Source organism: Elgaria multicarinata, chromosome 3 (genome assembly GCF_023053635.1).
Source record: "Elgaria multicarinata webbii isolate HBS135686 ecotype San Diego chromosome 3, rElgMul1.1.pri, whole genome shotgun sequence".
NCBI classification, from domain to species: Eukaryota; Metazoa; Chordata; class Lepidosauria; order Squamata; family Anguidae; genus Elgaria; species Elgaria multicarinata.
Genome location: NC_086173.1, coordinates 161,062,116 through 161,133,875, shown reverse-complemented (window position 1 = coordinate 161,133,875; position 71,760 = coordinate 161,062,116). Strand labels below are relative to the sequence as shown.

Here is a 71,760-nt window from a genome sequence, read left to right as displayed (position 1 = left end):
GAATTAGACATGTGACTAAGGCCACACCCCCTTGGGGGCCGGTCATCTCAAGATGGTTCCAGCTTGGGGGCTGGGCACGTCTCCTTGAGGGTGGCCATATTGTCCTCCTCTTTGGTTTCGAAAATATGGTCAGCCCAGCCATCACCTCATCTTGTAGCAGTCAATGCCATTGTTTAACTATGTGCTGTGTAAAGAAGTCCTTCCTTTCATCCGTGCTGAATCTCCCATGAATCAGCTTCATCAGATGACCGCTTTGGGTTCTGAGAATATGAGAGGGGAAGAAAAATGTCTCCCTATCCGCATTCTCCACTCCTTTGTTGTATAAACCACCACCTGACCATGGATACTCTTTTCCCCCCATCACAGCAAATGAGCCGTGACAGACCTCATCCATTAACTTGTCTCGTTCTCCATTGTAACCGAGCACATCCTGCACTTGTACACAGCCCACGTGCCATTCTCATGAGGCTGCAATTCAATTGCTTAAAAGAAATAGCAGCGCTCTTAAAATAATAAGCTCTTGTGTACTTTTTAATAGAATACGTTGTTTTTTTGTTGGCTCAAAACGCTTAACCACCGTGGCTTAATGTGTCATCTGAACAGAGTCAAAGTCTAGTTAGGTTAGCAAGATGCTTTTATCTCTGGTTGTTCCAGTAGCCCATTGCTCATTCAGGCTGTGTGTGGAAAGAGCCAAAAGTTGAGCGGGGACTTTATTTTGCCCGTTTCCCCTTCCATGCGGTGACCACTGACCAGGGTGTTGCCAGCCCATGGCATCACTCGTTCCAGGTTGGGAAGGCGCTTCTTGTAGAGGCTTAGCTTTAACACACAGACTATCCAGGCCAAGTATCTCACAATGTTTGATGTGACCAATTCACTCAGAGGAAAACGGTAGTCTAAATTTCCAACCAGTGACCATTTTTGTTTAAAAAGACCAATAAAGAAAATAACAGATAAAACACAGTTTTATTACTAATCAAAGAATTTACAAGTTACATAAGCTGTCTAAAAAACAGCAACAGGTACTCTTCCAGGTTTCAATAATGGAGAAAAAACAGAAGCCTTTCCAACATTTCGCTTCTTCCTCTCTCCTCTGGGTGAGTTCAAAATCCCCCAACGTTTCCATTTAAACCTCTATCGCTTGGCCCAATTCTCAGAATTCTCACCACCATCTCAGCGTTCCTTGGTGTGCCTGCTGCCACAGGAACGCTGCCATGTCAAAACAAGATGGCTGGCATTTCTCCAGCTTGTGGGGGGGTATTTTCTCAAGTTTCTCCCAAAGCCAAATTTCATAAAATGATACAGTACTATTAATATACTAAAAACATTCAGATAAAACATGCAATTAATACCATCAATGAACCACATACATAGAATATTAAGCTTTAAAAATCATCCCCCATAAAATGCCTAAAACAGCCAATGAGCCCTTTAGCCTGAGGGAGGGAATCCTACATGCCGCCACCACTAAAAAGGCCCTGCTTCATGAAGATACCTTCCAAGATTTAAAGCAACAACACCCAAATCAAAATCCCAGCTCATCAACTCTTTACATTTGAAGGTTCTAACAAGAATGTGTTTGCAGAGACTGAAACTTACCACATTCCACATATGGGATGTCTCTTCTGTGCACAATCTCAAGTTCATGGGGGCTTGATTCATCATCCAAACAACCCCAACAGAGTGAGCATTTATGTGACTTTTCCTCTGTACAGATACCAAGATGTTCCGTAAAGTTTTCTGTACAAGCGAATACATATTTTTACGTATTTATATGGAGACTTCCCTGTGTGCATTCTCTAAACTGCAGTAAGTTCCGAACTCTGAACGCATATTTACTCATTCATAAGGCATATCCTTCCATGAAATTTTCTTAAGAATATGGAAGTACAATTAAGGTATTAAAAGCATAATCTCACTAAAATGTACTATTAATAAAGCACATGAAACGGAGGTTGGGTGATCCATGTATCACATCCACTCAAAAGACCCTGTTTCAAGGAATTCCTTCCAAGATGCAAAAGACCACCATAAACATGGTTCTAACTGATAACGAACTAATATTGAGAAGGTCAGATTAGAAAGCATTTGGATTCCTTCATGTAAAGTGTGTGGAAGATCTGAACATTCTACCACGTTCCAAGGAGATAGAGTGTGTGCGTTCTCATGTTCATGAAGGCTGGGCTCAGCATCAAAATTAGAAATACAGTGAGTACATTTTATGGCCCCCCGTTTATGAAAACCTTTGTTATGTACGGTAAAGTTTGCTATACAAGTCAACCTTTTCTCACACGCTCAGCAATTCTAGAGAGTCTCCTGTTTATGAATGTTCTGATGGTTATAAGTCGGGACTTGTGAGGGAATGTTTTTGTGCACAAAGAGCATTGAAAAGGTTTTTCTCCAGTATGGATTATTTTGTGCACAATAAGGTTGTTGCTTTGACTGAAGGTCTTTCCACATTCTTTACACTAAAAATGTTTCTTCCCTGAGTGAGTTTTTTGATGTCTGTTAAGGGAGGAGCACTGCTTGAAGCCTTTTCCACACTCTTTACATTTATAGGGTTTCTCCCCTGTATGGCACATGCGATGTTGCTTAAGGGTTGAACTTTGACGGAAACACTTTCCACACTCTTCACATTTATAGGGTTTCTCCCCTGTATGGCACATGCGATGTCGATTAAAGTTTGATTTGTTGTTGAAACTTTTTCCACATAGTTCACATTTATAGGGATTCTCCCCTGTATGGCACATGCGATGTTGCTTAAGGCCTGATCTTTGATTGAAACTCTTTCCACATTCTACACATTTGTAGGGCTTCTCCCCTGTATGGCACATGCGATGGTGCTTAAGGGTTGATCTTTCACTGAAACTCTTTCCACATTGTTCACATTTATAGGGTTTCTCCCCTGTGTGAATTCGTTTATGTCTTCCAAGGCTTTCATTTTGACTGAAGCTTTTCCCACATTCCTTACACATGTAGGGCTTCTCTCCTGTGTGAATTCGTTGATGTTTGGTAAGGTGTACTTTATGACAGAAGCTTTTCCCACATTCTTTGCATTTAAAGGGTTTCTCGATTCTATGGTACACTTTATGTATGATAAGGTCTAATCTTTGAGTGAACCTCTTTCCACATTCTGTACAATTATGCAGTTTCCCCCCTAAGTGAATTCACTGATGTATTTTAAGGACTGAATCCATTCTGAAACACTTTCCACACACCAAACATTTATGTGTCTTTCCCCAGGCATCAAGCCTTGGATGTTTCATCAATTTTTTGCTGAGAGGGTCACTTTTCACAGGCTCTGAGCTTTGGCTGGGTTTCTCCCCTGTGTGAATTCCCAAATTAGCATCAAGGCACTTTCTGGGTCTCTTTGTTTTCTGTTTCCCTGGTTCTATGGAGACCTCACTCACAGAGGGAACAGATTTATCCTTCCTTCCCTGCGTACCGTTTCCTGCCTGCTTCCTTTTTTGAAGTTGATTGCAGACCTCCTCACTTCTAGTTCTTCTTGGTGGTGGTCCTCTATGTTGTTTTCCCTCATCCTCACTCACCTGGACATCGTCTGATGGAATCAATAAGAGAAAACAGAGTTGAGAAGCTGAGGGATGAATTATAGGGTAAATGCACCTTTTTTTAATGTGATCTGATGGCAGGAATGAGGTTTTTGCTTGTTTAGGTAAATTTACCCAAGCAAACACAAACAAAAAAAACAGACCAATGTCCTGAATTTCTGGGGAAAGCCCCCAACTCTGATGGCAAATGGAAGCCCAGCGGATGTGCGAGGGCCAGATTTCCCCACAACGGCCCACCCCATTCACCGTTAGCTTTTCTTTCAATGCTGCCTCCCAATCTGTTTCCATTGGAAGCTGGCCAAACAGGGTCCCTGGGGTCGGTGTCTGCTCATTTGCCAGACGGGTAAAGCAACATATTTGTTTCCTGATTCAATCAATCTCTTACAGCACAGAACGGGAATCTACAAATTAAAGTAAATTCCGAAGCCTCAGGGTTTAGATACAACATTGTTCTGGGGCCATTAGTGCGGATGGGGAATTGCGCACTTTTCGGAGGCCCTGGAAAGCAGGCACTGCCTTTCCCTGATACATTAACTGGGTCTTTGAGGCCCTGATTGGAGCATGAGAGCATAAACATATTTATTTATTTATTTATTACATTTATATACCGCCCCACAGCCGAAGGCAATTTCCCCAAGGTTAAGGACATAAGGAGAGCCATGCTGGATCAGACCGAGGGTCCATCTAGTCAAGCACTGTTTACACAGTGGCCTACCAGCCATTGGCCAGGGACCAACAAGACAGGACATGGTACAACTGCACCCTCCCACCCATGTTCCCCAGCAACTGGTTGGGGACATAGCGGATTTTTCCCTCCACTCTAGTGGTGGCCACCACCACTACACTACAGCCAGTGTGGTGTAGTGGCTAAGTGTTGGACTGGGAGTCCAGCAATCCTACTTGGTGATTTTGGGCAAATCACCAACGCTCCGCCCAACCCACCTCACAGGGTTGTTGTTGTGAGGATAAAATGGAGGAGGATTAAGTATGCCGCCTTGGGTTCCTTGGAGGGAAAAAGGCACAATATAAATGCAAAAATAATACAAGATTTCCCTAATCTTGGAGAAATTGCATTTCTCCCCCTCCCACACCAATGGGGAGCTGAAAGGACCATTTAATAAAGCCTTTAAGGGCTCCATTGGTGCAGGGGGTGGGAAAGGAAAAGGCATTTCCACCAAGGCTGGATTAATTGAATATTTCCTCCCTCCATTCTGGACCAGAGAGCTTGGACAATGGGGTAGTATATAAATGCAAATAATAATAATAATAATAATAATAATAATAATAATAATAATAATAATAATAATAGCATATTTTCCCCCTCTGTGTTAATGGTGGCTGCCATTAATGCAGCTGGGAGGGGGGAAGGGGAAAGGTCAAGGTCAGGGCAGACTGGCGTCCGACTGCTCTCGGAAGGCTCCAGAGCACTCAGGCAGGGGTCAGTCCCAGCACCGGATGCATCTGCCTGGGCCCATGAAGGCCCATGGTTTGTAGCCCTCTCCATGGGTTGTCTGGTAGACAACTGAACAAACCCTGGTTTGTGCTCTCAATCCTGGCTTGTTTCCCTCTTCCTTTGCCCACTTCGTCCCTGTGTCCCAAACGCTCCTGCAAGACTGTAGTCCTGGCATGTAGAGTGGCTGGGGATTTTGTTTGTTTTTATGACTCTTGCCCACCACTTTGTAGCCTCGAAAAATAGTCCATGAAGAACTCCTCAACGTTGTGTGTTCTCATCACTAATTTTTTCATCTAAACTAGTGGTACTGAACTGGTCCAGCTCCAAGATCCACATTGGACTCCCAAACATGAAACATGGAAGCCACTTTCACAATTTCCTCCATGCCCAACATGGCGGCAGCAGCTTTGCTATGACCCATCTGGACTGACCTCATAACCTACTTTTGGGTCACGACCCACCAGTTGAAGACCACTCCTCTAAACTACTTTTCTCCTCACATGGAGTTCGTGGCCACTGCTCGTTCCTGGAAACCAACTCCAGGAACAAGCAGCTTTTTTCTATCCTCTCAGAGTGCAGGACACGGAATAACAGGCTCAAGTTACAGGAAGTCAGATTCCATCTGGACATCTGGAAAAACGTCCTGATTGTTAGAGCAGTACGACAATGGAATCAGTTACCTAGGGAGGTTGTGGGCTCTCCCACACTAGAGGCTTTCAGGAGGCAGCTGGACAGCCATCTGTCAGGGATGCTTTAGGGTGGATTCCTGCATTGAGCAGGGGGCTGGACTCGATGGCCTTGTAGGCCCCTTCCAACTCTGCTATTCTATGATTCTATGATCCTAGGGAATGAGCAGCATACTCTGACTCCCTGTGATGGTTCATCCAGGAACGCTGAAGTATGACCTACTATAGGAGACCTCATTGCAGCTACTTGATACCGCCGCTCACACTCAACTGAGGCAGTTGTGGTTCCAATAAAATTCTAGATCTGCTACCCTGTATTTCTCCCCATCTTCTCTCATCATCGACTATTTGAGAAGTAAGAGAACCCTAGCAGCAGAGATAAAGCTGGTAGTATTATATTATTATGTTACGTTATATTATATTATATTATATTATATTATATTATATTATATTATATTATATTATATTATATTATATAGTTGAAGACAAGTTTGGGTGCTGTACTATGTAATTGAAAAAGTCAGTAGAAGTCAAATTAGGCAACTTTACCTAACAGCTCTTGGGGATTAATCCTCTGAGAATGATGTTGCAGCTCCACACGGGATGACATCTTCTTCCTCCTGCGAGTAGCTTTGACTCTGGGTTGACTATGGCGTTCTGCTTCCTCAGTTGGGTGGATTTCCTGCCGACCTTCTGCTCTTTCCAAACTTCCTGAGGCAGCTTCCATTCCCCCACATGGGGAAAGGTTCTCTCGTACTCCCGAGACTGATGACTCTCGTGGCCCCCCCCTTCCTTGTTCTTCTGCCTTATTTTCCTCCCCATCGTCTCTGTTCATCTACTCTTCGTCAGCTGGAGCAACAAGAGAATCCCAAGGAACTGATACCCTGGACTAGAGAAATGTGGGGGATGAAAAACAAGGGAGGGAGTCAATAAAGTAGGGTGGTCTTATGGAAAAGAGGACATTGCTCCTTTTTTAAAAAAAAAAAAAATTCCAAACAGCAATAAATGAAAGACACTACAGAGCAAAATATAACACATATAGGCAGACAGACGCAGACACACATGCAAACTCGCAGAAACCAAACAAAGCAAAGCAAAAAAAGTAAACAGAAAAAACACACAAAAATAAAATGTTCTTCCAATATTCTCCCCAGCAAAGGTATGTGACAATATGGGTTGTTGTTTTTTACTCTATCACTATCAAATCGAAATCGTTAATTACTCTTTTAACATTTTCTACATTACTGGTTGAACCCATGTGGATTTTATTTCCATTTGTAGGGTGATCAAATGAAAAGGAGGACAGGGCTCCTGCATCTTTAACAGTTGCACAGTAAAGGGAATTTCAGCAGGTGTCATTTGTATATATGGAGAACCTGATGAAATTCCCTCTTCATCACAACTGTTAAAGCTGCAGGAGCCCTGCCTGGTATGACCAGATCCTTTCTCTTCTCAGGAGACAGCAGAAAGCTCCACTTTAGGGCCAAGCCAGATGTTCCCTATGGTGACACCCTGACCTCCCTGTAAGCACTCCCAGCACCAACTTAATTAGAGATGTGTTCTTTATATATATAATAACCATCACCCCAATGTGGGGGGAATAAATTTTGGTAAAATAATAAGTGAAGGGAAAGCTTAAATCCCACCCCCTCCTGAACAGCCGTGTTTCTAACCCAACTGAGGCTTGCATGGGCTTACACAGGGGTAAATAAAATACTTCAGAGATAGTTTCAGTTTGCTTTTAAAGAACCTGGTGAAAGGAACACCCCCAACACATCTGCAAACGTGGGCCAGACCTATACCAAGCAGGACACGATACTTTGAAAATGGTTGGAAAACTGTATATGGAGTGTTTCCTGGGCCCCAACAGTTGCCACTACTATTATAAACTGTTTTAAAGCAGTAGTGTAGATCCTGCCATGGGAAAAATAAGTTCCTTTCACCTCTCATGCTGCCATGGAAGTGGTGACTCCTCCTGTAGTTCCTTGCCTTGCTGGTCATCTTCCTCCCTTCTAACCAGGGAGTTCCCTAACTCTGCTTTGTTTTACTTCAGAGAGGCACAATCTTCCTTGAACTCACCAATATCTCCCCAAAAGCCAAGGAAGGTCTACAGCCAAGGACGGAGCCACAACCAGGAACAAACCAGCAACCACCCCAGGTGAGGAAGAACATCTGCAACAGAGCAGCCAATGAGATAAATTCCAAATAAACAAATCTGGGTGGAAAGGCCCAACCCTGAAGTTCTCTTCTGGATATTCAGACTGTGTTGTTGGCTGAGTTCTTGCTGGAAACAAAGAGGGATTTGTAGTTTTCCTCCTTCCTTCCAATCCTCACTTCTCACCTCAATGTCTTTGCTCATTTAAATGGGGCCAGGTGTTGGTCATTTCTGCAGTGAAATGGAAGAGTCTACTGTACCTGGGACTAACTTTGGCAGCTCTCCATAAGAAGTGCCCTGCTGGATCAGACCATGGGTCCATCTCGTCCAGCACTCTGTTCTGGACCAACCAGCCATCGGCCAGCGATGAACAAGCAGGACATGGTGCAACAGCACCTTCCCACCCATGTTCCCCAGCAACTGGTGCACAAATGCTTATTGTCTCGAATACTGGAGATAGCACACAACCATCAGGGCTAGTAGCCATGGATAGCCTTTGCCTCCAGGCATTTATCCAACCTCCTTTTGAAGCCATTCAGATTGGTGGCTATCACTACATCTTGTGGTAGTGAGTTCCATAATTCAACAATGTGCTGGCACCATCTTTGTGAGCAACAGGAAGCCTGGGGGAGTGATCTAGAAAGGAAGCCTGCGGATGGGTCCATGAACACTCCTGGCAGCAGCAGAGAAGCAACAGAGGAGGAGAACCAGTGGAGGAGCAGCAGAGAAGGACACAGAAGCAGCTGCAGAGGCAGTGAACCAGCAGTGGAGAAGGAGGCGGAGACAAGCACCACAGTTCATGGGCGAAGGAGGTTGTGAGGAGGAGGAGGAGGAGGAGGAGGAGGAGGAGGAGGAGGAGGAGGAGGCTGGGCCAGTCAGTGTGCCCCCCCTTTTTTCTGAGCTGTGGCACACACATGGGGATTTGACTGCCCAGTCCATCTCTTCATTTAGATGCAGCACGTGGCACATGCCACTTGCCTGGGCTTGCTCCCTGCTCAGGCCTTCAGCCAGTGCAGCCCACACTACCCTCCTTGTCCAGCTGGCAGCCACACCGCGCACGTGCTTGATTGATTCAGCTGCCCTGGCAGCTCCCGTCTGGGCCAACCATGAGTGCAGCCCTGTTTCCAGCACTGCACATGCATGGCTGTATCTGCCCCCTCTTTTTCAAGTGGCTGCAATCCACCCATGCTCCCAGGTGGTCTCTGCTTGTTTCATCCAATGTGGGTGTGGCCTTAGTTGGCTGCTGTGTCTTGCACCCATGCAGAACTCCTACCCAGAATAAGAGGCCCCGGTGGAAGAGGGAAGAGAAGGGTTTTGTTTGAGTTAAATTCCAAAAAAAATATATTCCCCTGAACAGATCTGAACATTCTACCACGTTCCAAGGAGATAGAGTGTGTGCGTTCTCATGTGCATGAAGGCTGGACACAACATCAAAATTAGAAGTACAGTGGGTGCATTTTATGGCCTCCTGTTTATGAACATCTTTTTATGAACGGTAACGATGCAAGTCAACCTTTTCTCTCACCCTGAGCAATTCTAGAGAGTCTCCTGTTTATGAATGCTTTGATGTTTAATAAGTTTGGACTTGTAACGGAATGTTTTTGTGCACGAAGAGCATTGAAAAGGTTTCTCTCCAGTATTGATTCTTTTATGAGCATTAAGGTTGTTGCTTTGACTGAAGCCCTTTCCACATTCTTCACATGTATGGGATGTCTCCCCTGTGTGAATTCTTTCATGTCTTCTAAGGTTTGCATTTTGACTGAAGCTGTCCCCACATTCCTTACACATATAGGGTATGAGCCATTCACCCTGAGAGAGGGAATCCTACAAGTCACCACCACTAAAAAGGCCCTGCTTCATGAAGTTACATTCCAGGGTTTAAAGCAACAACAACTAAATCAAAATCCCAGCTGTTCAACTATTTATATTTGAAGGTTCTAACAGGAATGTGTCCTCTTTGATGAGAAAGAATGTGTTTGCAGAGACTGAAACTTACCACATTCTACATATGGGATGTCTCTCCTGTGCACAATCTCAAGTTCACGGGAGCTTGATTCATCATCCAAACAACACCTATTAGATTGTAAGCCTATGCGGCAGGACCTTGCTATTTACTGTTTTACTCTGTACAGCACCATGTACATTGATGGTGCTATATAAATAAATAATAATAATAATAATAATAATAATAATAACCTACAGTGTGATCATTCATGTGACTTTTCCTCTGTACGGATACCAAGATGTTCCGTAAAGTTTTCTGTACAAGTGAATATATATTTTTAGGTGTTTATATGGAGACTTTCCTGTGTTCAAATGCACAAACACAACCTTAAATCATATACTAAGCAAATAAATAGGAAACACAGCACTGCTACCCACCCTAACTTGGTGAACAAATGAATAGATGTGGTGCGAGGGGGTGAGGTCCCCTAGGGCATGTGGATGTGCCCAGTGCACTCCTGCCCTTGGAGGGTCATCAGAACCCTCCAAAGGTTAGCCAGTGAAGCTACATGCCTCTCATGAGTTGAAGTGTGTAGTAGCTTCTGAAAGACTGGTACCTAGACAGGACCAGTGAAATTGGCACAGTTCCCCCTTCCCCTGGGCATGTCCACTTTCCTCTTACTGGTAAAAGACAGACATAGCCATTATTATTATTATTATTATTATTATTATTATTGTGATTCAGCAACACTGCTGAATCACAATTCCACCCTTTTAATTCCACCCCTCCTGTGTTTGTTTATTTATTTATTTATTACATTTATTATACACCCCATAGCCCAAGCTCTCGTGGCTTTCCCTCTTCAGTGAAGTCAGGCAGGCTTTCATTGTGGTTCAACTCCTTATTGTTGTGGTGGTTGTTAGTAGTAGTAGGAGGAGGAGGAGGAGTAGTGCTATTATTAACGTTATTATTGTTGTTGTTGTTGTTGTTTAATGGCTGTGATCACAGTGCAGTCAATCAACTGTGAAGCAAGGATCACAAAGCTTTACTCTTATCCTCCTAGCCTCCTTGTTATGGGATACAAAAGAAAAGGCATCTATCCGTGCTGTTCCCGCCTCACAGGGACGGTTTGCAATCCTGGCTTTGAAACAATCCTTGGCTCACTTCCTTGTGCCCCCAGAAATGTCTGCTGCATGCCTGCCTTCCCGCCTCCACCTGGGTGCTGTTGTTGTGGGGCATCTGCTGGGACTGACTTCCCAGTAGATCTATGGCATAGTCGTACATCTCTGCCTGCCTCTCTGCCCTCCTGGTGCCTGGGAGATGTACTAGATGATGGGCTTTGTGGTTCAACCCCACAAGCCTCTGGCATGCTTGCTCCCAGTGCCGCCTAACCTGCTCTGTGCCCGCCTCGCAGGGATGGTTTGTGCTTGTCTTGCTTTGACTCAGGGAGGGTATCCTTCTGTGTGATAAAAGGCAGCTGCATTGCGCACTCACCCTGTTTAAGATTTCTTGGTGTTGGTGTGGGTGTGCATTTTTGGAAATGTTTCACCTGAGATGAAGATCCTTATTTAGAAAAAATCTTGATTCCCCCAAATCATCTGTGCTATTGATTGCTATGGGCAAGCACTTTGCAATGGATCCCTGTGGGCAGGTATGGTTTCCTAATGGGCATACTGTCTTTTGTGGGGGGAGGTTTCATATATTCCCCCAAAATCACTGGAGGCTCGGATTTCCTTCCAATTGGGCATGAATGTGGATACATTGATAAGCTCTCATGGTGCTGATTTTGAGGTTTCTAACATGAAAACTGACAGAGTTCTAGCATGGGACTTGAATTGGGGTGAGTTAAAAGGAAAAAAAACCTGTCAAAAATCAGGAGATGATGGGATTTGCTTGAAGCGTTCCATGAATGTGGATCTAGATGGCATCTGTGAGGGTGCCCACTTCTAAGTTTGTATCTGTACAGATGTCAGAGTAAATCCCATTTCTAAAAATGGGGTGGGGTTTTTTCAAAATTTCCGCCAAAATCAGAGGAGGCTCAGATTAACTTCCAACTGGGCATGAAGGTGGATACATGGATAAGCTCTCATGGTGGTGATTTTGAGGTTTCTAACATTAACAGAAAAAAGTTATAGGTGTTTTTGGATTTCAATGCAAGTCTATGTGGGGGGAAACGGAGCTCCAATTCAGGTGCGGAGCTCCGCAGAGAAGCATAGCGGACCACTGGCTGATTGATGTGGAGCAGAGCGGACCCAATCCAGAAGTTGCAGATTGGGATCCGAAGCAGATCGGGGGTGTCCATGCACAGCCCTAGTCTCCTGCAATGATTTTTTAGGTAGTCGGAGTGTGTGGGTTAACATTAGACGTAGATAACTGAAGAAAAAAAGAAACTTTAAAGTTTCAAACCAAAAAATTGAAAAGTTTAGAGGTCGGTGTTTTTTTTAAAATATGAAAGGAGTTTTACATCAGAACAGAAACTACACAGATACTCACTCTTCAAAACTGTAAGAGCCGTAAGGTAAACAAAATAACCAGGTTCATTGCAGGCAGCTAGACTGCCTACACTGAGCCCTGATTCTATCCAAGTTTGTTCCCAGTAAGATCTTTTTCCAAGGAGCCCAAAGAAGCATATAGGATCACCTTCCTCCTGTTTGTTTTCACAACAACCCTGTGAGGTGGGTCAGGCTGTGACTCGGCCAAAGTCACCCAGTGAGCTTCACAGCCAACTAAGTACTTGCACCTGAATCTTCTCCTTTTCATCTACTATTTTAGCCATTACACCACAATGATTGCAAATAGAACCTCCATGTTCCTGGATCGTATGAAGACAAGAAATTGGGAGCAGAGAACAGTGGTGGCTGTTTGGACAGGCACAGGATTAGCCACACTCTGGAAAGTGGGGGGTTGGCCTACTTCCTCAACTCTTTTGTTTATTGCATGTCCAGACCCCTTTTCTAAAGAAACAACAACATGAAACAACCATCTTTAATACCATAAGAAATTGGGAAAAGTCATTAACAACATTGTGTGTCAAAACCTCCTTCCTGAATGCAGAGAGATAGCGGGAACGGTGCAAAGGGAGTTTGTGGCAGAGATTGGGAGCGACGCAGGAGAAAGCCCTTGTGCTTCATTAGGGTGACCATATTTGGGAAACCAAAAAAGAGGACACCTAGTGTGTGTGGGGGGGAAGCAGCTTTCTGAGTCCTGCAGAAAGTATGTTATTCTCCCGCCACCTTAAAGAACCTGATTGGAGTGGAGGAGGGGAAAGGATTTCATTCTGCACCACCACCATCCACTCCAATTGGGGCCTTTTCTATAATGTCCACGAATGACCCACTTTCCCCTTTAAGACCTCAATTGGAGCTTGGGGTGGGGGAATGACGTGCCTCAAGAAAGCATGTCATTCCCTCCTGCCATGCTAATGGCAGCCTTAAAGAGGAAGGTGTATCATTCCAGGACATTATTGAAAATTATAGAAAATCCCCCCTGACACCATGAAAAGAACAAAAACCAGGACAAATCCGGGGAAATCCTGACAGTTGGTGGACATCGGTTTGATCCCAATTGATGTTCTGAATGTTCTCAAAGAATAAGAGAAAAAAACATGGAATCCTGAGCAAGAAACTGAATAGAAATCAAAGCAATGGAAATAAAATCCTCAGCTGTTTTAGATCACAAGATGTCCCCCACTCTGGGGGTTTTCTTGCACTGAACTACAGTTCCCAACAGCCCTTGCAAATCCCACACCAATGTCCCACAGCTGGCCCCATTTAATTGAGCCAGGTGCTCTGCTTGCAGTGAGAAGCAGAAGGGAAGAAATAAACCCTCTCCTACAGGCCAAGTAAGCAGTACAGGAAGGGTGTTGCTCTCTGCATTCCCATTACTGTGGATGGAGGCTGTTTTCTTGATGTTTTACAGTCAGTGATGCCTCCAGGTTTTTGAGGAGCTTTACAGAAGAACCCTCCTTCTGTGAGTCTATGTTCTTATTGCCAGTGTCGCCAGCAGCTTTTCCTCGTCCTCCTCTTTCTCCTTATTATAAACTCTTGCTTGGTTGGCAGGCAGGCCGTCAGTGGGCGAGAAGGCCATGACGTCTCCTGCTCCTCCTTCCAAGAGGCAGGTGACCAAGAAGTTTGCCAAGGTAAGGAGGATGAGAAGGTCCAGGGGGGCTCTCGGTCTTGGTGGGCCCTTGGTTGGTGCTAGACCATCTCTCCCCTTCACACCGCCCCTCTCTAAGGTCATGCTTTGTGGAAACGGCTGTTTGGAGAGATCCAGAGAGAAAGGAACATGTATCCAAAGTCTCTGTTGATGCTTCCAAAAGAATTGGTGTGTTAAATCTTTCAGAGTGCAAAGAACAAGGATGTGCCAACCTAAAGATTAAAACTTGCTTTTAGATTCTGTATGGGTGGAGTGGGGAGGGGGAGGGATTAGAGTATCGTGACATGCTATATGAACATGCTGCAAGAGATGCATGAATTGTTATCAGCACTTGGCAGCTTTATATATATTTTTATTTTTGCTTCCAGGTAGTGATCATTCTTATTCCTGCTCATTCCATCGCTTTTTCTCTAGGCAGTAGGTGAGCACAGAGATCTAAGTAACTGAACTTCTAGTCAACAATAACATAAGTCTGTTTTTATTATATAAGACTGTTTTTATGAAGTGACCCATGGAGCACCACCAAAAGTCCACAGGCCCAAGGCCAGAGGGGAGATAAGAAGAGACAGGAGAAGAACCCCATATCCCTCAGGTAAGAACGATTTCATTAATAGGGTAGCAGTCAAAATTCTGCCTCTCTCTTCACTAAGACAAAGGCTGGTTATCTGAATTGCGTTTGTAGCCTTTTACCCCCATTTGTAAAAGAAAGGGTAAGATTTATTTACTGTTTTTTTAAACGCATATAGACTAATCTGAGCATATTCTTCTTATGGTCAATGCATGTACACATCATCAAACATGCAACAGGCTGTTGCCACAGGTAAAAGCAAGCAACTGGACCTGTTCAGAAGAACAACCACTGCTTTAACCATGGTGAATAAGGCTTTTTGCCTTAGTCAATGCAGTTACAGCCGTGGTTTAAGGTGTCTTCTGAACAGGGCCACAGTCTTTTGCCATGGGGACAAAGTTCCCAGCATTTCCTCAAAAAATAAACAATAAGCAACGTCTTACAGGGAGCAAAGTCAGAGCCACCAGTAGCACCAGCCAGCCAGCACCAAGGTGGGCATATTCAAGGCTGGTATGGTCCGCCTGGCAGTGGAGGAAGCATGCAGGATGGCCTGGGTGACATAAGATGGCGGAATGGTAGAGTAGGGGTAAAACCACAAAGAGCATACACACAGACACGCAAAAGTCCAAAAGAAAGCAGATACAGAAAAACAACAACTAATTAACTAAACAACTAAAGGATGGGAATGTAACCATAACACTAACTATTTATCTGAAGCCTAACAAAAGAGAAAAGCTTTTTTTAAAAAAAATTAGAATATAGATAAACAAAAGCAGTATGACAATGGAAACAGTTACCTAGGGAAGTTATAGTCTCTCCCACACTAGAGGCATTCAAGAGGCAGCTGGACGACCCTCTGTTAGGGATGCTTTAGGGTGGATTCCTACTCTACCCTGTGCCTGTTTGGTGCATTCTCTTCCCCTTCTCATTGTTTTATTATGATTTTATTAGAATGTAAGCCTATGCGGCAGGGTTTTGCTATTTTATTGTTTTACTCTGTACAGCACCATGTACGTTGATGGTGCTATATAAATAAATAATAACAAATAATAATAATAAATTCTTGAATTGTCCAAGGGGTTGGACTCAATGGCCTTATAGGCTCCTTTCAACTCTACTATTCTATGGTTCTATGAATATTGGAAGTGAAGGAATATTAATTCAGAAAGGCAGGAACAGCGGTGTGTGAAGAACAAACAGTAAACAATGCAAGGAATCTTAAAGAAGGGTTTAAGGGAAAGAAAAGACCAAAAAAATGGAATTCAGAAGGGCTGGGAAATTCAAGACAAGCTGCACTAGCACAATCCAATAATATAGAACTCTCCTCCTCCTTCCAACTCTCGCTCACACTGGGAAAGAAAAGCAGAATGTCCTGTTATAGACAACCCCTCCTCCACCACTGTGATTGGAGACTGCTGGGTTAAACATTCAGCCCTACGGCAGGCCCTAGAGATGTCTTTGGCCAAGGCTCAGTTCCCTCTTCCCAACTCCTCCTCTCCTCCTTCCTATTCTCAAACAAATCGTTCCATTACCCAGAAAGGCTGTCTGGCCTTCAGCAATACACATTGATTCAACCTGCTTTGGAACGAGATGAATCCGATTCAGATCCAGACTGCTTTGGTCTGAACCAGCCCACTTTAGACTTGGGATTCAGAACCGGAACTACAGCACTACACCGCTCTCATTGTTTTCTCTTATTTTTTCCAACAGATGCTGTGCAGGAGAGTGGGGATAAGAGAGAACATCCTAGCACATCACAAGGAGGAGCGAAGGGTGGAGTGCTGAAAGAGGTCTTGAGCAATCCAGAAAGATCCAGAAGGAAGGAGGGAAAATATACAAAAGAGAAGGACAAATCCATTTCAACTCAGAGCGGGTTCCACCTTGAACAAGAAGAACAAACAGGAAAGGGGCGCAGAAAGCACCTGGATGCTCATTTGAGAATCCACACGGCAGAGAAACCCAGTCAAAGCTCAGAGTCTGTGAAAAGAGACTGTCTGAGCAAACAAACTGTAAAAGGTCCAGTGCTTGACACTGAGGGAGAAAGTCATACTGGTTTGGAGTGTACAATGAGCTTCACACTGAGATCACAACTTACAAGACACCATCAACAAATTCATTCTGAGGAACTGCATATGTGTACACAATGTGGAAACAGCTTCCACAAAAAAGATCTCAAAGCACATCAAAGGTGCCATAGAAGGTGGAAACCCTTTAAATGCTCCTGGTGTGAAAAAAGCTATGCGCATAGCGCAAGCCTTACCAGACATAAAAGAGTTCATACAGGGGAGAAACCCTATGAATGTGCAGAATGTGGAAAGGGGTGCCTTGATAACTCACATCTTATTATACACCAACGAATTCACACAGGAGAGAAACCTTATACATGTAAAGTATGTGGAAAGAGCTTTTCATGTAGTTCATCCCTTATTATGCATGAAAGAATTCACACGGGAGAAAAACCCTTTCAATGCTCAACATGTGCGAAACGCTTCAAAACGAACTCAGACCTTTCCAGCCATGAAAGAATCCACACAGGGGAGAAACCCTATACATGTAAAGAATGTGGAAAGAGCTTTTCTCAGAGGGCAATCCTTACTAGGCATGAAAGAATTCACACAGGAGAGAAACCTTTTACATGTAAAGAATGTGGAAGGAGCTTTTCTCAGAGGGAAACCCTTATTACGCATGAAAGAATTCACACAGGTGAGAAACCTTTTACATGTAAAGAATGTGGAAAGAGCTTTTCTCAGAGGGCATCCCTTATTACGCATGAAAGAATTCACACAGGGGAGAAACCCTATAAATGTGAAGAATGTGAAAAGGACTTCAGCGATAAATCACAGCTTATTAAACACCAACGAATTCACACAGGAGAGAAACCTTATACATGTAAAGAATGTGGAAATAGCTTTTCACATATTTCATCCCTTATTACGCATGTAAGAATTCATACAGGAGAGAAACCCTTTCAATGCTCAACATGTGCAAAATGCTTCAAAAAAAGCTCAGACCTTTCCAGGCATGAAAGAATCCACACAGGGGAGAAACCCTATACATGCAAAGAATGTGGAAAGAGCTTTTCTCATAGGGCAACCCTTATTACGCATGAAAGAATTCACACAGGTGAGAAACCCCATCCATGTAAAGAATGTGGAAAGAGCTTTTCTCAGAGGGCAACCCTTATTATGCATGAAAAAATTCATACAGGTGAGAAACCCCATGCATGTAAAGAATGTGGAAAGAGCTTTTCTCAGAGGGCAACCCTTATTACGCATGAAAGAATTCACACAGGGGAGAAACCTTATAAATGTTCTACGTGCAGTGAAATGTTCCATTACAGTAATCAGCTTGCGAGACATCAAAGAATTCATGCACGGGAGACTCCCTAGAAATGTTCAGTGTGTGAGGAAAAGTTTACATGCCAAGCAGAACTTGCAATACTTTAGAATGGTGTCCATAAACTGGGTTGGCTGTAGAAATCTCCTCATTGTAGGGCATGTTTTGATGATGGATTGAGCCTTCATGGACATGAGATTGCAGACAGTAGAAACAGGAGCCCCATTGCCCCCTGGAATCCTGTGTCAAGCACCTGCTTTGCCAGACGGGCACCAGGACACAGATGAATTCACCTATCCCCAGTATGATTCAATGTCTGCCCTTATGTTATTTCTCATTTTAGTGGATGCGATATGTGGAATTCTCTGCCTCACATTCTGTGGATCTATTAGATGTTTTAGTGGGATGGTTTTAATTACTTAGTGGAGCAATGTTCTCTATGTGGTTCTCTGATGTTATTCATTATATGTTTTATGCGGATGGTTTTAAGAACGTAATTGTACTGTACATTTTTATGAATATTTCCTTTGGGAGAAACTGGAGAAATAGAAATTTCGCCATCTGCCAGAGAAATGACAAGTAACTTCTCTTTTCTTTTTGGGCAAGAGGGCATTTCCAAGCCAGAATCCCAACCAAGGAATGCTCAGGTTGGATTGAGGGCTCTTCTGACTATTTGGCCAACTTATAAAGTTTTGAAAGGTCAATGTGGGGAATCCTGAATACACAGACAGAAGATATTGAGATGGGAAATGTTTTACAGGCTGTTGAAATGGAAAACTGGTACAGTCGCTGCCGCTGCTTTTTAGATGGCTCATGTAACTTTTATTATGTTTGAATACTAATAAAGTTCTGTTTATATTTTCTGTTTCATAGTCTTGATTCCATTTTGCCTCCATAAACAAGAATGGTCCCAGGTTGGACGTTTAGGCTGCCATTTTGTACAGAGTTCCAAGCCCCTTAGGCAGAGGGAACATGGTGGGATTTTGTTCTGGGGTAAAAACGGTTGGAGTGCATCTTCAACACATTGAAGCCAAGGGTCATTTTGCACCTTTCCAACTTGGAATGAGTGATGTCATAGACTGGCAATGCCCTATTTGTGCATGGAAGGGGAAATAGGCAAAATAATATTCCGTCACTCCTTTTGGCTCTTTCCATTTGTTGGAGGACATTGGAAGACCCAAAAAGAGGGTCCCTTGAAGCGTTCACTTTCCACTCCTCTAATGGCATCCAAGTGCTCCTGCCTGCAGTTCCTCCGGACATCGAACTGGGGCAGGATGGAGAGGAGCTGCATTTGTTCTGCAATCTTCATTTCTCTGGCTGCCTCGATGAAACCGAATTTTTACTTTTTGGGTGAAAAACTCTGCACTCCTGCTATCATTGTTAGATGGTTGGTGGTGGGTTTGCTCTTAGATGTAGGTGTCTAAACAAGAAAAGAACAATAAAGGATTGAACAAAAAAATGAAAAATTTGACAAGTATTTTTTAGTAGAGAACAGCTTTTACATCTGAACAGAATCTACACAAATACTCATTCTTCAAAAGTATAAGTGGTGTAAGGTAAATATAATAACCAGGTTAAATGCATACAGCTTGACTGCCTGCACTGAGCCCTGATTCTATCCAAGTTTGTTCCAAGTTAGGTCTTTTTTAGGATGACCATATTTTGGAAACCAAAAAGGAGGACAATATGGCTGCCTGTAAAGAGGCGTGTCCACCCCAAGTCGCCTACTCCCATGGTGGGTCGAAATTCACATGTATGCAGCCCAAGGGGGCGTGGCCTTGATCACATGTCTAATTCTACACCATCATCATCATTATCACCATGATCCATTATCAGCATCATTATATCAGCATCAGCATCCAATATCATTATCACCGTCATCGGCATTAACATCCATTATCACACCCATTACCATCATTATGTTGGCATTAGACTCAAGGGATGGCCTTGGGCTAGTCACCATCTCCCAGCCTACCTCACAGGGTTGTTGTAAGGAGAAAAAATGGGGGGGGCATTTCTGCTTCCTTGAACTCCTTAGAAAAATACCCACAACAACAACCATTATTATTATTATTTTGCTTGGCTCCGTGGGGATATGTAACAAATACTCGACCCTTCCCCAGCATAGCAGCTTTGGCTGGGGCAGGCACCTTCCCTCCTTTTCCCCAAACAGGGTATAAAAACTACCCCAACAACAAAGCAGCTCTCTTTCTTTCTTTCTTTCTTTCTTTCTTTCTTTCTTTCTTTCTTTCTTTCTTTCTTTCTTTTCCTTCTCTCCTTCCATCTCTATAGCTCCCTCTTCTCTTTCTTTCTCCCTCTGGTTCCTTTTCTCTGTTTGTGCCCTTTGTTTATGTCTCTTATCTTCCCCTGCCTATCCCTCGTTCCTTGGCTGCTCTTTCCTTCCTCTCTCTCTCTCTCTCTCCTCCACCGCTCTCCTTCTGGCTGCTCTTTCTTTTTCTTTTCTTCTCTCTCTGGTCCCTCCTTCTCTCCACCCCCTTTCTTTCTTTCTCTCTGATCCCTCTTCATTTCTTTCCCCTCTCTCAGGAAAGGCGGCAGAGGTGTCAGTCCGATTCAGCTGCAGCCCTGGGAATGACCCAAGCCACGTGTGCCACATGGCTGAGGATGCGTTGGGGAGGCATAGGAGGGCCGCACTGCCAGCCATGAACCTTCCCGCTGGCTGGCCTGGTCCTGCTGCCACCGCCATCCATTTGGTTACGGCGACTGCTGCTGCACACGGCTTGTCCCACCGTGCTGCTCCAATCTGTCGTGCTGCTCCAATCCACCTCCCTCTGCGCCACGTTGCCCATGTAAACTGGCTGCCACTGCTTCTACGCAGATCAGCCATCAGCCGGGGGCATATTGTTGCACTCTATCATGCGAGATCTCAGATAGGCCAGAAGTCCTGCGAGACGTCCTGGGCTGGGAAACATGGCCACCCTGCTGGAAAAAAGGCCTACCGGTACAACCGCGGGCCGGGCTCCCCCATTATCCTGGTAAAGGGCCCCCCAACTCCAGTCGGCCTAATTTCCCCGGAGGTGTCCAGACTTCCCCGGGTCAAATGGTCACCCTATACTTTTTCCAAGGAGCCCAAAGAAGCATATAGGATCGCCCTCCTCCAGTTTGTCCTCATAACAACCCTGTGAGATGGGTCAGACTGAGAGTAAATGACTTGGCCAAAGTCACCCAGTGAGCTTCACGGCCAACTAAGTACTTGCACCTAAATCTTCTCATTTTCACCTGCTATTTTAGCCGTTACACCACAACGATGCCAAATAGAGCCTCCATGTTCATGGAGAAAGCCCTTGTGCTACATGGACCTCTTTCTGATCCAGATTGATGTTCAAAATCTTCTTAAAGGATTAGAGAAAAATCAATGAAACGTGAGCAAGAAACTAAATAGAAATCAAAGCAAAGGAAATAAAATCCTCAGTTGTTTTAGATCACAAGATGTCCACAACTCTGGGGGGTTTCTAGCACTGAACTACAGTTCCCAACAACCCTTGCAAATCCCATACCAATGTCCCACAGCTGGCCCCATTTAACTGAGCCAGGTGCTCTGCTTGCAGTGAGAAGCAGAAGGGAAGAAATAAACCCCCTCCTGCAGGCCAAGGAAGCAGTACAAGAAGGTTGCTGCTCTCTGCATTCCCATTTCTGTGGGTTGGAGGCTGTTTTGTTGATGTTCCAGAGTCAGTGATGCCTCCAGGTTTTTTAGGAGCTTTACAGAAGAACCAGCTCCCTCTGTGAGTCTACGTTCTTATTGCCGGTGTCACCAGCAGCTCTTCCTCATCCTCCTCTTTCTCTTCATTACAACCACTTGCTTGGTTGGCAGGCAGGGCGTCTCCTGCTCCTCCTTCTGAAGAGGTCAGTGAACAAGAAGGTTGCCAAGGTGAAGAGGAGGAGCACGTCTAGGTGGGGCTTTGCCAGTGGGCCCTTGGTTTTGGCAGGCCCTTGGCTCGTGCTGGACCATGTTTCTGCTTGATGCCAGCCCTGACTAAGGTCATGCTTTGTGGAAATGGCTCCTTGGAGAAATCCAGAGAGAAAGGAACATGTATCCAGGGTGTCTGCTGGGGCTTCCCAATGAATTGGCGTTTTTAATCTTTCAGAGTGCAAAGAACAAGGATGTGCCAACCTAAAGATTTAAACTAGCTTCTAGATTCTGTATGGGAGGGGAGTGGAAAGAGGGATTAGAGTATCCTGACCTGCTATATGAACGTTCTGCAACAGATACATGAATTGTTATCAGCACTGGGTGTTTTTTCATGGTCATAGCAATGAACAAATAAGGCTAAATGGACATGAAATCCCACAGGACAGTCTGTGACGATTTCAAATAGAGCAGATCAGAATTAAGAGAAAACTGACCATTGTAGAACGTTTTGAGAACAATCAGGAAACCATTATCTCCCTTTAGGCCACACTGCTAAAATCAAACTTACTGATTAGTCATTTCATGCTAGGGCTTTTGTTTCATGTTCTTTGATGTAAGTATTTATTAAGTTTATATTCTGTCTCATGTAGAAATATTTTGTTTTATTGAATTTGTATCCTGCCTTTTCTCCTCCAAGGAACCCAAGGCGGCATACATAATCCTCCTCCTCTCCATTTTATCACCCTGACAACAACCCTGCCAAGTACGTTGGACTGAGAGTCTCTGACAGGCCCAAAGTCACCCAGTGAGCTTCCTTGGCCAAGCAGGGACTAGAACCCAGATCTCCCGCTGATTTCTGAATGTTGCCAATTCTGATGCAATCTTTGTGTCTATGTCTACATTTATAGCAGGGCATTGCTGACATTTGATAGAACATGAAAATAGGTGTTAACGAAACAACAGTGATGATAGAAAAAAATAAAATGGAGAGGACCAGGACTGTAAAGCTGCTCTGAATTTCTTGAAAGAGAAAAAAAGGACAAAAATGAATGGAATAATGATATGATCACACTGATAATAAGGATCGCAATTTACAGGTGCAAATGTTTTTTGGGGGGGTTGTATGTGTGGTTTTGCTTCCAGGTAGGGAACATTCTTCTTCCTGCACGTTCCAATTTCCATCGCTTTTTTCTCTAGGCAGTAGGTGAGCACAGAGGTCTAAGTGACTGATCTTCTACTCAACTATAACATAGGACTGTTTTTTTATGAAATGACCCATGGAGAACCACCAAAAGTCCACAGGCCCAAGGTCAGAGGAGGGCTCAGAAGAGACAGGAGAAGAACCCCATATCCCTCAGGTAAAAGCAATTTCATTAATGGGGTAGCAGTTGAAATTCTGCCTGTCTTATCACCAAGACAAAGGCTGGTTATCTGAATTGTGAAATGATAGTGACCAGGGTGACTAACCGCAAGCTATCATCTGTGATTGTGCTGGGTTGGCTGTGGGAGATTGGTTGGATGGACCGAGCGTGTGAGTTTCTGAATGGCTGAGGGTGTGTTTGTGTTGTGAGTGGGTGCTGTGAGAATCAATAAAGTTCTGGTGTTGTAAGGATGTGCTTGGAAAACTCTGACACTGCGCTCCACAGAGGAGATACCTCTATTCCAGAGACTTGGGCAGAAGGAGATGTTGCAGGCATAGGGGGTTCAGGCATCAGAGTAGATCAGCTTTCATAAAATACACAATAAAGGACAGGGTTAGGTATTATATCATCAGTCATGATCGTTGTAAAATGAAAGTGCTCTTCTCTGTAGTTTCAGGGAGAATTTGCACAGGTAGCTGAGAGCTCTTCCATTCCTGACGTTGAGCCACGGTGTACAGAAACGAAGCAGAAAGATGAAGATGCTGAGACCAATACAACCTTCAGAAATATACATTGGAGGAAGAGGATTTTATTCCGCAAGGAGATGCAGCATTATTCTCTGAAGATTGATCCCCAAAAACGGTCAGGTAAAGCTACCTCAATTTTATTGACTTTTTCTTAATACATAACACAGCATTCTAACTTTCCTAATGTAAAAACTGCCAAGTTGATCTGTGCTGCTGTGGTTTATTTCTCCAGAAGAAGAAAAGGTGGATGATGGGGAGAAATACAGGGTGAAAGAATTGCTTGGACCACATATGTCACCAGGAAGGGAAGTAGTTGAGAGAAGGAATTAGATGATCCCATTCTTTGTGGGGAAAGCAATGGGCCTCCCAATCAACCCCCTACTCCAAGTAGTTATTGATCCAAATAAGAAATGAGAGACATACATAGTGCACAAAAAGAGGATTCAAAGATTTTGCTTCATCCATCAGGCAGATGAACACACTCAGGGAGCATGGTTGGGTAGCTGCATTGGCAAACTTGAGATGGAGACAGGAAAAACACTTCCTCAAAATGCTAGGTTTTCTACTTGTATGACCTTTCCAATGAAAATCACAAAATGACTGCTGAATTTTTGTCAGGCAGGATGGAAACAAATCTCAATTGTAAATGCAACATATTGCACATCAGGGAAGAAAAGAAGCAAGAGGAAATTTACAAATGGCTATGCACTCGACCTTGAGGGAGCTGGTTGTGGCGACGGCCGACAGAAAGCTCTTGCCTGGGCTGGTCCATGAAGTCACGAAGAGTCGGAATCTACTGAACAAATAAACAACAAAATGCATTTTCCTACAATTTCTCCCCCTACTTTGCAACTCTCAAAGATACAAAGATTTCTAGGGCTGTACATGGACACCTGCCCCAATCCACTTTGGAGGGTGATTTGGAGCTTTCAATTCAATCTTCATCTTCTTTTGATGGATTCCCATGTGATCCAACCTGCTTTTGTTTCTCAGAAACCAGAATTGTTTATATTTTTACAATTAACCATTCATTTACATCGGAAAACAGAATTGTATATTATCTTTTCTGAGTTTTTATAATAAATGCTTGAAATTTGGAGACCTGGCAGCCCCTAGGATTGATTTTACTGCCAAATTAGAGCCATTTATATACAATGGCTTTTTTGTGCTAGCCACAGGTAAAATTTGCTTTTGTCAAGACAATTTGTCTAAACAAAGAACTATTCTTTTGTTCTTCAAAAGAAGTGCATGGAATCCGGTGACCTAGCAGTCCTTATGACTGTGACTAATTTGCCCAATTTCAGACAGTTTGTTCCAGTGCCTTTTGTGTTATGTATGCCTAAAGTTTCCTTTCCTCAAAATCTAAACCAAAAGGTAAAAAGAAACCTGGCAAGCCACACAGGGGATTAGAGATCCTTATTAGAAGGTGTTTAATGTGATGAATAGGAGGTCACTTGCACTAATCTCCATTACACACAAACACCACCTAGTACTTTACTTTTCTCTGTCTTAAAACTGCCATTGTTTAGCTTCAAGGGATAATTTGAGGCTAATCTCATTAAAGGAAGAAAAAAGAGAAAGCTCTCTTTGGCTGCAAAAGCTCAATACAAGGGAAAGAAGTCATGCTTATTTATTGCACTGCTCCATTTTCTCCAGTCCATATCATTGTATAACATTCTCACTTATTAGAATCATACAATCATAGAATACCAGAGTTGGAAGGGGCCTACAAGGCCATCGAGTCCAACCCCCTGCTCAATGCAGGAATCCACCCTAAAGCATCCCTGACAGATGCTTGTCTAGCTGCTTCTTGAAGGCCTCTAGTGTGGGAGAGCCCACAACCTCCCTAGGTAACTGATTCCATTGTCTCACTGCTCTAACAGTCAGGAACTTTTTCCTGATGTCCAGCTGGAATCTGGCTTCCTTTAACTTGAGCCCGTTATTCCGTGTCCTGCACTCTGGGAGGATCGAGAAGAGATCCTGGTCCTCCTCTGTGTGACAACCTTTTAAGTATTTGAAGAGTGCTATCATGTCTCCCCTCAATCTTCTCTTCTCCAGGCTAAACATGCCCAGTTCTTTCAGTCTCTCTTCATAGGGCTTTGTTTCCAGACCTCTGATCGTCCTGGTTGCCCTCCTCTGAACACACTCCAGCTTCTCTGCATCCTTCTTGAATTGTGGAGCCCAGAACTGGACGCAATACTCTAGATGAGGCCTAACCAGGGCCGAATAGAGAGGAACCAGGACCTCACGTGATTTGGAAGCTATACTTCTATTAATGCAGCACAAAATAGCATTGGCCTTTCTTACAGCCATATCGCACTGTTGGCTCATATTCAGCTTGCGATCTACAACAATTCCAAGATCCTTCTCATTTGTAGTATTGCTGAGCCAAGTATCCCCCATCATGTAACTGTGCCTTTGGTTTCTATTTCCTAAATGTAGAAATAAGCATTTATCCTTATTAAATTTCATCCTGTTGTTTTCAGCCCAGCACTCCAGCCTATCAAGATCACTTTGAAGTTTGTTTCTGTCTTCCAGGGTATTAGCTATCCCACCCAATTTGGTGTCATCTACAAATTTGATCAGCGTTCCCTGCACCTCCTCGTCCAAATCATTAATAAAAATGTTGAAGAGCACTGGGCCCAGGACTGAGCCCTGCGGTACCCCACTCATTGCCTCTCCCCAGTTTGAGAAGGTTCCATTGATAAGTACTCTTTGAGTCCAATTCTGTAGCCAACTGCGAATCCACCTAATAGTTGTTCCATCTAGCCCACTCTTAGCTAGTTTTTTAATCAGAATGTCATGTGGTACTTTGTCAAAAGCTTTGCTGAAGTCAAGATATATGACATCCACAGCGTTCCCACGGTCCACAAGGGAGGTTACCTTATCAAAAAATGAGATCAAATTTGTCTGACAGGACTTGTTCTTGACAAATCCATGTTGGCTTCTAGAGATCACCGCATTGATTTCAAGGTGTTTACAGATTGACTTCTTTATAATTGTCCAGGAAAGCTGCCAATAGACCAGCTAATTGAACAGAGATACAGACGTGGGCAGCGTGCCCAGACAAACTCCAAGAATTCAGCCACAAACTCAGCAACACACGCTGGAATTTGTCTTTATCTGTGCTGTGAAATAACACAGTTCCCTCTTTAATGTCAGAGTATAAGACGTTTAAACATAAGCAAAGTCCAGTTCAGTTCCAAAAGTCAAGGGCTTACGAGAGGTAGAGAGAGTCCAAAAGCAATCCAGAGGTCCAGGGATAGGAGCAGGTCACGAATTCCAAGCCGGTCCAAAGTTCAATCAGGATACAAGGTCAACACAAGCCGAAACAGGAAGCAAGAGCTTTCGCCAGGATGCTCAGTTAATCTCTGGCAAGTTCTTGTTGCTTCCCAGCTCTCTAAATACCCCTCCCTGGCAGCTACAGGTGTTCCCTATTGAGTTGGCGTCTAGTATAAATACGCAGAGATCTGCGCCGGGCCTCCTTTTCCGCCCTATGATGTCTAAACAACTGTGCAGGTAAGTTTGTTGTTTCTCCCTCTGTGTCTTCTGAATTGGCCAAGCTCCCTGCTGGTTTAATCACCGGCACACTGGTACTTGGCTCTGCTTCCCCTTCATTCTCTGAGTTGGCCCCACTCCCAGCTGGCACCAGTTCAGCAGCCGTGACACTAGCCTCTGCCTGTACAGGTTCTGTTTCCTCCTCCTCTGAGTCCATCCCCAGCAACTCCTCAGAGGGCCTAACACTACACCCCCCCCTAGAGTCTCCTCCCGCCACACCAGGAGGACCCGGTTTTGCAGGGTACTGCCTGTGAAAGGCCTGGACGAGGATGGGAGCATGCACGTCCCCCGCATTCTCCCAGGAGCGCTCCTCTGGACCATACCCCAGCCAGTCAATTAAATACTGGAGTCGACCCCGATGTTGACGGGAATCCAAGACCTGCGCTACCTCAAACTCCTCTTCACCATCCACCATGACCGGACCAGGAGGAGCAGTAGCACTAGCGTCGGGTCGGACCCCTGTAGCTGGCACCAACAACGAGCGATGAAATACAGGATGGATCCTTAACGTTCGAGGCAGCTGCAACCTAAACGCCACAGGATTGACCTGTGCCGTGACTGGGTATGGACCAATAAAACGGGCGTCCAATTTTCGACATGGTCGTTGAAGAGGAAGATGCCGGGTGGACAGCCACACCTGATCCCCGACCTTTAAGGCCGGCCCCTCTTGTCTCTTTCGATCCGCCCCCAATTTGTAAGCTTCCTTGGCCACCTGCAATTGCTCCTGCAACAGAGACTGCGCGGCCTGCAACTCCCGCAACCACTGATCCGCTGCGGGGACTGCCGTAGAGGGCAGCACTGCTGGAAACCACCGTGGATGAAATCCCCCTGTTGCAAAAAATGGAGTCTGTTGTGTTGAGGTGTGCACTGAGTTGTTATACGCAAACTCTGCCACAGGGAGCAACTCGGCCCAATCATCTTGTTGATAATTAGTATAACACCGTAGGTATTGCTCCAGGGTAGCATTGGTGCGTTCTGTCTGACCATCCGTCTGCGGATGGTACGCTGACGACATGTGTGCTGTAATGTCCAAAACTTGCAACAACGACTTCCAAAAACGGGCCGTAAACTGCGCACCACGATCTGAAACAATCCCCTCCGGAAGCCCATGCAACCGGAAGACCTGATGAACAAATAAGCGAGCCGTCTCCTTTGCTGTAGGCAAGCCCGCACATGGAACAAAATGGGCCATTTTTGAAAAAAGATCAACCACCACAAGAATGGACGTATGCCCCGCAGATAGTGGCAGATCCGTAATAAAATCCATGGATATCACACGCCAGGGCCCCGCAGGAGTGGCTAAGGGATGCAATAAACCCACCGGCTTTCCCCTTGCAACCTTCGCCCGCCGGCACACTGGACAAGTCTGCACATAGTGTGCAACATCAGCATGAACCCTAGGCCACCAGAACTCCCTGGTGAGCAAATGCAGAGTCTTGTATACACCGAAATGTCCTGCCGGCCGACTATCATGGCACAACCGTAGCACCGTGTCCCGACAGGAACCGGCTGGTACGTACAGCCGACTTCGATGATATAAGAGCCCCTCACGCATGGTGAATGGTGTTGGAGCCTCCTCCTTCGCGTGATCAACTACAAAAGCGTCCCGCCCCTGTAGCACACGAATCTGATCCAATAAAGTCGGGGGCAACGAGGCAGCTGCAAAATGTTCTGGGCGGAGGATCGTGGATCGCCTCTCCCCCTCTGGCTCTGCGGCGTATTCCGGCTTACGAGAGAGAGCATCCGCCTGCCGGTTCTGGGCGCGGGGTATATATTTCAACTTAAAATTGAACCGACTGAAAAACAACGACCACCGCTTCTGCCGTTGAGTCAACTTCCGTGCCGTCTGCAGGTACTCCAGATTACGGTGGTCAGTGCATACCTCCACCGGATGTGCTGCTCCCTCCAACAAATGCCGCCAAACCTCGAAAGCGGCCTTCACAGCCAACAGCTCCTTCTCCCAAATCGTGTAATTTCGCTCTGGAGCTGTAAGCTGTCTGGAGAAAAAAGCACATGGCAATAATGCTGAGTCCATGTTGCCCACCTGCAGTAACACGGCCCCGACCGCGACGTCCGAGGCATCCGTCTCCACCACAAATGGCGTGCGAAGATCTGGATGCTGCAGGATTGGAGCAGCTGTAAACCGCTCCTTCAACCGCACAAATGCCTGCTGTGCCATGGAAGTCCAACGGAATGGGACCTTGCCCCTCAATAGCTGCGTGATGGGTGTCACCAGGGCCGCAAAGTCCGGAATGAAGCGCCTGTAAAAATTAGCAAATCCCAAAAACCGCTGCACCTCCTTCCGGTTCCGAGGCGGTTGCCAAGAAAGAACCGCCTCTACCTTGGACCGATCCATCTCTACCCCCTTGGCAGAAATACGATACCCCAAAAAGTCCACCTCCTGCAAGTCAAAGGCACACTTGTCCAACTTGGCATACAGCCTATGCTCTCGTAGCCTCTGCAGGACCGCCCGGACATGAGCGTCATGTGCTGTCTGATTCGGGGAATAAATAAGAAAATCGTCCAAATAAATAATAACAAATCTGTCCAAATAATCTCTGAAAACGTCATTAACAAAATGCTGAAAAATAGCGGGAGCATTACAAAGCCCGAAAGACATGACGGTATACTCGTAATGACCATATCTGGTCAGAAAGGCCGTCTTCCATTCGTCCCCCTCCTTTACCCGCACCAAATTGTACGCCCCCCTGAGATCCAATTTGGTGAAACACTTGGCCCGCTGCAAGCGCTCTAACAGTTCTGGGATCAGCGGTAAGGGATACCGGTTACGCACTGTGATGCGATTTAGCCCTCTATAGTCATTGCATAAGCGCAGCTCCCCCGACTTCTTACGGACAAAGAACACGGGGGCGCCCGCCGGCGACTTGGAAGGTCGAATAAAGCCTTTCCGTAGATTCTTCTCTAAAAAGTCCCGCAGTACTGCCAATTCCGGCTCAGAGAGAGAGTAGAGACGCCCCGCCGGTATAGAGGCCCCAGGTACTAAATCAATAGCGCAGTCATACACCCTATGTGGTGGGAGTCTATCGGCTTCCTTCTCATCAAACACGTCTGCGAACTCACTGTATTTCGCGGGAAGGGTTACACAATCTGTTGCAGAGTCTTTGACCACGGCAGCCGGCACCCGCTCCGGCCAGCAGTGATCTTGGCAATATGGGGAAGCAAAAAGCACTTCCCGCCTCCCCCAAGAAATATGCGGATCATGCTGGGTTAACCACGGCATTCCCAAAACTACTGGAAAGTGCGGAACTGCCGTCACATAGAACCGCAACCGTTCCACATGCCCTTGGATTTCCAGCGTAAGTAAAACTGTCTGGTGCGTCACTGGACCAGACTTCAAAAGCCGCCCATCAATAGTTTCCACCGACCTTGGCTCCGCCAATGGTTGTAACGAAATCTGCTGCTGGCGAGCAAAATCTGAGTCCATAAAGTTGCTAGACGCACCAGAATCAATCATGGCTCCCACGAAAAACACCTGGGCATGATCCACCCCAAGTGTGGCAGGCACCAGCAACGGGTCCTTACGGGGTTCCGATGGAGACAAGGAAGCACCTGCCCCGCCTTCTCCCAGACTAGCGAACCCTTCTATGCCTGGGATGACCCGTTTTCCGACGGGGAAGCCTTTCGTCCCTTGGCCGGGCAAGAACGAGCAAAATGCCCCCCAAGTCCACAGTACAAACACAAACCCTCCACTCTCCTGCGTTGCTTCTCCATCATTGACAAGCGGGCCCGGGCGCCTCCAAGCTGCATGGGCTCCTCCCCCATGCCAGGAGAAAAACCTGCCGACGATGTTGATGTTGCTACTGGAACCGGTTCCCCACTCCCCAGAGACACTCCTCTCCGGGCCTGACGACGTGCCGTCAGCCGAGCGTCCATCCTGGTCGCCTGTTCGATGAGTAGGGCAAGCGATTCCGGAGGTGCTGATCGGGCCAACTCATCCAACACCCCATCTGACAACCCATAGCGGAATTGTGACTGAAGCGCACTGTCATTCCACTGCAAGTCTTGAGCTATGAGCCGAAAATTCGTGGCGTACTCTGCCACAGATCCCTTCCCCTGACGCAGGTCTCGAATGCGCTGCTCCGCTGTCTCAGCCTTGACGGGATCTCCCCAGGTAGCTGTCATCTCTTTTATGAAATTGTCCAAATTGTCCAGCAGGGGGCTATCCTGATTCAAATACGGCGTCACCCATTTGCTAGCAGACCCAGACAATAAGGAAACCATAAAAGCTACCTTTAGGGAATCATTCACAAAATCCTCTGGCCTGATCTTAAAATGCAGTTTGCAATTAGCAATGAAACTGTCCAGCATGCCCCTGTCACCAGCAAATTTCTCTGGTAATGCAGCAAAACATTTACTCTTTCGTGGAGGAAGAGGAGGAGGAGGCCTGCTGGCTGTTTGAGCAACTTGGGCGTGGAGCGTTGTAACTAATTGCGTCAGGTGTGCCACCTGCTCTGTTAGCTGTTTTTGTTGTTCTAAGAAACCCTCCATGTCCAACTGCCGGTCCGTTTGGCCAGAGATTAATCTGTCCAGGAAAGCTGCCAATAGACCAGCTAATTGAACAGAGATACAGACGTGGGCAGCGTGCCCAGACAAACTCAGCCACAAACTCAGCAACACACGCTGGAATTTGTCTTTATCTGTGCTGTGAAATAACACAGTTCCCTCTTTAATGTCAGAGTATAAGACGTTTAAACATAAGCAAAGTCCAGTTCAGTTCCAAAAGTCAAGGGCTTACGAGAGGTAGAGAGAGTCCAAAAGCAATCCAGAGGTCCAGGGATAGGAGCAGGTCACGAATTCCAAGCCGGTCCAAAGTTCAATCAGGATACAAGGTCAACACAAGCCGAAACAGGAAGCAAGAGCTTTCGCCAGGATGCTCAGTTAATCTCTGGCAAGTTCTTGTTGCTTCCCAGCTCTCTAAATACCCCTCCCTGGCAGCTACAGGTGTTCCCTATTGAGTTGGCGTCTAGTATAAATACGCAGAGATCTGCGCCGGGCCTCCTTTTCCGCCCTATGATGTCTAAACAACTGTGCAGGTAAGTTTGTTGTTTCTCCCTCTGTGTCTTCTGAATTGGCCAAGCTCCCTGCTGGTTTAATCACCGGCACACTGGTACTTGGCTCTGCTTCCCCTTCATTCTCTGAGTTGGCCCCACTCCCAGCTGGCACCAGTTCAGCAGCCGTGACACTAGCCTCTGCCTGTACAGGTTCTGTTTCCTCCTCCTCTGAGTCCATCCCCAGCAACTCCTCAGAGGGCCTAACAATAATCTGCTCCAAAATTTTCCCAGGGATGGATGTCAGACTGACTGGTCTGTAGTTCCCAGCTTCCTCCTTTTTGCCCTTTTTGAAGATAGGGACAACGTTAGCCCTCCTCCAGTCGTCCGGCACCTCACCCATCTTCCATGATTTTGCAAAGATAATAGAAAAAGGTTCTGAGAGTTCTTCCGCTAGCTCCTTCATTACTCTAGGATGCAGTTCATTGGGCCCTGGAGGTTTGAACTCATTCAAGGAAATTAGGTGTTCTTTGACCATTTGTTTATCAATCTCAAACTGCAATCCTGCCCCCTCAACTTCTGCTTCACTTTTTCCATGGGGGTCATAGACCTGCTTTTGGGAGAAGACCGAGGCAAAGTAGGAATTGAGCTCTTCAGCCTTTTCTTTGTCATCTGTTTTCAATTTGCCATCCTCATTAAGCAGTTGAACCACCATTTCCTTCCTCTGCCTTTTACTACTCACATATCTGAAGAAAGCCTTTTTATTGCTTTTAGCATCCCTCGCGAATCTCAGCTCATTCACAGCTTTAGCCTTCCTGACGCCATTTCGACACTTCTGCACCACTTGTCTGTACTCTTCTTTTGTAGCACGGCCTTCCTTCCACTTCCTATATGTATCCCTTTTTGTTTTCAGGTCATCTCTAAGCTTTTTGTGAAGCCACATTGGTTTCCTCTGTTGTCTTCTATCTTTTCTCCTTGTTGGAATTGTTTGTAACTGTGCCTTTAAAATTTCCTTTTTTAAATACTCCCACCCATCCTGCACTCCTTTTCTCATTAGGCTCATTTGCCATGGGACCTTACTTATCATAGTTCTGAGTTTATTAAAATCAGCTTTTCTAAAATCCAGAGTACGTGTATGGCTACACTCAACTTTTGTCTCCTTCATAATCAAGAATTCAAGTATGATGTGGTCACTTTCCCCCAGAGTTCCCGTAACTGCCACTTTATCCACTAAGTCATCCCTATTGGTCAATATCAAGTCAAGGATTGCCGATCCTCTAGTTCCTTCCTCCACTTTCTGCAGGAGAAAGTTATCACCCACACATGTCAGGAATTTCTTGGAAGGGCCACTTTTGGCAGTATTGGTCTCCCAACAGATATCAGGTTAATTGAAGTCCCCCATCACTACTACATCATACTTCCTTGAAACACTGGCAATTTGTTTCTCAAAAGTTTCATCCTCGTCTTCTCCTTGATTGGGTGGTCGGTAGTAGACTCCAATTAACATATTCTTTTTATTCCTAGCCCCATTTATTTTAATCCAGATGCTCTCGACGGGGCTCCCAATCTCATCTGCCTGTATTTCTGTGCAGGGATAGTTATTTTTAACATATAGTGCAACTCCACCTCCCTTTCTATTTCTTCTATTCTTTTCGAACAAGTTCTATCCTTGTTCAAAAAGGATAATTTAGAAGCATTTCTTCTAAATTAAATAGCTGAACAGTGAAGCCCTTCCTTACAGAGGTGTTGTATTAGCCGCCTGCTCGTTTTCAGCCTTTCCCCCGCCCCATTTGTAAAAGAAAGGGTAAGATTTATTTACTGTTCTTTTCAATGCATATAGACTAATCTGAGCATATTCTTCTTATGGTCAATGGATATACACATCATCAAACATGCAACAGGCTGTTGCCACAGGTAAAAGCAAGCAACTGGACCTGTTCAGAAGAACAACCACTGCTTTATCCGTGGTGAATAAGGCTTTTTGCCTTAGTCAATGTAGTTACAGCCGTGGTTTAAGGTGTCTTCTGAACAGGGCCAAAGTCTTTTGCCATGGGGACAAAGTTCCCAGCATTTCCTCAAAAAATAAAAAATAAGGGACATCTCACAGGGAGCGAAGTCAGAGCCACCAGTGGCATCAGCCAGCCAGCACCAAGGTGGGCATATTCAAGGCTGGTACGGTCCTGCTGGCAGTGGAGGAAGCATGTAGGATGGCCTGGATGACATAAGATGGCAGAGTGGTAGAGTAGGGGTTAAACCACAAAGAGCATACACACAGACACGCAAAAGTCCAAAAGAAAGCAGATACAGAAAAACAACAACTAATTAACTAAACAACTAAAGGATGGGAATGTAACCATAACACTAACTATTTATCTGAAGCCTAACAAAAGAGAAAAGCTTTTTTAAAAAAAATTAGAATATAGATAAACAAAAGTAGTATGACAATGGAACCAGTTACCTAGGGAAGTTATAGTCTCTCCCACACTAGAGTGATTCAAGAGGCAGCTGGGCAGCCATCCATCAGGGATTCTTTAGGGTGGATTCATGCATTGAGTCGGGGGTTGGACTCGATGGCCTTATAGGCCCCTTCCAACTCTACTATTCTATGATTCTATGATTCTATGAATATTGGAAGCGAAGGAATATTAATTCAGAAGGGCAGGAACACGTGTGTGAAGAACAAACGGTAAACAATGCAAGGAATCTTAAAGAAGTGTTTAAAAGAAAGAAAAGACCAAAAGAATGGAATTGAGAAGGGCTGGGAAATTCAAGTCAAGCTGCACTAGCACAATCCAATGATATAGAACTCTCCTCCTCCTTCCAACTCTCACTCACACTGGGAAAGAAAAGCAGAACGTCCTGTTATAGACAACCCCTCCTCCACCACTGTGATTGGAGACTGCTGGGTTAAACATTCAGCCCTGCGGCAGGCCCTAGAGATGTCTCTGGCCAAGGCTCAGTTCCCTCTTCCCAACTCCTCCTCTCCTCCTTCTTATTCTCACACAGATCCTTACATTACCCAGACAGGCTGTCTGGCCTTCAGCAACACACATTGATTCAAACTGCTTTGGACAGATACGCATCCGATTCAGATCCAGGCTGCTTTGGTCTGAACCCGAGCCCACTTTAGTTTTTGGATTCAGAACCGGAACTACAGCACTACACTGCTCTCATTGTTTTCTCTTATTTTTTCCATCAGATGCTGCGCAGGAGAGTGAGGATAAGAGAGAACATCCTAGCACATCACAAGGAGGAACGAAGGGTGGAGTGTTGGAAGAGGACTTGAGCAATCCGGAGAGATCCAGAAGGAAGGAGGGAAACTATACAAACGAGAAGGACAAATCCATTTCAACTCAGACCGGGGTCCACCTTGAAAAAGAAGGACAAACAGGAAATGCTCATTTGAGAATCCACACGGCAGAGAAACCCAGTCAAAGCTCAGAGTCTGTGAAAAGAGACTGTCTGAGTAAACCAACTGTAAAAGCTCCAGTGCTTGACACTGAGGGAGAAAGTCATACTGGTTTGGAGTGTACAATGAGCTTCACACTGAGCTCACAACTTACAAGACACCATCAACAAATTCATTCTGGGGAGGAAATGTATATGTGTACAGAATGTGGAAAGAGCTTCCAAAAACAAAATCTCGTAGCCGATCCAAGGTGTCAAACAAGGGGGAAACCCTTTAAATGCTCCTGCTGTGAAAAAAGCTATGGGGACAGCCCAAAACGTAACAGACATGAAAGAGTTCATACAGGGGAGAAAACCTTTGAATGCGCAGACTGTGGAAAGAGCTTTGCTCGGAGGGCAACCCTTATTACGCATGAAAGAATTCACACAGGAGACAAACCCTTTCAGTGCTCAACATGTGCAAAATTCTTCAAAACAAGCTCAGACCTTTCCAGCCATGAAAGAATCCACACAGGGGAGAAACCCTATACATGTAAAGAATGTGGAAAGAGCTTTACTCATAGGGCATCCCTTATTACGCATGAAAGAATTCACACAGGAGAGAAACCCTATACATGTAAAGAATGTGGAAAGAGGTTTACTTGGAGGGCATCCCTTATTACGCATGAGAGAATTCACACAGGAGAGAAACCCTATACATGTAAAGAATGTGGAAAGAGTTTTTCTCAGAGGGCATCCCTTATTACGCATGAAAGAATTCACACAGGGGAGAAACCTTATAAATGTTCTATGTGCAGTGAAACGTTCCGTTACAGTAATCAGCTTGCGAGACATCAAAGAACTCCCTAGAAACGTTCAGTGTGTGAGGAAATGTTCACATGCCAAGCAGACCTTGCAATACTTTAGAATGATGTCCATAAACTGGGTTGGTTGTAGAAATCTCCTCATTGTAGGGCATGTTTTGATGATGGATTGAGCCTTCATGGACATGAGGTTGCAGACAGTAGAAACAGGAGCCCTATCGCCCCCTGGAATCCTGTGTCAAGCACCTGCTTTGCCAGATGGGCTCCCGGACACAGATGAATTCACCTATCCCCAGTATGATTCGATGTCTACCCTTATATTATTTCTCATTTTAGTGGATGCGATATGTGGAATTCTATACCTCACATTCTGCGGCTCTATTAAATATTCTCGTGGGATGGTTTTAAAGTTTAAAGAGCAAAGTTCTCTTTGTGGTCCTCTGATGTTGTTCATTATGTGTTTTATGCGGATGGTTTTAAGAACGTAATTGTACTGTACATTTTTATGAATATTTCCTTTGGGAGAAACTGGAGAAATAGAACCTTCCCCCTCTGCCAGAGAAATGACAAGTAACTTAACTTTTCTTTTTGGACAAGAGGGCATTTCCAAGGCAGGAGCCCAACCAAGGAACGCTCAGGTTGGATTGAGGGCTTTTCTGACTATTTGGCCAACTTATAAAGGTTCAAAAGGTTAATGTGGGGAATCCTTAATCCACAGACAGAAGATATTGAGGTGGGAAACGTTTTAGAGGCTACTGAAATGGAAAACGGCTGCAGTCGCTGCGGCTGGTTTTTAGATGGCTCATGTAACTTTTATTGTGTTTGAATACTAATAAAGTTCTGTGTGTGTTTTCTCTGTTTCATAGTCTTGATTCCATTTTGCCTCCATAAACAAGAATGGTCCCGGGTTGGATGATCAGGCTGCCATTTTGTGCAGAGTTCCAAGCCCCTTAATCAGAGGGAACATGGTGGGATTTCGTTCTGGGGAAAGAACGGTTGGAGTGCATCTTCAACACATTGAAGCCAAGGGTCATTTTGCACCTTTCCAATTTGGTATGAGTAATGTCGTACACTGGCAATGCCCTGTCTGTGCATGGAAGGGGAAATAGGCAAAATAATATTCCCTCACTCCTTTTGGCTCTTTCCATTTGTTGGAAGATTATTGGAAGACCCAAGAAAGAGGGTCCCTTGAAGCGTTCACTTTCCACTCTTCTGACTGCATCCAAGTTCTCCTGCCTGCAGTTCCTCTGGACATCCAACTGGGACAGGATGGAGAGGAGCTGCATTTGTCCTGCAATCTTCATTTCTCTGGCTGCCTCGATGAAACCAAATTGTTAGTTTTAGGGTGGAAAACTCTGGACTCCTGCTATCATCGTTAGATGGTTGGAGTGGTGGGTTTGCTCTTAGATGTAGGTGTCTAAACAAGAAAAGAACTATAAAAGATTGAACAAAAATATTGAAAAATTGGACAAGTATTTTTTAGTAGGGGAAGGCTTTTACATCTGAACAGATTCTACAAAAATATTCTTCAAAAATATAAGTGGTATAAAGTAAATATAATAACCAGGTTAAATGCATACAGCTAGACTGCCTACACTGAGCCCTGATTCTATCCAAGTTTGTTCCAAAATAGGTCTTTTTTAGGCTGACCATATTTTGGAAACCAAAAAGTAGGACAATATGGCTTCCTGTAAGGAGGCATGGCCACCCCAACTTGCCTACCACCATGGTGGGTCGAACTTGACATGTATGGCCCCCAAGGGGGCGTGGCCTTGATCACATGTCTAATTCTACACCATCATCCTCATTATCACCATGATCCATTATCAGCATCATTATATCGGCATCAACATCCATTATCACACCCATTATCATCATTATGTTGCCATTAGGCTCAATGGGTGGCCTTGGGCTAGTCACCATCTCCCTGCCTACCTCACAGGGTTGTTGTAAGGAGAAAAAATGGGGGGGCATTTGTGGTTCCTTGACCTCCTTAGAAAAATACTAACAATCACCACCATTATTATTATTATTTTGCTTTGGTGATCATGGTGCGACTGAACAGCACAAAGACACACACCCCATCTCCATGGGGCTATGTAACAAATACTCCCCCCTTCACCAGCATAGCAGCTGTGGCCAGGGCAGGCTCCTTCCCTCCTTTCCCCCACACAGGGTGGAAAAACTACCCCAACAACAAAGCAGCTCTCTTTCTTTCTTTCTTTCTTTCTTTCTTTCTTTCTTTCTTTCTTTCTTTCTTTTCCTTCTCTCCTTCCATCTCTATAGCTCCCTCTTCTCTTTCTCTCTCCCTCTGGTTCCTCTTCTCTATTTGTGCCCTTTCTTTATGTCTCTTATCTTCCCCTGTCTATCCCTCCTTCCTTGGCTGCTCTTTCCTTCCTCTCTCTCTCTCTCTCTCTCTCCTCCACCGCTCTCCCTCTGGCTGCTCTTTCTGTTTCCTTTCTTCTCTCTCTGGTCCCTCCTTCTCTCCACCCCCTTTCTTTCTTTCTCCCTGATCCCTCTGCATTTCTTTCCCCTCTCTCAGGAAATGCGGCAGGGGCGTCATTCCAGTTCCGCTGCACCCCCGGGAATGACCCAAGCCACATGCGCCACATGGCTGAGGATGGGATGGGGAGGGGGAGGACAGCAGCGTTGCCAGGCATGATCTTCCCGCTGGCTGGCCTGGTCCTGCTGCCACCACCATCCAACTGGTTACGGTGATTGCTGCTGCACACGGCTTGTCCCACCATGCTACTCCAATCCACCTCCCTCTGCGCCACCTTACCCACGCAAGCTGGCTGCCACTGCTGCTACGCAGATCAGCCAGCAGCCGGGGGCTTATTGCTGCACTCTACCATGTGAGATCTGGGCTGGGCCAGAAGTCTCGTGAGATGTCCTGGGCTGGGAAAGATGACCAGGCTGCTGGGGAAAAGGCCTACTGGTGCAACCGCGGGTCGGGCACCCCCATTATCCTGGTAAAGGGGCCCCCAACTCCAGTTGGCCTAATTTCCCCAGAGGTGTCCAGACTTCCCTGGATAGGATGGTCACCCTATCTTTTTTCAAGGACCCCAAAGAAAACTAGGGAGATTGTGGCCTCTCCCACACTAGAGGCCTTCAAGAGGCAGCTGGACACCCATCTGTCAGGGATGCTTTAGGGTGGATTCCTGCATTGAGCAGGGAGTTGGACTCGATGGCCTTGTAGGCCTCTTCCAACTCTGCTATTCTATGATTCTATGAACATATATGATCGCCCTCCTCCAGTTTGTCCTCATAACAACCCTGTGAGGTAGGTCAGGCTGAGAGTCAGACACTCGGCCAAAGTCACCCAGTGAGCTTCACAGCCAACTAAGTACTTGCACCTGAATCTTCTGACTTTCACATACTATTTTACCCATTAAACCACAACGATGGCAAATAGAGCCTCCATGTTCATGGAGAAAGCCCTTGTGCTACATGGACCTCGGTCTGATCTAGATTGATGTTCTAAATATTCTTAAAGGAAAAGAGAAAAATCAATGAAACGTGAGCAAGAAACTGAATAGAAATCAAAGCAATGGAAGTAAAAACCCCACTTGTTTTAGATCACAAGATGTCCTCCACTCTGGGGAGTTTCTTGCACTGAACTACAGTTCCCAACAGCCCTTGCAAATCCCATACCAATGTCCCACAGCTGGCCCCATTTAACTGAGCCAGGTGCTCTGCTTGCAGTGAGAAGCAGAAGGGAAGAAATAAACCCCCTCCTACAGGCCAAGGAAGGAGTACAAGAAGGTTACTGCTCTCTGCATTCCCATTTCTGTGGGTTGGAGGCTGTTTTGTTGATGTTCCACAGCCAGTGATGCCTCCAGGTTTTTGAGGAGCTTTACAGAAGAACCAGCTCCCTCTGTGAGTCTACGTTCTTCTTGCCGGTGTCACCAGCAGCTCTTCCTCATCCTCCTCTTTCTCTTCATTACAACCACTTGCTTGGTTGGCAGGCAGGGCATCTCCTGCTCCTCCTTCTGAAGAGGTCAGTGAACAAGAAGGTTGCCAAGGTGAAAGGGTGGAGCACGTCTAGGCGGGGCTTTGCCAGTGGGCCCGTGGTTTTGGTGGGCCCTTGGCTCATGCTGGACAATGTCTCTGCTTGATGCCAGTTCTGAGTAAGGTCATGGAGAGATCCAGAGAGAAAGGAACATGTACTCTGAGTCTCTGTTGGGGCTTCCAAATGAATTGGTGTGTTAAATCTTTCAGAGTGCAAAAAACAAGGATGTGCCAACCTAAAGATTTAAACTTGCTTCTAGATTCTGGAGGGGAGGGGAGGGGAGAGGGGGATTAGAGTATCCTGACCTGTTATTTGAACATGCTGCAACAGATACATGAATTGTTATCAGCACTGGGCATTTTTTCATGGTCATAGCAATGAACAAATAAAGCTAAACGGACGTGACATCCCACAGGACAGTCTGTGACAATTTCAAGTAGAGCATATCACAATTAAGAGAAAACTGACCATTGTAGTACATTTTGAGAACAATCGGGAAACCATTATTTCTCTTTAGGCCACACTGCTAAAATCAAACTTACTGATTAGTCATTTCATGCTAGGGCTTTTGTTTGATGTTCTTTGATGTAAGTATTTATTAAGTTTATATCCTGTCTCTTGTAGAAATATTTTGTTTTATTGAATTTGTATCCTGCCTTTTTCCTCCAAGGAACCCAAGGCGGCATACATAATCCTCCTCCTCTACATTTTATCACCCCGACAACAGCCTTGCCAAGTACGTTGGACTGAGAGTCTCCTACAGGCCCAAAGTCACCCAGTGAGCTTCCTTGGCCGAGCAGGAACTAGAACCCAGATCTACCACTGGTTTCTAAATGTTTCCAATTCTGATGCAATCTTTGTGTCTATGTCTACATTTATAACAGGACATTGCTGGCATTTGATAGAATTTGAAAATACATGTTAATGAAACAACAGTGATGCTGGAAAAAATAATATGGAGAGGACCAGGACTGTAAAGCTGCTCTGAGTTCCTTGAAAGAGAAAAAAAGGACAAAAATGAATGGAATAATGATATGATCATACTGATAATAAGGATCGCAATTTACAGGTGCAAATGTTTTTTTTGGGGGGTGGGGGTTGTATGTGTGTTTTTGCTTCCAGGTAGGGAACATTCTTATTCCTGCATGTTCCAATTTCCATCACTTTTTTCTCTAGGCTGTAGGTGGGCACAGCGATCTAAGTGACTGATCTTCTACTCAACTATAACATAGGGCTGTTTCTTATGAAATGACCCATGGAGCACCACCAAAAGTCCACAGGCCCAAGGTCAGAGGAGGGCTCAGAAGAGACAAGAGAAGAACCCCAAAGTTTTGTGCTTCCACAGAAGTGCATTGAATCTAGTGACCTAGCAGCCCTTATGACTGTGACAAAATTTGCCCAATTTCAGACAATTTGTTTCAGTGCCTTTTGTGTTTTGTATGCCGAAAGTTTCCTTTCCTCAAAATCTAAACCAAAAGGTAAAAAGAAACCTGTCAAGCCACATAAAGGATTAGAGATCCTTATTAGAAGGTGTTTCATGTGATGATTAGGAGATCACTTGCATTAATCTCCAGTACTTTGAATTGCAAAACACACACACCCCAACTAGTACTTTCCTTGTAGTTTAGATTCAGGGGATTATTTGAGGCTCATCTCATTAAAGGAAGAAAAAAGAGAAAGCTCTCTTTGGCTGCAAAAGCTCATTACAAGGGAGGGAAGTCGTGCTTATTTATTGCACTGTTCCTTTTTTTCTATTCCACATCATTATATAAAATTCTCCCTTATTAGCATTTCTTCTAAATTAAATAGCCCAACAGTGAAGCCCTTCCTTATAGAGGTGTTGTGCCAGCCCCCTGCTCGTTTGCAGCCTTTTCCCCCCATTTGTAAAAGAAAGGGTAAGAATTATTTACTGTTCTTTTACATGCATATAGACTAATCTGAGCATATTCTTCTTAGGGTCAATGGATGTACACATCATCAAACATGCCACAGGCTGTTGCCACAGGTAAAAGCAAGCAACTGGACCTGTTCAGAAGAACAACCACTGCTTTAACCATGGTGAATAAGGCTTTTTGCCTTAGTCAATGTAGTTACAGCCGTGGTTTAAGGTGTCTTCTGAACAGGGCTACAGTGTTTTGCCATGGGGACAAAGTGTTCGATCAATGTTCTTCACCCAGGGACAAAATCCAAACAGCCCCTAAGCACGACTCCACACTTCCAGCGACAGAGGATTCAAAAGTGCTTTATTGATTATAATCAAGATCTGAGTCTCTTGAAAGGCGAGCAGTCAGACAGAGAATAGGGAATTCAGCACAGCATTTCAAGCCTGCAAGGGGCAGGGCCCTGTTGCAGCATAAACCAATCAGAACGTCACACCAGGGCACAGCTAATCTCTTTAAACAATCCCTTTGCCCCACAGCAAGCTGGAGCCGAAGCTCTTGTTTATGTTAGATAAGACAGATGCAAGGATGCACTCAAGGAGATATTCTCGCGTACGTCATACTTCGTTTGCTGCTTAACGGCTGCTTCACAGTTTCCTTTTAAAAATTTAGACTCTTATGCTAACATTTCCCCCCTTTAAAGCAATTTAAAACTTAAGCTTGCTAGCTTCTTCTAAGTCATCTGTGGCTAAGGCTTCATAATGCAAATACATTTGCTGGTGGATTACAGATTTTGCAAGATTTTTCACAACAGACAAAATACAGGGAAGACAAAAAACAAGGATAAGTAAAATCATTACAATAGACAAAATGCAAGAAATCCCTCTTTTAACTATCACAGAATCATAGAATCATAGAGTAGCAGAGTTGGAAGGGGCCTACAAGGCCATCGAGTCCAACCCCCTGCTCAATGCAGGAATCCACCCTAAAGCATCCCCGTCAGATGCTTGTCCAGCTGCCTCTTGAAGGCCTCTAGTGTGGGAGAGCCCACAACCTCCCTAGGTAGCTGATTCCACCGTCGCACTGCTCTAACAGTCAGGAAGTTTTTCCTGATGTCCAGACGGAATCTGGCTTCCTTTAACTTGAGCCCGTTATTCCGTGTCCTGCACTCTGGGAGGATCCAGAAGAGATCCTGGCCCTCCTCTGTGTGACAACCTTTTAAGTATTTGAAGAGTGCTATCATGTTTCCCCTCAATCTTCTCTTCTCCAGGCTAAACATGCCCAGTTCTTTCAGTCTCTCTTCATAGGGCTTTGTTTCTAGACCTCTGATCATCCTGGTTGCCCTCTTCTGAACACGCTCCAGCTTGTCTGCGTCCTTCTTGAATTGTGGAGCCCAGAACTGGACGCAATACTCTAGATGAGGCCTAACCAGGGCCGAATAGAGAGGAACCAGTACCTCACGTGATTTGGAAGCTATACTTCTATTAATGCAGCCCAAAATAGCATTGGCCTTTCTTGCAGCCATATCACACTGTTGGCTCATATTCAGCTTGTGATCTACAACAATTCCAAGATCTTTCTCGTTTGTAGTATTGCTGAGCCAAGTGTCCCCCATCTTGTAACTGTGCATTTGGTTTCTATTCCCTAAATGTAGAACTTGGCATTTATCCCTATTAAATTTCATTCTGTTGTTTTCAGCCCAGCACTCCAGCCTATCAAGATCACTTTGAAGTTTGTTTCTGTCTTCCAGGGTATTAGCTATCCCATCCAATTTGGTGTCCTCTGCAAATTTGATCAGCGTTCCCTGCACCTCCTCATCCAAATCATTAATAAAAATGTTGAAGAGCACTGGGCCCAGGACTGAGCCCTGCGGCACCCCACTCGTTGCCTCTCCCCAGTTTGAGAAGGTTCCATTGATAAGTACTCTTTGAGTCCGATTCCGTAGCCAACTGTGGATCCACCTAATAGTTGTTCCATCTAGCCCACTTTTAGCTAGTTTGTTAATCAGAATGTCATGTGGTACTTTGTCAAAAGCTTTGCTGAAGTCAAGATATATGACGTCCACAGCATTCCCACGGTCCACAAGGGAGGTTATCCTATCAAAAAATGAGATCAAATTAGTCTGACAGGATTTGTTCCTGACAAATCCATGTTGGCTTCTAGTAATCACTGCATTGATTTCAAGGTGTTTACAGATTGACTTCTTTATAATCTGCTCCAGAATTTTCCCAGGGATGGATGTCAGACTGACTGGTCTGTAGTTCCCAGGTTCCTCCTTTTTGCCCTTTTTGAAGATAGGGACAACGTTAGCCCTCCTCCAGTCATCCGGCACCTCACCCGTCTTCCATGATTTTGCAAAGATAATAGACAAAGGTTCTGAGAGTTCTTCTGCTAGCTCCTTCATTACTCTTGGATGCAGTTCATCGGGCCCTGGGGATTTGAACTCATTCAAGGAAATTAGGTGTTCTTTGACCATTTGTTTATCAATCTCAAACTGCAATCCTGCCCCCTCAACTTCTGCTTCACTTTTTCCAGGGGGGTCATAGACCCGCTTTTGGGAGAAGACCGAGGCAAAGTAGGAATTGAGCACTTCAGCCTTTTCTTTGTCGTCTGTTATCAATTTGCCATCCTCATTAAGCAGTTGAACCACCATTTCTTTCCTCTGTCTTTTACTACTCACGTATCTGAAGAAAGCCTTTTTATTGCTTTTAGCATCTCTCGCTAATCTCAGCTCATTCACAGCTTTAGCCTTCTTGACGCCATTTCGGCACTTCTGCGCCACTTGTCTGTACTCTTCTTTTGTAGCCTGGCCTTCCTTCCACTTCCTATATGTATCCGTTTTTGTTTTCAGGTCATCTCTAAGCTTTTTGTGGAGCCACATTGGTTTCCTCTGTTGTCTTCTATCTTTTCTCCTTGTTGGAATTGTTTGTAACTGTGCCTTTAAAATTTCATTTTTTAAATACTCCCACCCATCCTGCACTCCTTTTCTCTTTAGGCTCCCTTGCCATGGGACCTTACTTATTATAGTTCTGAGTTTATTAAAATCAGCTTTCCTAAGATCCAGAGTACGTGTATGGCTATGTTCGAGTTTTGTCTCCTTCATAATCAAGAATTCAAGTATGACGTGGTCACTTTCCCCCAGAGTTCCCGTAACTGCCACTTTATCCACTAAGTCATCCCTATTGGTCATTAACAAGTCAAGGATTGCCGATCCTCTAGTTCCTTCCACCACTTTCTGTAGGAGAAAGTTATCACCCATACATGTCAGGAATTTCTTGGAAGGGCCGCTTTTGGCAGTAATGGTCTCCCAACAGATATCAGGGTAATTGAAGTCCCCCATCACTACTACATCACACTTCCTTGAAACACTGGCAATTTGTTTCTCAAAAGTTTTATCCTCGTCTTCTCCTTGATTGGGTGGTCGGTAGTAGACTCCGATTATCATATTCTTTTTATTCCTAGCCCCATTTATTTTAATCCAGACGCTCTCGACGGGGCTCCCAATCTCATCCGCCTGTATTTCTGTGCAGGGATAGGTATTTTTAACATATAGTGCAACTCCACCTCCCTTTCTATTTCTTCTGTTCTTTTTGAACAAGTTATATCCTTCAATTGCTATATTCCAGTCATGGGAGTCATCCCACCAAGTTTCAGTTATACCTATCAAGTCGTATTTGCCTTCATGTAATAAGAGTTCAAGTTCATTCCGTTTGTTTCCCGTGCTCTGGGCATTAGTATATAGACATCAAAGACCATGTGTTTTATAGTCTGGCTTTGTTCCTACCTTGTTGCAGACACTATTTTGGGACACTGTTGGAGCTGTTCTCTGTACTGTGGTGAATTGGCCTTCATCCATTGTTGCCTCAGAATTTACGTCTCCCACCCCCGTAAGATTCAGTTTAAAGCCCTCCTGATGAAGTTCTTCATGCTGTGTCCAAACTCATTCTTTCCACCCCTTGTGAGGTGCAACCCATCCCTTGCCAGCAGTCCATGTTCCAAGTAGCATAGCCCGTGGTCCCAGAATCCAAACCTCTCTCTTCGGCACCACCTTCATAGCCAGTTGTTCACCCGGAGTATTCTTCTTTCCCTTTCTAATCCTCTTCCAAGAACTGGGAGGATGGATGAGAAAACTACCTGGGCCCCAAAGTTCTTCAGTTTCCTTCCCAGAACTTCAAAGACAGTTGGGAACCATATTGGGATAGCTAGTGAGCCATCTAAATAGATCATCACTGAGTGGCTGTTTGTTTTATGAAAAACTTATGAAAGTGGCTCTACTTTCACTGAAAAAGAACACAGAGTTGTTTAATAAGGCCATTGATTCATTTTTCTAAATGACATCTGTGAAATTTAAACCATAGAGTGTTTAAGACTATAGGAGGGCATGTCACTAAAACTATATGTGCTACTGCATGTAGATTTTTCTTTGTTAACTTTCTTTTCATCTGTAACATAGGGCTCTAAAAGTCCTTGGGTAGAATCAAAGCATAATATGTGTGCACAATTCTGAACCTTTAACTATCCTACATTTTGGCCAGTTGTATTCTCTGATTCTATGCATATTGAGTGTTTGATTTCATTAGGTATTACTTGGTAGGCTACGAGTCCTTTGGAGCGTGGATCTCGCACCCACTAGCTTCTGGTAGTCCTGTGTGTAATTCATTTTTAAAACCCAGTCAGCTGCCCATTCTGTGTTTACTTTTGAGGTCTAATAGGTTAGGGGCACAGGGACTGGAAGTAATTTATTACTTACATCTTTCTTCTCTAGTTGTTCACAAATCTAACAGTTTTTGGCTTGTGTGGTTATCACAAGCTTTTGCAGGGCAGGAAGATAAGGGTTTGCAAAGAACGTTTGGCAATTGTGGAATGAAGTTAAGTTACTTATGAGTGGTAAAAGGCACAAATATAGGCAAAATCCTTTCTTAAAGACATTTGCCATGGCAATCAAAGAATCACTTGGAACTACCATAGTAAGAAACTTATGAACAGGATAAGAATTATCAAAATTACAGCTACACAATCTTCACACAAATGTAAGTTCATGAGTTTTGCTTATCAAATTTAACTTTAGTGCCCCCTAAATGTTGGGCTGAGTACTTAGGTTGCTCCGTGCTGGTTTCTTCGCCTGTGCTTCTGCGGCTTCCGGTACACCAGAAGGCAGATGGCTGTTGCCTGTGTCCTCCTGGCACGCGGGGCCAGGGGAGGCAGAGGCTGATGGGCTTTATTCTAGAACAATGTGTCCATTTATCTGTCTCTAATAACTTCACAGCAGAATGACTTACAAGTACAATGCAGTAAGGACCTTCTCATTTCTAGGATTCTACTTTTAAGCAGGACTTTATCATCAGGCTGGAACAGGTGGATAGGGTCCTTCAAGTCTCTGGAAAGGTGCAGCGTAACGATGGAGCTGAAAAAGAAAACTGCAGGGCAATTACATATTCTTGGAATAAATCATTCCCTAATTCTCATTTAATTTCTTCTTGTTCCCCCACTAAAACCTGAGGAGGAAAGCCAAACTTTAGTTCAAAAGGAAACAATTTAAGACTTTTTCTGACTTTTGACAATGCAATTGGAAATGCATCCACCCGTTTCAAGGAAATTTCTATTTGAATTTTTGCTAGGGTTTCTTTTTTCAGGGTCCTATTCACTCTACCTGTCTACCAGACCGGAGTCTCCATAGGGTATAGAGGTGCCAGTCTATTTATAGGGCTTTTGCCATGTTCTGCACTACTTAAGAAGAAAAATAGCTTTCTAGATCTGATTCTATGGTTTCAGGCAGGGAAAAACCTTCTACTCAACCAGTCAGTTAGTCAACGAAAAACAAGTAGGTATTTAAAAAGCTTTTACATTTCAGCAAAGTCAATCTGGATTCTTTAAAAAGGATAACAAGTCCATGTCTTCTCTCCCATGGCTGCAGGGGCTTTTCTTTGATGCATTTACTTTTTGACAAATGAGGCAAGTAGAAACAATTCGCTGAACATCTATCTATATTCCTTGGCTGATCATGGTTCTCTAAAGTCTTTCAACCATTGAAGAGGCTGATGAATGTCCATCTTGGGAGGTCTTTAAGCAGGGTGGTCAGGATGATTCTTGGCACATCAGGGGTAACAAATCATCTTTCTGCATTCTTAAAAGCTTTGAGTTCTTGTGCTAATTTCAATTTCATAAGGTGGATTCAAATGCTGAGAAATTCGGCTAGCTCCAGTCATGGCAGCTTGTTTGTAGACAAATTAGCCAATTCTTTTGGCAACATCACGGCTTCTAACAGATCAACTGTTAATTCTCCATGGGCCACTGGCTGCTCACTGGCAGTCACAAATCTTCTTTCTTTCCAAATCTGTCCAAGTGATATTTTGAATCAGTAAATATAGTCTTTTGCCTGAAGCAAGTTTCAGGGCTTCTGTGCATGCTATGAGTTCAGCTGCTTGTTGTACAGTTTTAGCTGGATCCATCAGTAAACAACTCGAGGTCATCATATAGATCTGGGCGAGGTTTGGTGCCAAATTGCAAGGCTTCAAGGCATTCATGCTCTGGAACGTCTTTTTTCTTTGTAATTCAGGTATCAATGTTGCAGGGTTCAATGAGGCGAGCCTTGGGTCCATGAGGAGGCTGATCTCATATCTGGACTGGCGGGTGGGGTTCAGGTGTTGGCTTCCTCTACTGTACTCCACTGGTCTCCAGGTGGGACTTGACTTTTTGGCACAGCACACCAGTGCTGGTGTACAAGCTTGAGTTCTTTAAATTGCTTTAATCATTTCACGAGTCCATTTTTAAAAAGCAATAAATAGCTGTATTCTTATTCTGGCTTCTAATTTCAAAGGATACTGACGCAAGGACACAGGGGTACTTCCAGGCTTCAATTGTGGTTGCATTTAGGGCTCAGGCTGGCCCTGTTTGGGAAAAGCACTTCAAGTGTTCTATTAGGCCAAAGGAAATTTGGGCCTGCAATAAGAATATCTCTGCCCAAAAGAGCCACTGGGCAATTTTCAGAACATAATATTCAAAACACACACAAAAATATAGCAATTCAGTATTTCCAATTTTCATCAGCAGAGGGCGCGAGACGTCAAGATTTTGAAATTGTCCATTCACTTTTCTTCTTCTCTACTTTGCCGCAGGGTGTTTTAAGAGGGAATATCCTTTTCTCTGACACCTTCAATCCTCTTCTGCATAAAACATGCTGGGGCACTGACTAGTGCTTCAAATGTCTTTTCAAATGTCTTTTCAAATGTCACCCCCCCCCTTTCCACTCTTCTGGTCAAAAACCATGTCAATGACTCTTACACTTCTTCACCTCTTCTATTCAAACACTTTCCTGTTTCACCACGTTTCAACTTCACCACTTTCCCTCAAATCAACTTTCTCAAAACAACCTTTTTCTCATTCACTTCTATTTCTCATTTTCGTTCTGCTTTTGCACAGCCTTCCCTCTCTCTCTCTCTTCTCAGGGTGGGGACATCTCTCCTCCCCACTCTATACGTCCTGTCTTTTTTCACATTCCTCTGCCTTTCTGCAACTTTCTCTTTCTCTCTCTCCTCATCTTGCATGTGATTCCAAGCATATGATTCCGGTTGGCAAAACGTCTGCGCTATTTATGCTTACAAGGACTTGAGCTTTAACTCAGGCAGTAAATCTTCAAAGCTAAGGAAGACATTTAAGCTGGTAAGCTTTGAGGGGTCTTCCAGCATCTAAAAACCAAACATTCTTTCTCCACTGAGACTGAAAGGGTTACTCCCTTATCTCAAGCCACAGCGCGCAGGAGAAGCAGCAAACAACGGGAAGGAGGAGGCGAAGGGGGATGTAACACCAAGGGGAATTTAGCCGCAGGAGGGGAAACAAAAGCATCAAATTTCTTTCACTTGGGCCGGGTGGAAAACACAAACTGACAATTCTTTTCTTTCACTTTTGTACAAACATCAACTTTTCTGTAATTCACATTCCAACACTCAAGGAGCCGGCAATCCTTTGAGAGGTACATTTCTTAACTACATTTCTACGTTTGTAAATTGATTCCAATGACACAGCTGAAATTAACTTTGGATCAAAAGATCCACAAGGGGGCAATCTAACACACACAAAAAAGACGTCTGTTCATTCTCACAAAACATTTTTAACTCAGTTTACACAGTTTCAAAATTTCTTTTTCAATTTCAATGAAAGCTTTCCCAAAGACAACAACCTAACCAATGGGCTCAGGGAGTCTTTTCCAATACGGACTATAAGCTTCCCATTTCTGAGGTCTATTGTGAACCCTACTCCCTCCTTTCCCCATCAGGATCCCTGGGACAGGGGTTTCACTCACCAAATAGCCGTCTCCCGTCTCCGCCCTTTTCTTTGTCATGTCTGACTGCAATTTGTTGTTGCCTAGTTCCCTTCCGTCTGTCGGGTGGAGTCAATTTTGTAACCTTGGCTCGAATGGTCCCGTCAATTCGGTCTCCATGTGTGCACAGTGCACTGCATCAACTAAGAGGCAGAAGAAATCTCCCAGCGATCGCTCCCTCTCAATCATCATTCCACCGGCAGGCACAGATCCCGACGCTGGGTTATCATCTGGTCATGGCGCCAATTTGTTCTATCAATGTTCTTCACCCAGGGATGAAATCCAAACAGCCCCTAAGCACGACTCCACACTTCCAGCGACAGAGGGTTCAAAAGTGCTTTATTGATTATAATCAAGATCTGAGTCTCTTGAAAGGCGAGCAGTCAGACAGAGAATAGGGAATTCAGCACAGCATTTCAAGCCTGTAAGGGGCAGGGCCCTGTTGCAGCATAAACCAATCAGAACGTAACACTGGGGCACAGCTAATCTCTAGAGATGTCTCTGGCCAAGGCTCAGTTCCTTCTTCCCAATTCCTCCTCTCCTCCTTCCTATTCTCAAACAAATCCTTACATTACCCAGACAGGCTTTCTGGCCTTCAGCAATACACATTGATTCAACCTGCTTTGGACCAAACGGGTCCGATTCAGATCCAGACTGCTTTGGTCTGAACCAGCCCACTTTAGACTTGGGATTCAGAACCGGAACTACAGCACTACACCGCTCTCATTGTTTTCTCTTATTTTTTCCAACAGATTCTGTGCAGGAGAGTGAGGATAAGAGAGAACATCCTAACACATCACAAGTAGGAGCGAAGGGTGGGGTGCTGAAAGAGGTCTTGACGATCCAGAGAGATCCAGAAGGAAGGAGGGAAAATATACAAAAGAGAAGGACAAATCCATTTCAACTCAGAGCGGGGTCCACCTTGAACAAGAAGAACAAACAGGAAATGGGGACAGAAAGCACCTGTATGCTCACTTGAGAATCCAAACGGCAGAGAAACCCAGTCAAAGCTCAGACTCTGTGAAAAGAGACTGTCGGAGCAATCCAACTCCAAAAGGTCCAGTGCTTGACACAGAGGGGGAAAGTCATACTGGTTTGGAGTGTACAATGAGCTTCACACTGAGATCACAACTTACAAGACACCATCAACAAATTCATTCTGAGGAACTGCATATGTGTACACAATGTGGAAACAGCTTCCACAAAAAAGATCTCAAAGAACATCAAAGGTGCCATAGAAGGTGGAAACCCTTTAAATGCTCCTGGTGTGAAAAAAGCTTTGGGCATAGCGCAAGCCTTACCAGACATAAAAGAGTTCATACAGGGGAGAAACCCTGTGCATGTGCAGAATGTGGAAAGGGCTTCCGTGATAACTCACATCTTATTACACACCAAAGAATGCACACAGGAGAGAAACCCTATACATGTAAAGTATGTGGAAAGAGCTTTTCATATAGTTCATCCCTTATTAGGCACGAAAGAATTCACACGGGAGAAAAACCCTTACAATGTTCAACATGTGCAAAATGCTTCAAAACGAACTCAGACCTTTCCAAACATAAAAGAATTCACACAGGGGAGAAACCCTATACATGTAAAGAATGTGGAAAGAGCTTTTCTCAGATGACATCCCTTACTACGCATGAAAGAATTCACACAGGGGAGAAACTTTTTACATGTAAAGAATGTGGAAAGAGCTTTTCTCGGAAGGAATCCTTTATTATGCATGAAAGAATTCACACAGGAGAGAAACCCTATACGTGTAAAGAATGTGGAAATAGCTTTTCTCACAGGTCAATCCTTATTACGCATGAAAGAATTCACACAGGAGAGAAACCCTATACGTGTAAAGAATGTGGAAAGAGCTTTTCTCAGAGGACATCCCTTATTATTCACGGAAGAATTCACACAGGAGAGAAACCCCATACATGTAAAGAATGTGGAAAGAGCTTTTCTCAGAGGGCAACCCTTATTACGCATGAAAGAATTCACAAGGGAGAGAAACCCCATACGTGTAAAGATTGTGGAAAGAGCTTTTCTCAGAGAACATCCCTTATTATACATGAAAGAATTCACACAGGAGAGAAACCCCATACATGTAAAGAATGTGGAAAGAGCTTTTCTCAGAGGCCAAACCTTATTATGCACGAAAGAATTCACACAGGGGAGAAACCTTATAAATGTTCTATGTGCAGTGAAACATTCCGTTACAGTAATCTGCTTGCGAGACATCAAAGAACTCATGCACAGGAGACTCCCTAGAAATGTTCAGTGTGTGAGGAAATGTTCACATGCCAAGCAGACCTTGCAATACTTTAGAATGACGTCCATAAACTGGGTTGGCTGTAGAAATCTCCTCATTATAAGGCATGTTTTGATGATGGATTGAGCCTTCATGGACATGAGGTTGCAGACAGTAGAAACAGGAGCCCCATCGCCCCCTGGAATCCTGTGTCAAGCACCTGCTTTGCCAGACGGGCTCCCAGACACAGATGAATTCACCTCTCCCCAGTATGATTCAATGTCTGCCCTTATATTATTTCTCATTTTAGTGATGGGATCTGTGGAATTCTCTGCCTCACATTCTGTTGCTCTATTAGATGTTTTAGTGGGATGGTTTTAATTACTTAGTGGAGCAATGTTCTCTATGTGGTTCTCTGATGTTATTCATTATATGTTTTATGCGGATGGTTTTAAGAACGTAATTGTACTGTACATTTTTTTGAATATTTCCTTTGGGAGAAACTGGAGAAATAGAACTTTCCCCCTCTGCCAGAGAAATGACAAGTAACTTCTCTTTTCTTTTTGGGCAAGAGGGCATTTCCAAGGCAGGAGCCCAACTAAGGAATCCTCAGACAGAAGATATTGAGATGGGAAACGTTTTAGAGGCTATTGAAATGGGAAAACTGGTACAGTCCCTGCGGCTGCTTTTTAGATGTCTCATGTAACTTTTATTGTGTTTGAATACTAATAAAGTTCTGTGTGTGTTTTCTCTGTTTCATAGTCTTCATTCCATTTTGCCTCCATAAACAAGAATGGTCCCGGGTTGGATGATCAGGCTGCCGTTTTGAACAGAGTTCCAAGCCCCTTAAGCAGAGGGAACATGGTGGGATTTTGTTCTGGGGTAAGAATGGTTGGAGTGCATCTTCAACACATTGAAGCCAAGGGTTATTTTGCATCTTTCCAACTTGGAATGAGTGATGTCATAGATTGGCAATGCCCTGTTTGTGCATGGAAGGGGAAATAGGCAAAATAATATTCCGTCACTGATTTTGGCTTGAACAAAAAAAATGAAAAATTTGAGAAGTATTTTTTTGTTTGGAAAGGCTTTTACATCGGAACAGAATCTACGCAAATACTCATTCTTCAAAAGTGGTGTAAGGTAAATATAATAAATAGGTTACATGCATACAGCTAGACTGCCTACACTGAGCCCTGATTCTATCCAAGTTTGTTCCAGGTTAGATTTTTTTTAGGCTGAACATATTTTGGAAACCAAAAAGGAAGACAATATGAATGCCTGTAAGGAGGCGTGGCCACCCCAACTTGCCTACCCCCATGATGGGTCAAACTTGACATGTATGGCCCCCAAGGGGGCATGGCCTTGATCACATGTCTAATTCTACACCATTGACCTTACTAAATGGAGCCAACTAAAACTCACATATCTTGGCGGAATAGCCGCAATAAAAATGTCTTTATTGCCCAAAATATTATTTCTTTATCAGGCCTTACCTATAAATATCCCTCCTAAGTCCTTCTCCAAATGGCAAGCTACACTAGACCGCTTTGTCAGTCACGGCAAACTTTCCCGTATAAATAAGGGGACGTTATATAGGAAACGCACAAAAGGAGGCCTAGGAATGCCCAATTTACTGATGTACTTTGAGGCCTTCCAGCTTAGGCAGCTTGTCAAAATAATCAACTGTGAGACTAGTATTCCCTGGGTACAAATAGAAACGATATCCCAACAACCCACAATCCCAGCTCTCCCCTTCCTAAAAACTTCCTGGACCATCGTCAAACAAATCTCCAATCCATTCACACGCCTTACCCTAGCAATATGGAAAAAATGGTCAACCTATCTCTCTCCCCCAGAGTCTCCAATGCTACCTTTTTTAGATCATCCATCTTTTAGACATGAAGATAAATATGCCCAGTTTGCTGGGTGGGATAGTAAGGGGATCTATCGTTTGAGGGACTTTTTAGTCAAAGACCAAATAATTAACGATAGTCAACTAAAAGACAAGCTAAAAGGGATCAATCCCTCTTGGCTCCAACTGACACAAGTCAGAACATTCTTAAACAAAAGATTCAGTAGCGAGACGGATTTTCGCCCTCTCTCCCCCTTTGAGCATCTATGTGTGAGATCTAAAGGGAAAGATAAAGGCGTGACCTCAGCAATTTATGACCTATTGCTTGAGAAGGGCGGTGGCTTCTCCCTGGCTCTGAGGAGCATATGGGAAACTGATCTACATATACAGATTGAAGATATAAAATGGAAACAAATTTGGATAAATCCCCCCCTCCGAACAATATCGTCCCGCATACAGGAGTCAGCCCTCAAGGTTATTTTAAGATGGTATATAACTCCAATTCAACTCTCGCATGCAACGACTTCAATCTCCCCACTGTGTTGGAGAGGATGCGATGAAAAGGGCTTTTACTTACATATGTGGTGGGAGTGTAAGGCCCTGAAGCAGTTCTGGGAAACTATCTTCAATATAATTTCTAAGGCCACTGATCAGATAATCTTCCCAGAACCAAGCCTGGCCCTGCTGTCCCTGCCCAACGCTCTAAACCCCTCCCTTACCCATAAAGAATTGGTATTTATCCTCCTTACTGCAGCTCGTTTAGAAATCGCCGAACACTGGAAGGATCCGAAGGGCCCTACACTCACTGGATGGAAAGGGAAAGTGTGGGATATAGCCTGCTCTGAAAAATTAACCTACCACCGCAGAGTCTCGTCGGGCCAACTTAGCTATGACCCATTCAATGAAATATGGTCTCCTTTTCTCAATTACATCAATAGTACAGATGTGGCATCCAACTCTGGTTTAACAAATCTTCCTCTGACCACAGTAAATTGAAGGAAACAAGCTGGGTTCGGCAACTACAGAAATCGTGTTTGTGTATTTATTAGAAACGCTGTCTGACTTGTAAGTTTTTATATATATTTTTAACTTTTTTAAAAACTGCTTTGTTAAATGGAGTTTAATAAATAAAATTATTTAAAAAATAATAATAATTTTACACCATCATCCTCATTATCACCATGATCCATTATCAGCATCATTATATCAGCATCAGCATCCATTATCACACCCATGATCATCATTATGTTGGCATTAGGCTCAAGGGGTGGCCTTGGGCTAGTCACCATCTCCCAGCCTACCTCACAGGGTTGTTGTAAGGAGAAAAAATGGGGGGGGGGCATTTGTGAATCCTTGACCTCCTTAGAAAAATACTAACAATAACCACCATTTTTATTATTATTTTGCTTGGCTTTGGTGATCACGGTGCGACTGAAAAGCACAAAGACACAGACCCATCTCCGTGGGGCTACGTAACAAATACTCGCCCCTTCCCCAGCATAGCAGCTGTGGCCGGGGCAGGCTCCTTCCCTCCTTTCCCCCACACAGGGTAGAAAAACTACCCCAACAACAAAGCAGCTCGCTTTCTTTCTTTCTTTCTTTCTTTCTTTCTTTCTTTCTTTCTTTCTTTCTTTCTTTCCCTTCTTTCCTTCCATCTCTCTAGCTCCCTCTTCTCTTTCTCTCTCCCTCTGGTTCCTCTTCTCTTTGTGTGCCCTTCCTTTATGTCTCTTATCTTCCCCTGTCTATCCCTCTTTCCTTGGCTGCTCTTTCCTTCCTTTCTCTCTCTCTCCTCCACCGCTCTCCCTCTGGCTGCTCTATCTTTTTCCTTTTCTCTCTCTCTGCTCCCTCCTTCTTCCCCTCCTCTTTCTTTCTTTCTCCCTGATCCCTCTGCATTTCTTTCCCCTCTCTCAGGAAATGCGGCAGAGGTGTCAGTCCGATTCCGCTGCAGCCCGGGCATGACCCAAGCCACGTGCGCCACACGGCTGAGGATGCATTGTGGAGGAGGAGGACAGCAGCGCTGCCAGCCATGTACCTTCCCACTGGCTGGCCTGGTCCTGTTGCCACCGCCATCCGTCTGGTTACGGTGGCTGCTGCTGCACATGGCTTGTCCCACCATGCTGATCCGATCCATCGCGCTGCTCCAATCCACCTCCATCTGCGCCACCTTACCCACGCAAGCTGGCTGCCACTGCTTCTACACAGTTCAGCCAGCAGCCGGGGGCTCATTGCTGCAATCTATCATGCGAGATCTCAGCTGGGCCAGAAGTCTCACGAGATGTCCTGGGCTGGGAAAGATGGCCGGCCTGCTGGGGAAAAGGCCTACCAGTGCAACCGTGGGCTGGGCACCCCCATTATCCTGGTAAAGGGGCCCCCAACTCCAGTTGGCCTAATTTCCCCAGAGGTGTCCAGACTTGCCCGGGTCAAAAAGTCACCCTATCCTTTTTCAAAGGAGCCCAAAGAAGCATATAGGATCGCCCTCCTCCAGTTTGTCCTCATAACAACCCTGTGAGGTGGGTCAGACTGAGAGTAAATGACTTGGCCAAAGTCACCCAGTGAGCTTCACGGCCAACTAAGTACTTGCACCTTAAACTTCTCACTTTCACCTACCATTTTAGCCGTTACACCACAATGATGGCAAATAGAGGCTCCATGTTCATGGAGAAAGCCCTTGTGCTACATGGACCTTGGTCTGATCCAGATTGATGTTCTAACTCTTTTTAAAGGGTTAGAGAAAAATCAATGAAATGTGCACGAGAAACGGAATAGAAATCAAAGCAATGGAAATAAAATCCTCAGTTGTTTTAGATCACAAGATGTCCCCCACTCTGGGCGGGTTCTTGCACTGAACTACAGTTCCCAACAGCCCTTGCAAATCCCATACCAATGTCCCACAGCTGGCCCCATTTAACTGAGCCAGGTGCTCTGCTTGCAGTGAGAAGCAGAAGGGAAGAAATAAACCCCCTCCTGCAGGCCAAGGAAGCAGTACAAGAAGGTTGCTGCTCTCTGCATTCCCATTTCTGTGGGTTGGAGGCTGTTTTGTTGATGTTCCACAGCCAGTGATGCCTCCAGGTTTTTGAGGCGCTTTACAGAAGAACCAGCTCCCTCTGTGAGTCTACGTTCTTCTTGCCGGTGTCACCAGCAGCTCTTCCTCATCCCCCTCCTTCTCTTCATTACAACCACTTGCTTGGTTGGCAGGCAGGGCGTCTCCTGCTCCTCCTTCTGAAGAGGTCAGTGAACAAGAAGGTTGCCAAGGCGAAGGGGAGGAGCACGTCTAGAGGGTCTCTTGCCAGTGGGCCCTTGGTTTTGGTGGGCCCTTGGCTCATGCTGGACCATGTCTCTGCTTGATGCCAGCCCTGACTAAGGTCATGCTTTATGGAAATGGCTCCTTGGAGAAATCCAGAGAGATAGGAACAAGCATCCAAGGTCTCTTTTGGGGCTTCCAAATGAATTGGCATGTTGAATCTTTCAGAGTGCAAAGAACAAGGATGTGCCAACCTAAAGATTTAAACTTGCTTCTAGACTCTGTATGGGAGGGGAGTGGAGAGAGGGATTAGAGGATCCTGACCTACTATATGAACGTGCTGCAACAGATACATGAATTTTTATCAGCACTGGGCATTATTTTGTGGTCATAGCAATGAACAAATAAGGCTAAATGGACATGACATCCCACAGGACAGTCTGTGACAATTTCAAGTAGAGCATATCAGAATTAAGAGAAAACGGACCATTGCAGTACATTTTGATAACAATCGGGAAACCATGATCTCTCTTTAGGCCACACTGCTAAAATTAAACTTACTGATTAGTCATTTCATGCTAGGGCTTTTGCTTGATGTTCTTTGTTGTAAGTATTTATTACGTTTATATCCTGTCTCATGTAGAAATATTCTGTTTTATTGAATTTGTATCCTGCCTTTTTCCTCCAAGGAACCCAAGGCGGCATACAGAATCCTCCTCCTCTCCATTTTATCATCACAACAACAACCCTGACAAGTACGTTGGACTGAGAGTCTCCTACAGGCTCAAAGTCACCCAGTGAGCTTCCTTGGCCGAGCAGGGACTAGAACCCAGATCTCCCACTGGTTTCTAAATGTTGCCAATTCTGATACAATCTTTGTGTCTATGTCTACATTTATAGTAAGGCATTGCTGGCATTTGATAGAATATGAAAATATGTGTTAACGAAACAGCAGTGATGGTGAAAAAAAATAAAATGAAGAGGACCAGGACGGTAAAGCTGCTCTGAGTTCCTTGAAAGAGAAAAAAAAGGACAAAAATGAATGGAATAATGATATGATCATACTGATAATAAGGATCGCAGTTTACAGGTGCAAATGTTTTGGGGGGGTTTGTATGTGTGCTTTTGCTTCCAGGAAGGGAACATTCTTCTTCCTGCACGTTCCAATTTCCATCGCTTTTTTCTCTAGGCAGTAGGTGAGCACAGCGATCTTAGTGACTGATCTTCTACTCAATCATAACGTAGGACTGTTTTTTTAAGAAATAACCCATGGAGCACCACCAAAAGTCCACAGGCCCAAGGTCAGAGGAAGGCTCAGAAGAGACAGGAGAAGAACCCCATATCCCTCAGGTAATAACTATTTCATTAATGGAGTAGCAGTTGAAATTCTGCCTGTCTCATCACCAAGACAAAGGCTGGTTATCTGAATTGTGAAATGATAGTGACCAGGGTGACTAACCGCAAGCTATCATCTGTGATTGTGCTGGGTTGGCTATGGGAGATTGGTTGGATGAACCGAGCGTGTGAGTTTCTGAATGGCTGAGGCTGTGTTTGCGTTGTGAGTGGGTGCTGAGAGAATCAGTGAAGTTCTGGTGTTCTAAGGATGTGCTTGGAAAACTCTGACACTGCAATCCACCGAGGAGATACCTCTATTCCAGAGACTTGGACAGAAGGAGATGTTGCAGGCATAGGGGGTTCAGGCATCAGAGTAGATCAGCTTTCATAAAATACACAATAAAGGACAGGGTTAGGCCTTATATCATCACTCATGATCATTGTAAAATGAAAGTGCTCTTCTCTGTGGTTTCAGGGAGAATTTGCAGAAGTAGCTGAGAGCTCTTCCATTCCTGACGTTGAGCCGTGGTGTCCAGAAACGAAACAGAAAGATGAAGATGCTGAGACCAGATCCTTGGGTAAGGAGGGTGAGTGGGTTTGATATGGATATCCCTTTTGTGCCTGGGTTTGGGGTTGCCTTGAAACTCCTTTCTGGGCTCTAGCTCCTTCTCTCTCTTCAGGAAGCTCAGAGATACTTAGCTTCGGAATATACACACAGACACGCAAAAGGCCAGAAGAAAGCAGATACAGAAAAACAGCAACTAATTACCTAAACAACTATAGGATGGGAATGTAACCTTAACACTAACTATTTATCTGAAGCCTAACAAAAGAGAAAAGCTTTTTTAAAAAATTAGAATGTAGATAAACAAAAGCAGTATGACAATGGAACCAGTTACCTAGGGAAGTTGTGGTCTCTCCCACACTAGAGGCATACAAGAGGCAGCTGGACAGCCATTCATCAGGGATTCTTTAGGGTGGATTCATGCATTGATCAGGGGGTTGGACTCGATGGCCTTATAGGCCCCTTCCAACTCTACTATTCTATGATTCTATGATTCTAGGAATATTGGAAGCGAAGGAATATTAATTCCGAAGGGCAGAAACAGGGGTGTGTGAAGAACAAACAGTAAACAATGCAAGGAATCTTAAAGAAGGTTTAAGGGAAAGAAAAGACCCAAAAAATGGAATTGAGAAGGGCTGGGAAATTCAAGTCAACCTGCACTTTGTTGTTTATTCGTTCAGTCGCTTCCGACTCTTCGTGACTTCCCGGACCAGCCCATGCCAGAGCTTTCTGTCGGCTGTCGCCACCCCTAGCTCCCCCAAGGTCAAGTCTGTCACCTCCAGAATATCATCCATCCATCTTGCCCTTGGTCGGACCCTCTTCCTTTTGCCTTCCACTTTCCCTAGCATCAGCCTCTTCTCCAGGGTATCCTGTCTTCTCATTATGTGGCCAAAGTACTTCAGTTTTGCCTTTAATACCATTCCCTCAAGTGAGCAGTCTGGCTTTATTTCCTGGAGTATGGACTGGTTTGATCTTCTTGCAGTCCAAGGCACTCTCAGGATTTTCCTCCAACACCACAGTTCAAAAGCATTATCTTCCTTCGCTCAGCTTTCCTTATGGTCCAGCTCTCGCAGCCATAGGTTACTACGGGGAATACCATTGCTTTAACTATGCGGACCTTTGTTGTCAGTGTGGTGTCTCTGCTCTTAACTATTTTATCAAGATTTGTCATTGCTCTCCTCCCAAGAAGTAAACGTCTTCTGATTTCCTGGCTGCAGTCAGCGTCTGCACTAATCTTTGCGCCCAGAAATACAAAGTCTGTCACTGCCTCCACGTTTTCTCCCTCTATTTGCCAGTTATAAGTCAAGCTGGTTGCCATAATCTTGGTTTTTTTGAGGTTTAACTGCAACCCGGCTTTTGCACTTTCTTCTTTCACCTTTGTCATAAGGCTCCTCAGCTCCTCCTCGCTTTCAGCCATCAAAGTGGTGTCATCTGCATATCTGAGATTGTTAATGTTTCTTCCTGCGATTTTAACTCCAGCCTTGGATTCGTCAAGCCCAGGACGTCGCATGATGTGTTCTGCATACAAGTTGAATAGATAAGGTGAGAGTATACAACCCTGCCATACTCCTTTTCCAATCTTAAACCAGTCCGTTGTTCCGTGGTCTGTTCTTACCGTTGCTACTTGTTCGTTATACAGATTCCTCAGGAGGCAGACAAGATGACTTGGTATCCCCATACCACCAAGAACTTGCCACAGTTTGTTATGATCCACACAGTCAAAGGCTTTAGAATAGTCAATAAAACAGAAATAGATGTTTTTCTGGAACTCCCTGGCTTTCTCCATTATCCAGCAGATATTGGCAATTTGGTCTCTAGTTCCTCTGCCTTTTCTAAACCCAGCTTGTACATCTGGCAATTCTCGCTCCATGAATTGCTGGAGTCTACCTTGCAGGATATTGAGCATTCCCTTACTGGCATGTGAAATAAGTGCCACTGTCCGATAGTTTGAACATTCTTTAGTGTTTCCCTTTTTGGGTATGGGGATATAAGTTGATTTTTTCCAGTCTGATGGCCATTCTTGTGTTTTCCAAATTTGCTGGTATATGGCATGCATCACCTTGACAGCATCATCTTGCAATATTTTAAACAGTTCAGCTGGGATGCCGTCGTCTCCTGCTGCCTTGTTATTAGCAATGCTTCTGAAGACCCATTCAACCTCACTCTTCAGGATGTCTGGCTCTAACTCACTGACCACACCATCTGACCTATCCCCAATATTATTATCCTTCTTATACAGTTCTTCCGTATATTCTTGCCACCTTTTCTTGATCTCTTCTGTTTCTTTTAGGTCCTTCCCATCTTTGTTTTTGATCATACCCATTTTTGCCTGGAATTTACCTCCGATGTTTCTAATTTTCTGGAAAAGGTCTCTTGTCCTCCCTATTCTATTGTCTTCTTCCACTTCCGGGCATTGCTTATTTTAAAATAATTCCTTATCTCTTCTGGCTAACCTCTGGAATTTTGCATTTAATTGGGCATATCTCCCCCTATCCCTGTTGCCTTTTGCTTTCCTTCTTTCTTGGGCTACTTCCAGTGTCTCAGCAGACAGCCATCTTGCCTTCTTGGTTTTCTTTTTCTTTGGGACGTTTTTTGTTGCCACCCCTTGGACAATGTTGTGAACTTCTGTCCATAGTTCTTCCGGGACCCTATCTACTAAATCTAGTCCCTTAAATCTATTCTTCACTTCCACTGCATATTCATTAGGAATATTAGTGAGCTCATATCTAACTGATCTGTGGGTCTTCCCTATTCTCTTTAGTTTGATTCTAAATTGCACAATAAGAAGTTCGTGATCTGAACTACAGTCAGCTCCAGGTCTTGTTTTTACCGTCTGTATAGATGTCCGCCACCTTTGGCTGCAAAGGGTGTAGTCAATCTGATTTCGGTGTCGGCCATCTGGTGAAGTCCATGTATAAAGCCGTCTTTTAGGTTGTTGGAAAACAGTGTTTGTTATGTGCAGTGAGTTGTCCTGGTGAAGTCCATGTATAAAGCCATCTTTTAGGTTGTTGGAAAACAGTGTTTGTTATGTGCAGTGAGTTGTCCTGGCAAAATTCTATCAGCCTATGTCCCACTTAATTTTGTTCTCCTAGACCACGCTTACCTGTAATTCCAGATGTCATTTGACTACCCACGTTGGCGTTCCAGTCTCCTGTAATGAAAATAACATCTCTTTTTGGTGTATTATCCAGTAGGTGCTGCAGATCCTCATAGAACTGATCTACTTCTGCTTCTTCAGCATCTGTGGTTGGGGCATATATTTGGATCACTGTGATGTTAAATGGCTTACCCTGAATTTGAATTGAGAGCATTCTACCATTTTTTGGATTGTATCCAAGCATTGCTTTAGCCACTTTATTATTAATTATGAAGGCTACTCCATTTCTTCTGTGATCCTCTTGTCCACAGTAGTAGATCTGGTGGTGATCTGATGTGAAGTGGCCCATTCCAGTCCATTTCAATTCACTGACACCCAATATATCTATATTTAATCTTAACATCTCACCAATAACCACATCAAATTTGCCCTGGCTCATAGATCATACATTCCAGGTTCCTATGGTGTGTTGATCTTTAGAACATTGGATTCGTCATTCACCACCAGCACCATTGCCCGCCAGCCGTCCTTTCGGCTTTGAGCTAGCTGCATCATCACATCTGGAGCTAGTTGAACTTATCCTCTGTTCCTCCCCAGTAGCATTTTGACCATTTTCGACCTGGGGGTCCCATCTTCCAATGGTATACCAACATATCTCTGGTTGTACTGACCCATTTAGTTTTCATGGCAAGAATCCTGGGGTGGGTTGCCATTACCTTCCCCAGGGATCGTATTTAGTCTGACCACTCTACCATGATCAATTATATAGAACTCTCCTCCTCCTTCCTACTCTCACTCACACTGGGAAACAAAATCCAAATGTCCTGTTATAGACAACTCCTCCTCCATCACTGTGATTGGAGACTGCTGGGTTAAACATTCAGCCCTACGTCGGCCCCTAGAGATGTCTCTTGCCAAGGCTCAGTTCCCTCTTCCCAATTCCTCCTCTCCTCCTTCCTATTCTCAAACAAATCCTTATATTACCCAGACAGGCTGTCTGGCCTTCAACAATACACATTGATTCAACCTGCTTTGGACCGAGATGAATCCGATTCAGATCCAGACTGCTTTGGTCTGAACCAGCCCACTTTAGACTTGGGATTCAGAACCGGAACTACAGCACTACACCACTCTCATTGTTTTCTCTTATGTTTTCCATCAGATGCTGTGCAGGAGAGTGAGGATAAGAGAGAACATCTTAGCACATCACAAGGAGGAATAAAGGGTGGACTGTTTGAAGAGGACTTGAGCAATCCAGAGAGATCCAGAAGGAAGGAGGGAAACTATACAAAAGAGAAGGACAAATCCATTTCAACTCAGAGCGGGGTCCACCTTGAACAAGAAGAACAAACAGGAGAGGGACACAGAAAGCACCTGGATGCTCATTTGAGAATCCACACGGCAGAGAAACCCAGTCAAAGCTCACAGTATGTGAAAAGAGACTGTCTGAGCCAACCAACCGTAAAAGGTCCAGTGCTTGACACAGAGGGGAAAAGTCATACTGGTTTGGAGTGTACAATGAGCTTCACACGGAGCTCACAACTTACAAGACACCATCAACAAATTCATTCAGAGGAACTGTATATGTGTACACAATGTGGAAACAGTTTCCACAAAAAAGATCTCAAAGCACATCAAAGGTGCCATAGAACATGGAAACCCTTTAAATGCTCCTGGTGTGAAAAAAGCTATGGGCATAGCTCAAACCTTACCAGACATGAAAGAGTTCATACAGGGGAGAAACCCTATGAATGTGCAGAATGTGGAAAGGCCTGCCGTGATAACTCACATCTTATTACACACCAACGAATGCACACAGGAGAGAAACCCTATGCATGTAAAGTATGTGGAAAGAGCTTTTCATATAGTTCATCCCTTATTATGCATGAAAGAATTCACACGGGAGAAAAACCCTTTCAATGCTCAACATGTGCAAAATGCTTCAAAACGAACTCAGACCTTTCCAGCCATGAAAGAATCCACACAGGGGAGAAACCCTATACATGTAAAGAATGTGGAAGGAGCTTTTCTCAGAGGGTAAACCTTATTACGCATGAAAGAATTCACACAGGGGAGAAACCCTATATATGTAAAGAATGTGAAAAGAGCTTTTCACATAGTTCATCCCTTATTAGGCATGAAAGAATCCACACAGGAGAGAAACCCTATACATGTAAAGAATGTGGAAAGAGCTTTTCACATAGTTCATCCCTTATTAGGCATGAAAAAATTCACACAGGAGAGAAAGCCTGTATATGTAAAGAATGTGGAAGGAGCTTTTCTCAGAGGGCAAACCTTATTACGCATGAAAGAATTCACACAGGGGAGAAACCCTATAAATGTGCAGAATGTGAAAAGGGCTTTAGCGATAACTCACAGCTTACTAAACACCAACGAATTCACACAGGAGAGAAACCCTATACATGTAAAGAATGTGGAAATAGCTTCTCTCAGAGGGCAATCCTTATTGCGCATGAAAGAATTCACACAGGGGAGAAACCTTATAAATGTTCTATATGCAGTGAAACATTCCGTTACAGTTATCAGCTTGCGAGACATCAAAGAACTCATGCACAGGAGACTCCCTAGAAATGTTCAGTGTGTGAGGAAATGTTCACATGCCCAGCAGACCTTGCAATACTTTAGAATGATGTCCAAAAACTGGGTTGGCTGTAGAAATCTCCTCATTGTAGGGCATGTTTTGATGATGGATTGAGCCTTCATGGACATGAGATTGCAGACAGTAGAAACAGGAGCCCCATTGCCCCCTGGAATCCTGTGTCAAGCACCTGCTTTGCCAGACGGGCACCCGGACACAGATGAATTCACCTATCCCCAGTATGATTCGATGTCTGCCCTTATATTATTTCTCATTTTAGTGGATGCAATATGTGGAATTCTCTGCCTCACATTCTGTGGCTCTATTAGATATTTTAGTGGGATGGTTTTAATTACTTAGTGGAGCAATGTTTCTATGTGGTTCTCTGATGTTATTCATTATATGTTTTATGCAGATGGTTTTAAGAACGTAATTGTACTGTACATTTTTATGAATATTTCCTTTGGGAGAAACTGGAGAAATAGAACTTTCCCCCTCTGCCAGAGAAACCACAAGTAACTTCTCTTTTCTTTTTGGACAAGAGGGCATTTCCAAGGCAGGAGCCCAACCAAGGAATGCTCAGGTTGGATTGAGGGCTCTTCTGACTATTTGGCCAACTTATCAAGGTTCAAAAGATTAATGTGGGGAATCCTGAATCTACCCACAGAAGATATTGGGATGGGAAATGTTTTAGAGGCTATTGAAATGGAAAACTGCTGCAGTCGCTGCGCCTGGTTTTTAGATGGCTCCTGTAACTTTTATCGTGTTCGAATACTAATAAAGTTCTGTGTGTATTTTCTCTGTTTCATAGTCTTGATTCCATATTGCCTCCATAAACAAGAATGGTCCCGGGTTGGATGATCAGGCTGCCATTTTGTACAGATTTCCAAGCCCCTTAAACAGAGGAAACATGGTGGGACTTCGTTCTGGGGTAAGAACGGTTGGAGTGCATCTTCAACACATTGAAGCCAAGGGTCATTTTGCACCTTTCCAACATGGAATGAGTGATGTCATAGACTGGCAATGCCCTGTCTGCACATGGAAGGGGAAATAGGCAAAATTATATTCCCTCACTCCTTTTGGCTCTTTCCATTTGTTGGAAGATTATTGGAAGACCTAAGAAAGAGGCTCCATTGAAGCGTTCACTTTCCACTCTTCTGACAGCATCCAAGTTCTCCTGCTTCCAGTTCCTCCGGACATCCAACTGGGGCAGGATGGAGAGGACCTGCATTTGTCCTGCAATCTTCATTTCTCTGGCTGCCTCAATGAAACCGAATTTTTAGTTTTAGGATGGAAAATTCTGGACTTGTCCTATCATTGTTAGATGGTTGGGGTGGTGGGTTTGCTCTTAGATGTAGGTGTCTAAACAAGAAAAGAACTATAAAGGATCGAACAATAAAAATGAAAAATTTGACAATTATTTTTTAGTAGGGAACAGCTTTTACATCTGAACAGAATCTACACAAATACTCATTCTTCAAAAGTATAAGTGGTGTAAGGTAAATATAATAACCAGGTTAAATGCATACAGCCAGACTGCCTACACTGAGCCCTGATTCTATCCAAGTTTGTTCCAAGTTAGATCTTTTTTAGGCTGACCATATTTTGGAAACCAAAAAGGAGGACAATATGGCTGCCTGTAAAGAGGCGTGTCCACCCCAATTTGCCTACCCCCATGGTGGGTCGAAATTGACATGTATGCCGCCCAAGGGGGCGTGGCCTTGATCACATGTCTAATTCTACACCATCATCATCATTATCACCATAATCCATTATCAGCATCATTATATCAGCATCAGCATCCAATATCATTATCACCGTCATCGGCATTAACATCCATTATCACACCCATTACCATCATTATGTTGGCATTAGACTCAAGGGATGGCCTTGGGCTAGTCACCATCTCCCAGCCTACCTCACAGGGTTGTTGTAAGGAGAAAAAATGGGGGGGGCATTTCTGCTTCCTTGAACTTCTTAGAAAAATACCCACAACAACAACCATTATTATTATTATTTTGCTTGGCTCCGTGGGGCTATGTAACAAATACTCGACCCTTCCCCAGCATAGCAGCTTTGGCTGGGGCAGGCACCTTCCCTCCTTTTCCCCAAACAGGGTATAAAAACCCCATGGTGGGTCGAACTTGACATGTATGCCTCCCAAGGGGGCGTGGCCTTGATCACATGTCTAATTCTACACCATCATCTTCATTATCACCATGATCCATTATCAGCATCATTATATCAGCATCAGCATCCATTATCACACCCATTATCATTATGTTGGCATTAGGCTCAAGGGGTGGCCTTGGGCTAGTCACCATCTCCCAACCTACCTCACAGGGTTTTTGTAAGGAGAAAAATGGGGGGGCATTTGTGCTTTTTTGACCTCCTTAGAAAAATACTAACAACCACAACCATTTTTATTATTATTTTGCACAAAGCACAAAGGCACAAACCCATCTCCGTGGGGCTATGTAACAAATACTTGCTCCTTCCCCAGCATAGCAGCTGTGGCCGGGGCAGGTTCCTTCCCTCCTTTCCCCCACACAGGTTAGAAAAATTACCCCAACAACAAGGCAGCTCGCTTTCTTTCCTTCCTTCCGTCCTTCCTTCCTTCCATCTCTCTTGCTCCCTCTTCTCTTTCTTTCTACCTCTGGTTCCTCTTCTCTGTGTGTGCCCTTTCCTTATGTCTCTTATCTTCCCCAGTCTATCCCTCCTTCCTTGGCTGCTCTTTCCTTCCTCTCTTTCTCTCTCTCTCTCTCTCTCTCTCTCTCTCTCTCTCTCTCTCTCCTCCACCGCTCTCCCTCTGGCTGCTCTTTCTTTTTCCTTTCTTCTGTCTCTGGTCCCTCCTTCTTCCCCTCCTCTTTCTTTCTTTCTCTCTGATCCCTCTTCATTTCTTTCCCCCCCCCCTCAGGAAAGGCGGCAGAGGTGTCACTCCGATTCCGCTGCAGCCCTGGGCATGACCCAAGCCACATGCGCCACATGGCTGAGGATGGGGTGGGGAGGCGGAAGACGGCCGCGCTGCCAGCCATGTAACTTCCTACTGGCTGGCCTGATCTTGCTGCCAACCGAACGATCCGGTTACAGTGCCTCCTGCTGCAGGCAGTTCGTTGGACTGTGCTGCTCCGATCCGTCGCGCTGCTCCAATCCACCTCCCTCTGCACCACCTTGCCCATGCACACTGGCTGCCACTGCTTCTACACAGTTCAGCCAGCAGCCGGGGGCTTATTAATGCAATCAATCATGCGAGATCTCGGCTGGGCCAGAAGTCTCGCGAGAAGTCCTGGGCTAGGAAAGATGGCAAGCCTGCTGGGGAAAAGGCCTACTGGTGCAACTGCGGGCTGGGCAGCCTTATTATCCTGGTAAAAGGGCACCCAACTCCAGTTGGCCTAATTTCCCTGGAGGTGTCCAAACTTTTCTGGATAGGATGGTCACCCTATCTTTTTTCAAGGAACCCAAAGAAGCATACATGATCACCCTCCTCCAGTTTGTCCTCATAACAACCCTGTGAGGTGGGTCAGACTGTGAGTCAGCAACTTGGCCAAAGTCACGCAGTGAGCTTCACGGCCAACTAAGTACTTGCACCTGAATCTTCTCACTTTCACCTACTATTTTATCCATTACACCCCAATGATGGCAAATAGAGCCTCCATGTTCATGGAGAAAGCCCTTTTGCTACATGGACCTCCCTCTGATCCAGATTGATGTTCAAAATCTTCTTAAAGTATAAGAGAAAAATCAATGAAACATGAGCAAGAAACTGAATAGAAATCAAAGCAATGGAAATAAAATTCTCAGTTGTTTTAGATCACAAGATGTCCCCCACTCTGGGCGGGTTCTTGCAATGAACTACAGTTCCCAACAGCCCTTGCAAATCCCATACCAATGTCCCACAGCTGGCCCCATTTAACTGAGCCAGGTGCTCTGCTTGCAGTGAGAAGCAGAAGGGAAGAAATAAACCCCCTCCTGCAGGCCAAGGAAGCAGTACAAGAAGGTTGCTGCTCTCTGCATTCCCATTTCTGTGGGTTGGAGGCTGTTTTGTTGATGTTCCACAGCCAGTGATGCCTCCAGGTTTTTGAGGAGCTTTACAGAAGAACCAGCTCCCTCTGTGAGTCTACGTTCTTCTTGCCAGTGTCACCAGCAGCTCTTCCTCATCCTCCTCTTTCTCTTCATTACAACCACTTGCTTGGTTGGCAGGCAGGGCGTCTCCTGCTCCTCCTTCTGAAGAGGTCAGTGAACAAGAAGGTTGCCAAGGTGAAGAGGAGGAGCACGTCCAGGGGGACCCTTGCCAGTGGGCCCTTGGTTTTGGTGGGCCCTTGGCTCGTGCTGGACCATGTCTCTGCTTGATGCCAGCCCTGAGTAAGATCATGCTTTGTGGAAATGGCTCCTTGCAGAAATCCAGAGAGAAGGGAACATGTATCCAGGGACTCTTCTGGGGCTTCGCAATGAATTGGCGTGTTATACCTTTCAGAGTGCAAATAACAAGGATGTGCCAACCTAAAGATTTAAACTTGCTTCTAGATTCTGTATGGGAGGGGAGTGGAGAGAGGGATTAGAGTATCCTTACCTGCTATATGAACGTGCTGCAACAGATACATGAATTGTTATCAGCCCTGTGCGTTTTTTCATGGTCATAGCAATGAACAAATAAGGCAAAATGGACATGAAATCCCAGAGGACAGTCTGTAACAATTTCAAATAGAGCATATCAGAATTAAGAGAAAACTGACCATTATAGTACATTTTGAGAACAACAACCCTGCCAAGTACGTTGGACTGAGAGTCTCCTACAGGCCCAAAGTCACCCGCTGCTTTCTAAATGTTGCCAATTCTGATGCAATGTTTGTGTCTATGTCTACATTTATAGCAGGGCATTGCTGGCATTTGATAGAATTTGAAAATATGGGTTAACGAAACTACAGTGATGGCGGAAAAAATATAATGGAGAGGACCAGGACTGTGAAGCTGCTCTGAGTTTCTTGAAAGAGAAAAAAAAGGACAAAAATGAATGGAATAATGATATGATCATACTGATAATAAGGATCGCAATTTACAGGTGCAAATGTTTTTGGGGGTGTTTGTATTTGTATTTTTGCTTCCAGGTAGGGAACATTCTTATTCCTCCACTTTCCAATTTCCATCGCTTTTTCTCTAGGCAGTAGCTGAGCACAGCGATCTAAGAGACTGATCTTCTACTCAACTATGACATAGGACTGTTTTTTATGAAATGACCCATGGAGCACCACCAAAAGTCCACATGCCCAAGGTCAGAGGAGGGCTCAGAAGAGACAGGAGAAGAACCCCATATCCCTCAGGTAATACCAATTTCATTAATGGAGTAACAGTTGAAATTCTGCCTGTCTAATCACCAAGACAAAGGCTGGTTATCTGAATTGTGAAATGATAGTGGCCAGATGTCATGCCCTGCACAGAAATAGAATCAGGAGATGAGGAGGAGTTGGTGGAGGCTGGACCCAGTGCCAGGAGGCCCAGCTCAGAAAGCATGGAGTCTGGACTGGCAGAGATTGCTGCAGAGCCCCAAAGGGAAGACCCAATGCCAGCTGGGACCTCTGCCAGCTCAGAGGGCTCAGTGCCAGCAGAGACCTCTACTATTCAGGAGGGGTCAGGGGGAGAGATGGACATACCTGCCTTTAGCCAATTGCGGGCAGAAAAAGAGACTAGGCGTCGGTCATAACGCCTTTATCAGAAACGCCAAGCAATCAAGGAACAGCTGAAAGACCGTGACTCAGCACCTTGACTCAGCATAAATACACAGCCGTGAGTCAAGGCAGCTTTGTCAGAGATTATCTGAGCTTTCTGGCGAAAGCCTCTGTTCCTGAATCTCTTGACCCCGTGCCTTGCTTCTTGTATCCTGGTTCCTGATTCCTGCCTTGACTCCTGGATCCCATGACTACGTCTATCTGCTCTGGACTCCTGTTTGACCTCAGGTTTGTGACTACGCTTGCCTGTTCTTGCCCTCTGGACTTTTGGACTGTTGTTTGGACTTTGCTGAATGCTGGCTGTGCTGACCCTGGACTGGACTCTCGACTATCTACTTTGCCAACTCCCTAGACTTCGGACCAGACACTCACTCCTCTGTAAGCCATCATCCTGAACTGTTGCTTTACTTTGCTTTCTGAGTTAACTTCAAATCAGAGCATTCCTCCTCTGACTGCCTGTGTTCTATAAATAAACTAAACTGTTGCCTGGTTACCAGCG

The 71,760-nt window shown here is 44.6% G+C and overlaps 3 protein-coding genes across 3 annotated transcripts in view; all 3 read left to right on the top strand.

Annotated features, from left to right (window-relative positions):
- Positions 1–17,917, top strand: part of LOC134395687 (zinc finger protein 260-like) — a 19,827-nt gene extending 1,910 nt beyond the window's left edge. Inside the window, exons 2-4 of the mRNA XM_063121848.1 lie at positions 13,864–13,943; positions 14,375–14,381; positions 16,239–17,917. Coding sequence (XP_062977918.1) covers positions 13,864–13,943; positions 14,375–14,381; positions 16,239–17,917 — 1,766 coding nt within the window. The remainder of the gene's footprint in view (positions 1–13,863; positions 13,944–14,374; positions 14,382–16,238) is intronic.
- A 16,162-nt stretch (positions 17,918–34,079) lies between these two features.
- On the top strand, positions 34,080–52,869 carry LOC134395686 (zinc finger protein OZF-like). The gene is made up of 4 exons (XM_063121847.1): positions 34,080–34,101; positions 35,387–35,653; positions 36,131–36,427; positions 51,998–52,869. The coding sequence occupies exons 1-4, from the start codon at positions 34,080–34,082 to the stop codon at positions 52,867–52,869; spliced, it is 1,458 nt and encodes a 485-aa protein (XP_062977917.1).
- Positions 52,870–53,002: 133 nt separating this feature from the next.
- LOC134395685 (zinc finger protein 883-like) lies at positions 53,003–65,528 on the top strand. Its single transcript, XM_063121845.1, has 4 exons — positions 53,003–53,118; positions 56,613–57,060; positions 59,753–59,855; positions 64,102–65,528. The coding sequence occupies exons 1-4, from the start codon at positions 53,003–53,005 to the stop codon at positions 65,526–65,528; spliced, it is 2,094 nt and encodes a 697-aa protein (XP_062977915.1).
- Positions 65,529–71,760: the final 6,232 nt, after the last annotated feature.

Bases quoted from the DNA above. Each gene is read 5' to 3' on its own strand.
- LOC134395685 (XM_063121845.1), top strand. From the start codon at position 53,003: ATGGACATGAGGTTGCAGACAGTAGAAACAGGAGCCCCATCGCCCCCT. The intron at 53,119-56,612 runs GTATGATTCAAT...CCCCTCTCTCAG, and splicing joins GATGAATTCACCTCTCCCCA to GAAATGCGGCAGAGGTGTCA. The intron at 59,856-64,101 runs GTAAGGAGGGTG...GTTTTCCATCAG, and splicing joins TGCTGAGACCAGATCCTTGG to ATGCTGTGCAGGAGAGTGAG.
- LOC134395686 (XM_063121847.1), top strand. From the start codon at position 34,080: ATGCAACAGGCTGTTGCCACAG. The intron at 34,102-35,386 runs GTAAAAGCAAGC...TTTTTCCATCAG, and splicing joins GCAACAGGCTGTTGCCACAG to ATGCTGCGCAGGAGAGTGAG. The intron at 36,428-51,997 runs ATCAAAGAACTC...ATCTTATTACAC, and splicing joins CAGTAATCAGCTTGCGAGAC to ACCAAAGAATGCACACAGGA.